The 69,409-nt window shown below is 48.0% G+C and overlaps 3 protein-coding genes across 7 annotated transcripts in view; all 3 read left to right on the top strand.

Moving 5' to 3' along the window:
• OSGEP (O-sialoglycoprotein endopeptidase) overlaps positions 1-1,122 on the top strand; it is a 6,369-nt gene extending 5,247 nt beyond the window's left edge. Inside the window, exons 7-11 of the mRNA XM_061182318.1 lie at positions 1-52; positions 165-255; positions 494-569; positions 670-768; positions 922-1,122. The exon at positions 1-52 is cut by the window's left edge and continues 14 nt beyond it. Coding sequence (XP_061038301.1) covers positions 1-52; positions 165-255; positions 494-569; positions 670-768; positions 922-961 — 358 coding nt within the window. The 3' untranslated portion in view covers positions 962-1,122. The remainder of the gene's footprint in view (positions 53-164; positions 256-493; positions 570-669; positions 769-921) is intronic.
• A 9,239-nt stretch (positions 1,123-10,361) lies between these two features.
• On the top strand, positions 10,362-17,017 carry KLHL33 (kelch like family member 33). Its single transcript, XM_061182317.1, has 5 exons — positions 10,362-10,422; positions 10,650-11,426; positions 15,151-16,075; positions 16,191-16,358; positions 16,465-17,017. Exons 2-5 carry the CDS (start codon positions 10,670-10,672, stop codon positions 17,015-17,017), a joined length of 2,403 nt encoding a protein of 800 aa, XP_061038300.1. The 5' UTR covers positions 10,362-10,422; positions 10,650-10,669.
• Positions 17,018-26,963: 9,946 nt separating this feature from the next.
• TEP1 (telomerase associated protein 1) lies at positions 26,964-67,664 on the top strand. Of its 5 annotated transcripts, XM_061180561.1 has the most exons (55): positions 26,964-27,152; positions 30,897-31,577; positions 33,972-34,154; positions 34,432-34,566; positions 35,321-35,482; positions 35,893-36,054; positions 36,356-36,430; positions 37,933-38,057; positions 38,273-38,430; positions 42,005-42,114; positions 42,559-42,649; positions 42,877-43,063; positions 46,124-46,292; positions 46,780-46,938; positions 47,403-47,480; positions 48,987-49,117; positions 49,444-49,503; positions 50,771-50,929; positions 51,648-51,824; positions 52,010-52,130; positions 52,695-52,819; positions 53,090-53,203; positions 53,298-53,415; positions 53,573-53,767; positions 53,893-54,068; positions 54,155-54,311; positions 54,421-54,600; positions 55,068-55,160; positions 55,454-55,586; positions 55,726-55,876; positions 56,128-56,261; positions 56,447-56,535; positions 56,824-56,938; positions 57,381-57,621; positions 57,817-57,940; positions 58,856-58,980; positions 59,101-59,200; positions 59,410-59,565; positions 59,712-59,924; positions 60,141-60,294; positions 60,404-60,616; positions 61,250-61,410; positions 61,650-61,763; positions 62,748-62,855; positions 63,232-63,364; positions 63,448-63,524; positions 63,631-63,763; positions 63,903-64,039; positions 64,199-64,323; positions 65,433-65,576; positions 65,723-65,819; positions 66,553-66,658; positions 66,765-66,970; positions 67,100-67,204; positions 67,432-67,664. In XM_061180561.1, the coding sequence occupies exons 2-55, from the start codon at positions 30,921-30,923 to the stop codon at positions 67,552-67,554; spliced, it is 7,974 nt and encodes a 2,657-aa protein (XP_061036544.1). In that variant the 5' UTR covers positions 26,964-27,152; positions 30,897-30,920; the 3' UTR covers positions 67,555-67,664. The 5 variants fall into 5 exon arrangements, 4 of the variants coding, with proteins under 4 accessions (XP_061036544.1, XP_061036545.1, XP_061036548.1 ...); XM_061180562.1 differs by lacking the exons at positions 67,100-67,204; positions 67,432-67,664 and having other exon boundaries at positions 66,787-66,905; XM_061180563.1 differs by lacking the exons at positions 26,964-27,152; positions 30,897-31,577 and having other exon boundaries at positions 34,067-34,154; positions 35,338-35,482.
• The last annotated feature ends 1,745 nt before the right edge of the window (positions 67,665-69,409 follow it).

The raw sequence follows: 69,409 nt of genomic DNA, 5'->3' as shown, positions 1-69,409 counted from the left end.
GATGCTGGCCACGGGCGAGTGTACTCCTGAGGATCTATGTTTCTCCCTGCAGGTAATGGAGTAAAAAGCTGGGACAGAAAGTTGAAGCTTTAGGAGCTTTTATATAGTAGACAGAACTAAGCTGGGATTGTCTCTGATGTTTTCACCTTGTTTGCCCTCCATAGGAAACTGTGTTTGCAATGCTGGTAGAGATCACAGAGAGAGCCATGGCACATTGTGGCTCCCAGGAGGCCCTCATCGTGGGAGGTGTGGGGTGTATGTATCACTGAACCGTGCTTCTCTTTCCTATTTTGGGGCATGTGTATCTTCCTCCTGATACTCTAAATCTCTAAGGGTTTGGGGAAATCACTCGTTTTATTTCTTGTCCTATGCTTCCCACTCCTTGCCCCTGGAATCCCTACTTCATTTTCCTAAGTCAGTGCACATGAGGTGTACAGCCAGACTGTGGAGAAACGGCTAAAAGTAAGCTAACTGTACCCCTACCTCTTTGTAGGTAATATGAGGTTACAGGAAATGATGGAGACGATGTGCCAGGAGCGCGGAGCCCAGCTTTTTGCCACAGATGAGAGGTAAAGGCCCTTTCCCTTTCTTTATTTCTTTTTTTTTCCCTCCAATTACTGTGATTTTCCACCCTTAGATCATGAATTTCATACCTCTTTTCCTTCCCAGATTCTGCATTGACAATGGAGCCATGATAGCCCAGGCTGGCTGGGAGATGTTTCGGGCTGGACACAGGACTCCTCTCAGTGAATCTGGGGTCACACAGAGGTGAGTAGCTCCTTGGAGGAGGTAGACAGGATTAAATGGGAGGTAGGCAAAAATGATCAGCAGGGAAGAGGATCCAGAATCGTGAGGGCAGAGAAGAATGGAAGGTGCTAAGGGGTAACTCTCCACCAAGTTTTTCCTTTTTTTTTTTTACAGGTATCGGACAGATGAAGTAGAAGTGACCTGGAGGGACTAACAAAGTTAACAGAATCGGAGTAGATAGCACCCTAAGTGGAGCCCAAGGGACCCTGGGCCTTAATCTTTATCCTGACGTAAGAATCCTGGCAAGGCTATGGATGCCCCTCTCCTATCATTTGAACCTCAAGATGACTCAGCATTAAAATATTTTTGTTTTTATATGTTGATAATCAACTTGTGTTCAGGAAGGATACACAGTTGGCACTGGATAAATTCTTTTTGATGGGGTGATGGGTAAGGAGGCAGGGGGTCAGAGCGGCACCCTGGCTGACTATGTAGGTTGCCTTGGGAGCTGCTGCTCTGGAGCTAAAATTGAGGGGAATCTCAGAGATATTCTAACCTCTTCTTAGTAATGCTATTATCATTGATACTATTTTAGCATCAGATCTTATGCTAATTGCTTTACATTTATCATCTCATTTAAATTCTTTGAAGTATAGGTACTCAGGATTTCCCTGAAAATAGCCTGAAGCCAGGTGTAATTTCATGCTAATTGATAACTCAAAAGTAAAACCATCCCTCTTCCATACACTTAGGCCTACAGACATTTCCATTGGCAGGCTTGAGGGGGCGGGCTCCAGGTATACACATCCTCTCTGAAATTAACAGCCAGTCATTAGCAAAAATCCCACGTATGCTCAACCTCTTCTCCGTATGTTCCCTTTTTATAGTTCTGCTCTGAGCCCTGGTTTCTCCTGAGGACTCTGCTTCTTTTAGTAGTGGTGGTGGTTTCTCTCACACCCATTGTACCACTGGGCCTGGAGGCAGTGCAAGTGTCCTCATTTTTTCTCATACTATTTTTTTTTTAATATTTATTTATTTGGCTGTGCTGGGTCTTCGTTGCGGCATGCGGAATCTTTAGTTGTGGCATGCGAACTCTTAGTTGCGGCATGTGGGATCTAGTTCCCTGACGAGGGATCGAACTCCGGTCCCCTGCATTGGGAGCATGGAGTCTTAACCACTGGACCGCCAGGGGAGCCCCTTCCTCATACTATTTTTAAGACTATTCTCTCTCATCTCTAACATACCTCAGCTTTTGAAACACAAGTCAGTACCTGTCATAAATCTTGGTGATTTAGATATCCATGTAGATAATCTTTCTAACACTCTGGTCTCAGTTCTTTGCTCCTCCAGTGATCTTGTCCTCCACCCCCACTTCAGCTACTCATTCCCTTGGTCATATTCTAGACCTACCACTACTCCATATCTCAGTCTCAGACATCCCACCCTCCCACCATTACTTCCTGTCTTTCCAGTTTATTCCACATGCCTTCATTTCCCTCCTCCAACTAAATTCCAGTCATGAGCCCTTCGTTACAAACGCCTTACCTCCCTTGCTTCTCTCTGGCTTTTGTCACACTCAGCTCTTCACCAACTTTACTCCTAGATCCACGCAGCTGAAAGGGCTAGGAAAAAACAGTCAGGTTGACTTGTCTTTAAATTCATTACCAGAAAACTTGAGTGAGTCCTTTATGCTACTAGCAATATCCCCTGGTCCTTTTACTTGCCCTCCCTTTTTTTTGGCCATGCTGCATGGCTTGCGGGATTGGAGTCCTAACCACTGGACCGCCAGGGAATTCCCCACTTGCCCTCGCTTCTGATCCCTTAAATCTCCAACATCCCTCATTCTCACTTTTACTTTGGTAGAAAATAGAAACGATCAGAAAAGGTTCACAAGCTCCTACCACTATACCTACATACCTTCCAGCATTTATACCTGTAAGCTCTGCTTTCTCTCTTGTTATTGTATACCAGTGATTCTCAACTGGGACTGAGTTTGCTCCCAGAGGACATTTGGTTGATCACAACTGGGAGGTGGTGCTGCTGGGTAGAGGCCAGGGATGCTGCCAAATAGCCTACAATGCACAGAACAGCCCTCCACAACAGAACTATCTGGGCTTAAATGTCATTGGCGTCAAGGTTGAGAAATGCTGCTCTAAACAAACTGTCCAGGCTCCTGTCCAGCCAGTCCCATCATCTGGCTTTCAAGGACATCTCTCAACAGTTCTCCCTCCTTTTCTGTAGCGTCAGTATTCCCCTTTCTCTCCTGGAGCATCCTGTTGGCACACAAACATGCTATCATTTTTCTTATCTTACAAAGACATAAACCTCTCTTGACCCCATTTCCCCTTCCAGTTGCTTCCAATTTTCCTGCTCAATTTTTTAAAAACATTTTGTTTATTACTAAGTTTTTAAGTTGAAGTATAGTTGACTTGCAATATTAGTTTCAGATGTACAGCATAGTGACTTAGTAAGTATTCTTATAGGTTATACTCCACTTAAAGTTATAAAATATTCACTATATTCCCTGTGCTGTACGATATATCCTTGTAGTTTGTTAATTCTGCTCTATTTTATAGCAGAACATCTTAAAAGAGTCTTTTCCACTTTGTCTCCACCAATTCCCCGTTAAGTCCACTGCACCATGACTGTTCTCATCGTGGTCACCAAGGACTTGCACAAACCTAAATCTAATGGCATCTTCTGCTTTACCTTGCACAGGCTATCAGCAGCATTTGACACCCCCTCTTTGAAACATTGTCTTTACTTGGCTTTAGGACATATTCTCTGGTTTGCCTCCTAGTTTACCAAGTACTCTTTCTTAGTCTGCTGGTTTCTCCTCATCTCCATAGCACTCTAGAGTTCAGTCCTTGGACTGCTTTTCTGTTTACATACATACCTGGAGTGATTTCATCCAGTGTTACACATTAGAGCCATTTCAATGTGGATGACTCCCCATTTTTTTAGCTCCAATCAGGACTTCTGTCCTGAATATCTAGCTGCCCTTGGCATCTCGACTTGGATGCTTAATAGGCATCTCAAATTTAACATATACAAAACTGAACTTATTTTCTCCCCAGCTTACTGCTGCAGTCTTTCCTATTTCAGTTAATGACAACTCCATCCTTCTAGTTGTTCATGTTAAAGTGTCTTGGTATTATCTTTGGCACCTCTTTTTCATCTCCTCCAATTCATCAAATCACGTTGACTTTACCTTCAGAATATATCCAGAATCCAATTTGTCACTTCTCTGCTGCCACCCTAGCCCAAGCCAGAATTTTCTGCCTCCAAGATCAGGGGTCCCCAACCCCCGGGCCATGGACTGGTACCAGTCGGTCGGCGGCCTGTTAGGAACCGGGCTGCACAGCAGGAGGTGAGCAGTGGCGGGCGGGCGGGCGGGCGGGCGGGCAAGGGAGCGAAGCTTCACCTGCCGCTCCCCGTCGCTCGCGTTACCACCTGAACCATCAATTGCATTACAGCCTGAACCCCCTGCCCCGGTCCGTGGAAAAATTGTCTTCCACGAAACTGGTCCCTGGTGCCAAAAAGGGTGGGGACTGCTGTCCAAGATTATTGCAGTAGCTGGTCTACCTGCTTCCACCATTTCCCTCTTACAGTCAATTCTCAACACAGCAGCCAGAGTGAATAGTGTTAACACGGAAGCCAGATGATGTCACTCTTCTCAAAACCCTCTGTGTTTTCCTACCTCAGAATAAAAACCGGAGTCCTTTAAAGGCCTGTGAAAGCCTCCATGACCTGCCCCACCCTTCCTCAAGTAATACTTTGACCTCATTTCCTGCTACTTATCTCCTTGTTCACTCTGCTCCAGCAACATTGGCCTTTTGTTCTTCCTTAAACACTGAAGGTGTGCTGCCCCTCAAGGCCTTTATACTTGTTGCTCCCTCTGCCTGGGAAGCTCTTTCCGGAGGTATAGTCTTTAAGTCTGCTCAACTTTTTTTAGTGAGGGCTTCCTGACAACCCTACTTAAAATTGTACTCCTCTAGCGCTTTCTAGCCCACTCCCCTGTTTTATTTCTCTTCATAGCACTTAGCACCTTGTAATCTAATAGTTGTTTTTATTATGTTCATTGTTTATCTCTTCTTGTTGGAATATAAACTCCCTGAGGGGAGGTGTAGCTTGTTTTATTCATTGGCATATCATCTCCCAGGGCTTAAAATAGGGTCTGGCACATAGTGGACATTCAGTTAGTATTTGCTGAATGAATGTATAAGCTGATGAGGAACTAAACCAAAGAAATAATCAAAGGACTATAAGGTAAGACTTGAGCCAAAAGATTTTAAAAATTAGGATTACATGAGCTTGGGAAAAGAGGAAGTTTCTGATTACTTACCAAGTAGAAAGTGATGATAAATACTTTTTTTTTCATTTACAAAGGATAGACACATAAATGGGTTGAAATGCATTAAGGCGTGGAGGTTTAAAGTAGAAACTTTGAGATGGAAGATAGAAAATAAATTCTTGTTGAATATATTTGAGAACAGGAATAATCTGTTTTTCTAGGCTTGGGGAGTTTTCAAGTATGTTACTACACATTAGCCTCAGGTATTTATTTGTAAGTTTTTATTAATATCATGAGGTGGAATGGATTGTGGAGGAAGGACCTTCTTTGGCACTGCAGCCGCAGTTCGTATTGCGTAGTCGGGGAGTTCTCTCCCTAGGAAGCTTTGGGCTGTTGTAAAATCCTTGTGTGTCCAAAGCTTTGGGCTACCCAAGGGTAGACCCAAAAAAGTTTGTGGAGCCAGGAGATTAAAATCTTGGCTCCTTGAGTCCTAAATTATGGACTCCTCTTCCTAGCTGTCTTTCCTCCTGAGTCTCACTAACAGTATAGGGTGAGTGTGTACTGCTGATTTCCACAAGTGAAGGCAATGGGGGATGTCAGGCCCCTGGACAGCATCTCCAGGCAGGTCATGTATAGGGCCCCAGGGCAGGCTGACTGAGGGATCACAGGTAGGCTCCTGTTATGTAAGAAATGGAACCTGTTCCTCAGCTTCTCTAGCCATTGGACTAGTCCTACCCCTGAGCTCTGTGCCCCTGCAGTTTGAAATCTTCCCAGATTCATGACTGTGAGGGCAGCCATAGGATTTCATGAAGGCATGAATATTGCCATAGGACTTTATGAAGGCACATGTGCCACTCTGACTGCATGGTTAGGAAAAGTGAGCAGAGACAAGGTGCATGCCATTGTCAGTTTGTACTCTGGGACAACTGCCCCCACTTTAATGGCCCTGTTCCTGTATATCTACCTGCTTTTGGTTTGTCTTCAGGTCCTGCTCAGGGATGTAGCCTGAAGGAGCAGGAGTGTTGAGAGAGGTAGATGCCAAGTTCTCCTTTGGTGGTGGCTTCTGTACCTGTTGTAAGACCACCAAGTCTTCAAAAGCCTTTTGGCTACGGAGAGGGGAAACCCCAGATACAGAAGGGAACAGAAAGTATGTCATCCTCTGAAATTTCTGTCCTTGGGGATTTAGGGATAATAGGGCTTCTTCACTCTTTAGTTTTTCTGTTTTGCTGCCCAGCTGGCATTTCTTTCAAACTGGTAACCATAAAGCTGTTCGGATGTAGGTAGAGATTAGCCACTGTTTCCCCACAGCCAGTACCCCCTACCACAGAAACTCCTCTTCCATTAGATTTCGGCTCCTCCTACATGAATCCACTTAAGTCATTACTGTTTTTTGAGCATCTACTCTATGCTGGGCAGTGGGCTAGGTAAGATTTATCTCTTTAATCTTCCCCTCTGGTTCACTCACCTGGTAGTAATCAGAAAGCCCATAGAGGCAAGACCCTGGCTCTCAACATCCGCCGAAATACCAGCCATACTGGCACCCTGACCCTAGGCAGCTCCCACTCTGCACACCCATGTTGGTCCTATTTCCTAAAACATCTCAAATCATACAGGAGCCTGGAAATGAGATTTAGGACACACACTCCTTCATGGGAAGAGAACCCCAACCCAAAGCAGTAGGACTGTCTAGGTACCACCAGTGCCAAAGCAGGTAATGGAAGTGTGTGTGCATGGGGTTGGGGGAATGACCAAATTTGATAATCAAAGAGCACCATACAATTCATTAATGAAACGAGGGATGGAGAGAACCGGTGAAGGAGGGGATGGGGGCCTACCTGCATATAAACTACTTTTAATACAATTGATGAATACCTCTGGCTCATTTCATCACCTAGCCCCTCAGAGAAGCAGAAACCAGGGTTCCAGGTCATTCTGCACTGAAGGCAGGAGTGGAGGGCCCTACCAATTGTGGCAGAGATGCCCAGGTAGGAAAGTATGGTCCACGTGATGGCAAGGATGGTTCCTTTGGGGACAGCTGTAGCAGGGTCCTGGGAACAAAAGTTGAACCATCAGTGGCGAGAGAAGAGGGGTGATAGTGTGCTCCAAGCCTGGACATCCTTGTCACCTTGAGGTCCCTAGAGATACTGGTCCTGGTGAGTACCCCAGTGGCTGAGGAGAAGAAGATGGAAAACATACCAAGGAAACTGCCCTCTGGACCATGCCCACCACTGCGGGACAATGTTGTGAAAGAAAATGCTTTCTATATAAAGGAACAGAGAGAAAAGATGAGGTTTCGAGGAGCACCTCCTGGCTTCCTTTGTTCAGCCCAAATTATTACCCCTCTGCCCAGTTTAGTGTCAGTGACTTAGGCTGGGAAGCATAAGGGATTTTTGGCCCAGGGACTTACAGGACTCTGGTCTGATGGCCAACTTGTGAATGACATACAGAATCAGAAGTTGAGGGTTCTTTTCTGAGGAGGACACATTTCTCAGTCAGTTTCCCACTGTCTCACCTTGGTACCCAAAGAAGCCACTGGCTTGTTGGCTGGGGTTTGTGGGGAGGAAGTCCCCAGCAGGTAGTTGATAAGAGAAAGGAAGATCAGGAAGAAGAAGATAATCTGGGCCTGTAATACCATGGGTGACACCACCCCCCTCCATAGCGAGAGGGAGAAAGAGGGAGGGAAGAAGAGACAGAGAGAGGTGAGCGGAAGGGAAGGAGTAGTTCCTCCTCCTCCTCCTCACTTTCCTTGTCTCATCTTCACTCTTCTCTCCAATCCTCTCGTTCTGTTTCCTACCAACCTCCTCCCATAAAGGAATGTGGCTAAATGGGTGTCTTTTTCCTTCTTGCCTCAAACTACAAAGCATCCCTTCCCATGCCAGAGGGGTGAATATCAAGATTGTAAATACTGGGAGCAAGAACCAGGGCATTTCTCATCTGGTAGTCATGTCCAGTGCTCATCCCAACAGATCCTCAGAAGGAGTCCTCCTTACTTTCCCCTTCAAAAACTGGCATGTGGAGTCTCTCCCAGCAAAACCGGCTAGTTTCAGGTCCGGGTCCCTGGAAATCTGCTCTGTCAACTACACACACACACAATCCCACATCTCCCCACATTCCGCCCCTTCCTGATCTGTCCAGCTCTCACCGCCATCCCCTTAGTCTTTTCACCCCCAACTCATTTACCCCTCACCTGCCTTGGACTTCCACTCCATGCCTGCCAGTGCCAACGCCCACAAGGATAGTCAGGTCACCAGGCCCACCACCCAAAACTCATTTTCAGGATCCATGTTTGGTAGCTGCACCCCATGCTCCTGGAAGGGCAGAACACAGGGGTAGGGGGTCACAGAGATTTTTAATTGGTCCATATGATTCTTAAAATGACTTGCCCAGGCTGGAGCCACAAAAATGCAAGCTGGGTGGTCAGCTGACTTGAGAAAAGGATGCATGAAGGAAGGGAATGGGCATTACCTAGAACAGGTCCAAAAGGGTCTCTGTGAAGCCCACTGTATGCACAGCCACAGCTACTGCATAGGAGAAAGCAAATATTCCAATGGAACTGCCAAGCTCCAGACCCAGGCTGTGCAAGACAAGGAAGTAGGTACCACCTGAGAGGAGAGGAAAGAAGAGTCAATCAGTCTCACCAACTCCCAACAGGACCGGGGGCCCTAAGAGGTCATGGAGTCACAACAGACTCACCAGCCTTGACTTTGCCATTGGTGGAGATGGCTGAGATAGACAGGCTGGTGATAGTAGTGACTGAAGCCGAGAGCAAGGTAACGAGCGATCTGAGCCCTGGAGTGGGATGGGAATGGGGCTCCTTTGATTCACTGAGGCCGAGTCCCAAATCCCTTCCTACTGTCTAGCAGAGTGCTGAGCCCACACCTATGCCGGCCTGAGCAGTGATCCAAGGCAGCTGCAGGTAGAGGATGATGCCCCTGATCATCAGGGAGGGAGGAGTCAAGGTCACCCTCAGCCCTTTCCTCTCACCCTCAGAGGGACCCTTGAGACTGTCCTCTGGAGCGAAGTTCTCTTTCTCTGCTTCCATCCTGAACCTTTGGGAACCCTGAGCACCAATCCGTTACCATGACTCCCATGACCCAGATAAAGCGCAATGGGGCCTTGCCAGGCCTGGCCCCCGAATTCTCCATATCATCTTTTGGGGAGTGTGGCTCCACATGGGGCTCCTGAGCAGAGGTGGAAGTAATACTGTCCCCTGGCTGAGATGCCAAGACCCTGCCCCAGTCAGGAGGTCAGCAACAAAAAGGACGGCTAACAGACCTGGAGGTGCCATGGGGGAAGGTCAGTCATAATGCATTTAATGGAGGGTGGATGATTGCACAGAAAAGCAGGTTTCATCCAACCTTCAGGGATTCGCTGTGGAGTATGGGCCTCGCCACAGTGGAGCTGAGCAGAGCCTCCAGAGACAGACACGTGGCTGTGGTGGAGCTGTCCCAGGACCATGGGGTTGGCAGAGAACGCAGATCAGGGTCCAGTGTCCTTGTCCTTGTTGGCAGAGGGAGGGCAGAGGCTGACCTGGGGTTTGTCTCTGCCAGATAGCGGTTCCTCCTCTTCCTGGTGGGGGCCCAAGGTGTTGGCCACCTTGTCTTGCAAAGGGGAGGCCATAAGAGGATCCACACAGAGGCTGGTCACGCCCATTTCACAAGCCAGGACAACCACGGGCTGCCTCTCTGTTGACCCATTTGGAGGAGTGCAGCCCGAGGGTTGGGTTTGGCTCTCTCACCACCAACTCCACGTTGGCACAGGGAGGAAACCCCTCGCTAAGGGTGGGTCACCCATGGTCGGTAGCCCTGACCCATGCCCCTTCACCTCCCACACCCCTCTGCCCTTGTTGGACCAGATGGATGGGTTATATTTGAGTTTCACGTCAGGATTGTTCGCTCCAGGGTCCCAGCTTTATCATGCACAGAAAAATCAAAGGCCAGGACTGACCGCAAACACACGCTTCACTCTTTCTCCCCACTTTCCTGTTGGTGTGCAGAGTCCAGACTTTCTTCACGCACCCCCTCCAGCCCAGTCCAGTGAAGGAAGCCTTTCTGGCCTGGCTCACTCTACCAGATCCCTACATCCTACTTGGCTTCCGAATTTGCCTCGCTCAGCACCAGGGCATGACCTACAAGTGGAAGGGGGGAGGAGGTCATCTCAGGTCAGGCCCAGGGGATTGGGTGTCAGAGTTTGGGCACCTGGAGACCAGCCCCCAGCCTGCCAGCACTGGCTATAATTAGCTGGGTTCGGTCAGGGACAGGGCCCCGGGGGCACATTCCCTCTGCCACACTGTCAGGAGCAGAGCAGGCTCAAGTGAGAGGGCAAGCGGAACACTGGTGTCTTAGGAGGGTGACTACTGGCATGGGGGCAAGACGGGCAGGGTACAGTTCCGGGTACTGGATTTTTACACATAGATCTTGCGTGCTTTGCTGCACCTGGGGAACCTCAGAGTCACGCGGTGTAGCCTACACGCTCGAGCCCTGGGATGGTGGGAGGGGGTTGAAGTAGGAAGAGGGACTGACATGTCGCCGGACTGGAGGCAGGGCTTCCTCTGGCCTCTGTGGGTCCAGCTCTTACCCTCTCTTCTCTTTCCTCTGCTTACCTGCAGCAATCCAGTGAGCTTGGGCCATGAGCGTCTTGGACTCGGCACGTCGTCCCTCAGACCCTGAACAAGTCTCTCTTCCGGTCCAGAAGGACGGCCTTGGCCTCCCTTTGCCCACCAGGAGAACCCCCTCCTGGCCTCCGTCCCCGGACGAGGATCCTGGTTTGCCCCCCTTTCCTCTGGAAGAGCCTGGCCCCAGGCCCATGGCCCCGGGGAGCCTTCCCTCTCCAGCCTTGTCCCTAGAGAAAGAAGAGGAGGAGGAAGAGGATGAGGACGGAGAAGACGCAGAGGAGCCCGAGGAGCTGCGCAGCGAGGAGCATCCCAGCCAGTTTTTCGCGGAGGCACAGCGGCTGCGAGAGCAGAGGTTGTTGCTGGATGAAGACGTGTCAGTCGGGGGGCGAGTATACGGGGTGCATCGGGTGATCTTGGCCGCAGTCAGCAGCCTCTTCAGAGGCAGGCTGCTGGGCAGCAGAGGTCTGCAACGCCCCCTCAGCCTGGATGTAACCCCCGGGGCCTGGGAGGCCATGCTGACCTTTGCCTATGAGGGGGTGCTGGGACCCGCCCCACGGGGGGATGTGCTGGTCGCGGCTGAAGCCCTGGGAGCACCCCGGGTGAAGGCTGCGGCCGAGTGGGGACGCGAGGGGGCTGGAAGCACCCGGGAAGGTGAAAAGCAGCCCAGCCAGGCAGAGGAACTGAGAGAGAACCTGCGCACCATGGAGCTCCTGTACCAAGAAGGCATCGGGTGTGACCTGGAGCTGGAGGCAGGCGGCTGCCGGCTGCGGGGTGAGGGTCTGTGGGGCATTACATTAATGCAGGCGCATATGCCACCTGGAATGGTGTGTGAAAGCAGCGGGTGGTTCGGTCCCTACCATAGTGGTTTTGATCCCTGCTGCAGTCAGAATTTCCCCGGGGTGACCTTTGGCACCTCTCCTGACCCACTGAGAATGGGGCATGCGCAGTTGAGTTGTTTTCTTAAGAGCACTGACAGATTTATGCTGTGGCTTTTCCTGTGCCCAGAAACAAGAAATTTACAGTCAGCTGGCTGGAGCTAAGGGTATATAGTCCACGCCAGTAGAACGAGCAGGAGGTGATGGACTCAAACAAAGATTAACCAAAGGCCCTTCTTGGCATCTTCTATTTAGGACACAGGAAAAGCCTGAGGAACACGGTGGAAAAATTCAGTGTGTCCTTTCCCCTAAGTGAGCTTGACACCATGGCAGCCGTGGACCCTACAGCTAGTGAGCAAGGTCTGGTACTGTTTGGGCAGAATCTTAAGGCTACCAGTTCATGGCACTTTGAAGTTAACTCTGCTCATCACCAGGAAAGCTGAAGAGGGTTGAATAAGTTGAGATTTATTCAGATTCTACTAACATTTAGTGAGGTACTGGGTACCAGGAATTTCTTTTACACATGCCATCTCTTTTCATCTCACTGAAAACTAGTGAGTTAGATATCATTATCCCTGGGTGCAGATAAAGAATATTAAATTCAGAGATGTTAACAGGTGAAAACCAGGATACAGGCCCACATCCACTAACCCAGTCTGCTCTCACTAGGCCATGCATTGCCTCCTATGCAGTCAAGTCAAAGACACATAGCACCTGGCAAATGGAGTCAGAGTGCAGACACATAAAAGTTTAACATTAAAAGGGATTCGTTTAGATATTATCTAGTTCAGCTCTTACACTTTATTGCTAAGGAAATCAGTCTTTAAGACAAGTCCAAAGTCACATAGCTACTGCTCATTGGAGGAATGACTGGGACCCAAAGTGCTTCTGGGACTCCCCAAAGGAAAAGGATCCTATCTTAGTCAGCTTGGGCTGCTATAACAAAAATGCCATAGACTGGGTAGTTTAACAATAGAAATTTTTTTCTCATGGCTCTGGAGGCTGCATCAGGGTGTCAGCAAGGTCAGTTTCTGGTTAGGGCCCTCTTTCTGGTTTGTAGATGGCCACCTTCTCACTGTATATTCACATGGCAGAGAGAGAGGGAGATCATCTCTCTCATGTCTCCTCTTATAAGGGCATTAATCCCATTCATGAGGGTTTCTACTCTCATACATAATTACCTCCCAAAGGCCCCACCTACAGATACTATCATGTTGGAGATCAGGGCTTCAACATATGAATTTGGTGGGGGCGGGGAACACAAACATTCAGTCCATAACAGACTTCTAAAGTGTTTGTTATCATTTCCAATAGCACTAGATGGAGGGGGAATTTAAAATTTCATAGTTATAAAATTCTCACTAGGGTTTGGAATTTAAACATCCTTGTATTCAATATCACTGCTTTCACTTCCTTTAAGAAACATTCCAACTTAGTGGTGGGAACCTGTTACTTAAAATTCTAAGGAATAATGATGAGTGAGAAAGGGCACAAAATACAGGTGGTTGTGAATCCTTTGTCAGTGGCTCTGAGCTATAGGCTGATTGATGGTACAGAAGATGAGATGGCTTACCTGCTTTACGGAATGCAGATTTTCTCAGGCAATATGTACGTGAAAGCTGTCACTAATGTTTACTGCTTGGGAAGCACCAAGCTACTACCTACTGCTCAAAAAGACAGTGGAAAGCCACGCCAATATCACCTGCCCTTTGAGAGAGGTGAACATGCTGCAACTGATCAAAGAAAGCAGCCTGAGGTTCTTAAGCCTCACTGGGAGCTTGGGTCTGTGTGACCTGCCTGAGAGGACTTCTAGCAGCATTTCCCCTCTTTTTTTTTTTTTTTTTTTAAATTAATTAATTTATGTTTGGCTGTGTTGGGTCTTCGTTGCTGTGCGCAGGCTTTCTCTAGTTGCAGCGGGTGGGGCTACTCTTTGTTGCGGTACACGGGCTTTTCATTGCGGTGGCTTCTCGTGTTGTGGAGCACGGGCTCTAGGTGCACGGGCTTCAGTAGTTGTGGCACGTGGGCTCAGTAGTTGTGGTGCACGGGCTTAGCTGCTCCGTGGCATGTGGGATCTTCCTGGACCAGGGATCGAACCCGTGTCTCCTGTGTTGGCAGGCGGATTCTTAACTACTGTGCCATCAGGGAAGTCCTCCCCTCTTTTCTGTTATGAAGCATTTCAAACATAGCAAAGAAAAGAGAATATTAAGATGAACACTCAAACACCCATCACCCAGACTTAACAATTAACATTTTACTATATTTCTTTCTTTATTTTTTGCTGAAGTTTAAAGTAAATCTCAGACATTTCACTCACAAATACTTGGGTATGTGTCTCTCTAAAAGAGGACATTTTCTCATGTAACCACAATTTCTTTATCATATCTAACAAAATTAACAATGATTTCTTAATATCGCCTAGTCCACATTGAAATTTTCCTACTTGTCCAAAAAAGTGTCTTTTAGAGCTGCTCTGTTCAACCCAGGAGCCGATCAAGGTTTGCACTGAACTCAGATATATGTCTCTTAAGCTTCCTTTACTCTCGTACAGTCCTCTCTCCCTTTTTTTATGACTTATTGAAGAAACAAGATTAGTTGTCCTATAGAATGCTCCATGTTCTAGATTTGTAAGCATTTTCCCTCATGGTTTTGTTTAACTCATTCTTTTAGCCTCTCAGTTTCCTATAAACTTGAATTTAGATCTGAAGGTTTGATTAGATTTCGGTTAAATATTTTGGTCAGGATACTCCATACTTGATGCCAACTGCCTCAAATTGAGTTACATTAGGGAGCATATAAGGTCTAGTTATTTAATAGCATTTTTGAATAGGACATTTTCAGAGTCACGAGGGCCATGCAGATAAGCAGGGAACTGATACACAGGTATGCTCATTGCAGCCTGACATCAGTTACAGTGATCTGCCCAGACAGCCACTGCATGGAGATAGAAAATAAACCGCTCCCTTTCACTAGGACTCAGTTTCCATATCTTAAAAGGAGCAATTGAAGTAGGTGATTTTGAAGGTTTCCAGTTTACAAGCACTAAATCTTGGGTAAGAGGAGATGGCATTTAGATGAGTGTGGGTCACAGCCATTCCTGAGTGTGGTACCACTTTCTGAGTAAAATCTGACTAGCAGAATGGCTGATGTCAGTGGCTCTTATAATTGTAGAGGAAAGAACTTTATTCTGTGTACAATATAGAAAGACCTATATAAGTTGCACATTGGTCTTTGCAGTTTATTTTGTACCCCCTCTTAGCAAATGTTCTCTGTAGCATCTTCACTTGACTGATCAAGACCCTTTCTCTAATTGGCCTGCATGAAAAAGACTAAAGCAATGTTTTTCAAAGTGTCTTCAGGCCACTAACATGAGAATCATGCAGGGTGCTTGAATATGTTAAAACACAAATTCCTAGGGTCTCCGTCTAGAGCTACTGAATCAGAATCTCTGGAGGTGGGTCCGTGAAACCTTCACGTAACAAGCACCCCACGTGGTTCTGGTGCATATACCGCGGTTTGGCCTGTGGTCTTGGGTGGTTGGCCCAAAGTTGGGGCTGTGAAGTCAGGAGAGTGCCTCGCAGTTTGCAACACTCTGGGTCCCCCTCTGCTTCTCCCTCTTGCAGTGCACCGAGCAGCCCTCGCCTGTGGCAGTGAGTTCTTTGGGGCCATGCTCCTGAGCGGGATGAGGGAATCCCAGGGCACAGAGGTGTCTCTGCATACCATCTCTGCCCAGGACCTGCGACTCCTTGTCTCCTTTGCCTACTCTGGGGTTGTGCGGGCAAGGTGGCCAGGACTGCTGAGAGCCGCCCAGGCTGCTCTGCGGTACCAGAGCTCTTCCTGCCTGGCTCTGTGCCAGAGAGCCTTGGCACAAGGCCTCAACCCTGCCCGTTGCCTGGCCCTGATCCCCATGGCTGAAGCCCCTGGGCTGGAGAGTCTCTGGAGCAAAGCCCGTCACTACCTCCTCACCCACCTGCCTGCTGTGGCTTTGTGCTCCACTTTCCCGTCTTTACCGATCGCCTGCCTGGCTGAGCTCCTGGACAGCGATGAGCTACACTTGCTGGAGGAGTTCGAGGCCTTTGCGGCTGCACGGCGTTGGCTAGCTGCCAACCCTGACACCCAGGAGTCAGAGGCCAAGGCCCTGCTTCGATGCGTCCGCTTTGGCCGTATGTCCACCAGGGAGCTGCGGAGGGTACGGGCGGCCAGGCTGCCTCCACCCTTGAGCCCGGACTTGCTGCGTCAGCTGATGGTGGAGGCTGAGGTTCCAGGACAAGAGAGGCGGAGGGAGCCTGACCAGGCACTAGTAGTGATTGGCGGGGACGGGCTCAGATCAGACATGGCCATGAGACAGCCGTCCCGAGGAGTGTGGTGGGCCCGGGCCTTTCGCTGCGGCGTAGGACTGGTTCGAACCGTGGAGTGGGGACAGCTGCCTGCCCTGCCTGCCCCCGGGCGCTTTCGGCACGGGGCTGCGAGCCTAGCCGGAAGTGAGCTCTACGTGTGTGGCGGACAGGATTTCTACGGCCACTCTAACACCCTGGCTTCGACTGTCAGGTATGGGCCCCTGAGAGCGGCCGGTCCCAAGGCGGGCAGCTGCGGGAGGTTGGAAGTTCAGCCAACCGCAGACTCCCAGGGTCACTCTTCCCATCTCTTGTCCCACTGTGTCCAGGTGGGACCCCAGTCAAGGGGACTGGGAGGAAATGGCACCTTTGTGCCAGGCTCGGAGCTTTTTCCCCCTGGTGGCGCTGGATGGACTGCTTTATGCCCTGGGTGGACGAGACAGTGGTGTGGCCCTCAGCTCTGTGGAGACTTATAGCCCCAAGCTCAATATCTGGAGGTGAGCAGGGAAGGGGGTGTTTCAGGCATCAGGGAGAGGCTAGGAGTCTTGGAAGAGGAGAACTGAAGATGACTGTTGCCTGATCACGTGCCCTGTTCTCCCACAGGCCGGCACCTGCTCTTCCAGCACCACGCTTTGCCCACGCAGCTGCTGTTTTGGAGGGCCAGCTGTACGTGAGCGGCGGCTGCGGCGGGACTGGCCGGTACCTGGCCTCGTTGCTGCACTATGACCCCAAACTTGAGAAGCCGGGGACACTTCTGAGCCCTATGGGGGTACCTCGGGCTGGCCACGTCATGGCTGCTCTGGGTGGGCGGCTGTATGTAGCGGGGGGGCTAGGTGAGACTGGGGACCTGCTGAGCTTTGAGGCCTATGAACCAAGGACTGATAGCTGGACTCACCTGACCCCCCTGCCCTCGCCCCATGTCGGGGCTGCAGGCGCTGTGCTGCAGGGGGAGCTACTGGTGCTGGGGGGCTACAGCCACCGTACTTACGCCCCCTCCCACCTTATCCACGCCTTCTGTCCCGGCCTGGGCCGATGGCTGTGCCTGGGAACTCTGCCGAGGCCTCGGGCTGAGATGCCTGCCTGCATCCTGACACAGCCCACCGTGCAGCAAATAGCTTTGGTTCCCACAGGACACAAAACTAAACCTGGCAGGTGAAGGGGGAGCGGCGGTGGATGGCGTGACGAAGGGATAAGAAACATTTTGAGAGGATAGAAATGATGGGGGCAGGGATAAAGAGAAGGCTTTATTCATGATCGTATTTCATTCTAGCACAGTGCTTTACAACTCACACAGCGCTTTTGTATATATGATCTGCATTGAGGAAAAGGTGGTTCTGGAATTCCTAGGGGAAGAGTGTTGGGGAAGGAGAGGCAGCTGAATACCTAGGTAAGGAGAGGAGACCCAGGGGCAACTGTACAAGGTTTAGATTCTTGGTGGGGAAAGTGCATCTGGCTGGGCAGACAGTCAGGAAGCGTCAATAGCCAAGGTGTAGGGGCCATGAGAGGTCAGTTGGGAAAATGATACTCTGATCAGTGGATGAAGGAGAAAAACGTGGAGAGGCCATCCGTGAAAGAGTTGAGGAGTGTGGGGGAAGGACTGCAATTGCTGCTTCTCTTTACTCTCCAATCCCTGGGACACCCAGACCCTCTTGACAATGTTCTTTCTCAGGTAAACTTGTAGACCCAGTCTAGCATTTCCTCAGCCATACACCACAGGCTGCCCCTAAAAGCCTCTTGGTTTTCAATCTGAGGAGGACGCTCCTGTCTGGACCCGGCACAGCACAGGGGCCCGAGATGCCAGGGCGACGAGGTGGGAGTGCTGCAGGCAGGGAAGACGAGGAGGGGAAGGAGGGAGGCGCCCATGGCGGCAAAGGGATGAAACAGGATTTGAGGGCATGGGGTGGGAGAAGTCAGGAGCCTGGCTGGCTTCTTTCCTTCCCTTTGGGGTGAATCGAGGGATCAGCAGAGAAAACAGTACAGTGTGGTGTGAGGTCCTAAGTTGTGAGAGGAAGTGGCAGAGCGAAGAGTGAGAGGCAGAGGAGGCCCAGAAAAGTGGTTTCTTCCTCTGTCCCTTTCTTCCAGAGTTTTTGGAATCCACTTCCCTTTTTCTTGGCCAGGGAAAGTTGAGTCAGATGTTTCCTCTCTCTCTTCCTCCACCCTGCTTTTCCTTCCCTTTTTTTGCTCTCTTCTATCTTTTCTCCTTTCTCCCTCACAGTTATTAATTATCTACTGTGTGCCGGGTACGATGTGAGGCACTAAGCATCCCAAGGTCAGGGAGCTCCCGACCAGCACACAGATTTGTAAGCAAATACAAGTTTTACAGTGGACTTAGAGGTATGGACACTTGCCTCATACCTCTCACGAGAGCTGCGTACCTCACATGCCTCGTAGTTGAAGGTATGAGAGCCCAGAGGATGGAGGAGGGAACTCTGTCCAGGGAAGACTTCTGTTAGGAAGGCATCATCAGATGGGTGTAGATTGAACTGGATCTTGAAGGCTTCCTGGAAACTCACCAGTCAGAGAAGGAGGGAGGCATTCCAGTCAGAGGAAAGAAGCAAATGGGGCATGTGGTGCCCTGTGTCTCCAGAGCAAAGGGGAAGTCAGTATTCCAGGGATTCTTCAGAGAATTCTGCTGCTGTTCCAGCCTACTCTCTTCCCTGGAGCCTTCCTGAAGACAGTGGCTTTCACCTAATTGTATGTTCTCTTCCTCCACAACTCCCCTACGTCTTTCCTGTCTGGTATTTCCACTTCTGACCCCTGAGCAGCTTAAGGCAAAGAAGGGCCAGTTCTTTGTACAGGTCAATTTTCCCTTACCCTTGCTTATTTAGATTCTCATGCTGCTAAGGGTGAGATGAGGGAGCCTCCCTCGCATCTTTCTTCATCCTGGCCAGGAGAGACTTGACATGTTTTTGTTTATTGTTTTGAGATTTCATTATTTTATTAAGGTTTTTTTCTATATCTCTGTTTAGGAACATAGTTGAAAATGAGGAGGGGTAAGTAGGCTATATAAGAGAACAGAGAAGAAAGACTGAAGAAGACAGGGAAGAAGGGAATCGGAAGCACTGAGAAACTACAAGGATTGAGTCTTTAGGGTGAACTTCTGTGAACACGCTCTGTGATTTGTATGCAAAGACAGGCTTAAATAAAGGTTTCACCATGACTGAATCATTCTTGTCTGAGTTTCTCTATTGTAAAAAACATTCACGGGCTTCCCTGGTGGCGCAGTGGTTGAGAATCTGCCTGCCAATGCAGGGGACACGGGTTCGAGCCCTGGTCTGGGAAGATCCCACATGCCGCGGAGCAGCTGGGCCCGTGAGCCACAATTACTGAGCCTGCGCGTCTGGAGCCTGTGCTCCGCAACAAGAGAGGCTGCGATAGTGAGAGGCCCGCGCACCGTGATGAAGAGTGGCCCCTGCTTGCCACAACTAGAGAAAGCCCTCGCACAGAAACGAAGACCCAACACAGCCATACATACATACATACATACATAAATAAAAAGAATGTAAGCAGACAAGAATATCATTAAAAAAAAAAATTCACTATCCCTTGTAATTTGGTTTCTGTCTCCACCACACTACTGAAACCATCCTCCTTCATTGTCACCATTTGGTTTGATTCTCACCAAATCAAACAATCTAAGGCCATCCTCATTTTCCTTCATCTTTCTACAGGAATTGTCTGGCTTGAAAATTGGCTTTTACCCTAAAAATTTCTCCTTCCCTGGCTCCAGAGATAGCACACTCTCCTACTCTTCTTACTCCTCCAATCCAAAGAGGTGGCAGAAAGTCAAATCATAGTGTCCAAGAGGGTGTGGTGCCATCCCAGGCAGAGCTGACAGCCAAGGGTCCAAAATTATGTAGATGGGGGTAGTTAGCTGCAGAAGGCTCTAGCTTTCATTACTTAGTTTTTTTGTTTGTTTTTTTGTTTTTCGGCTGCACCCCACGGCATGCGAAACCCGTGCCCCCTGCAGGGGAAGCATGGAGTCTTCACCACTGGACCACAAGGGAAGTCCATTTTTGAAATTGTGGTTAGAATGAGAAGACAGGAGGAGGTTTCTGATGTGAAACAGGACACTGGTCTTGCTCTTGGACCACTCTTCAGTGAGAGGGGCCTGATACAGGCAAGGCAACGAGCTGGGGCCCTGGGCAAGTGCACTGAGATTCAGGGTAGTATTTCGACCCCAGAAGGGAAGTAGAGTTAGGATCGGGAATTGGGACAGAAATCATTCCTACAGAGCAGGCAATCATGGCAATCCAGGGATTAGGCTACAGTCTGGTGAGTTCCTAGAGATGTAGGATTCTTATCTTTGGTAAATCAGATAATGAACCAAGGTGTTGTAGGTACTCCCCTACTACCTGCCCCCACTCTTCCTTTAACCTCCTTTGTGGGTGAGGGTGGAATTTACACACCTGCGCTCATCTTTTCAAGGTTAACTCAGGAACTGGATAGAACTGGGGGTGTAGGTTCAATACCAATAAGTGTGTTGGACTATATGAGTCTCCTATGCCTAATTCTGGGTTGCCCATGTTCTTCTCTTACTTTGCTTCATGATCCTCTTCAGAAAGCTCACCTCCCCTCTATCCCAAGCCTTAATGACTCAACTGGGTTCTAGTCGTATCATTATTATGTTTTTTTAGCAGCCCTCACCTCTACTTGGATTTACCACTATCATCAGTTCAGACTCATCATGCTTTGTTGGCGCTATCATTTTTCCTTTTTCCTAGACACAAAACTTTGTAATCATCTTGAGCTTGCTCTCCTCTTACCTTTTTCTTCACTCGACTCATCATGTAATTTTGAACTACTGAAATAGAAACCTTACTGGTCTCTTCTCCAGATATTTTCCCTGTCAAATATACTATATATATATATATATTATGCCCTGGACATCTGGAAAATCGATAACAGAAAAGGTTAAAAAATGAAAAAAAAAAAGGGGGTAAAAATCACATAAAAATCCTACTAGCTGCAAAACTAAGCGCTATTATTTATCCAGACTGACAGTCCAGGAGGCAGAAGCAACAATGTACAACCAAAAGAGTGAAAACCTGCATAGAAAGATTGTTTAATAGAACCATGGAATGAAGAGATTTTGGATAGTGCAATTCAAACCCTTCTTTACACAGTGTAGGAAGCCAAGGCAGGTGGCATAGTCTGGATAATGAAGAGGAAGGCTTTTCAATGACAGCAGTCTCCAGGTGACATACTTATAACATCAGGACCAAGAGACTCACTGGGACAAGCACCACAGGTTAGGTCTACAGGCAGGACAGTAATTAGGACATAATTACTCTGTCAGGGCCACAGACTACATTCCAAATCCTAGCTAACTCTTGGGATCAAGGGATCATAGATGGAAAAGTGTGAATTTATCACTTCTGCTAATACAACTACAAAAATATACATACATTACATATATATACATGCCTATGCATAAATACATGCATGAATACATGTATATGTCATTAGTGGTGAGATTATAGTCTTTTTTTCTCTGAGAGAGAGAGCTTTACGGTATTATTATTATGGCTGACGATTCAAGATACAATAAGCTGTATTTCTGATTTAGAATTGTGAAAAAAGTATAGCTTGAGAGTGTGAATTAGAGTGAATTAGAATCAGTATCTTGGGTTCAAGCCCCAAATCAATTGCTGTTTTGGTAATCATGAGTAAGTCCTTTAATCACTTTGAATACCAGTGTCTTTTTTTTTTTTTATATACATCTTTATTGGAGTATAACTGCTTTACCATGTTGTGTTAGTTTCTGCTGTACAACAAAGCGAATCAGCTATATGTATACATATATCCCCATATCCCCTCTCTCTTGAGCCTCCCTCCCACCCTCCCTATCCCACCCCTCGAGGTGGTCACAAAGCACCGAGCTGACCTCCCTGTGCTATGCAGCAGCTTCCCATTAGCTATCTATTTTACATTTGGTAGTGTATATATGTCAATGCTACTCTCTATGTCCCAGGCTCCCCTTCCCCCTCTGTGTCCTCAAGTCCGTTCTCAACGTCTGAATGCCAGTGTCTTAATCCATAAAATAGAGATAATACCTGTACTATCAACATCATAGTGTTATTATAGTCATGAGCTCCAGAGCTTGGGATAGTCTTAAGGATCTCTACACACATTTCAAAAAGGGTACCCTGGTACTCTGAAATTAAGTTTCCAGGCTACACCCTTTTAGATTAGCAAGCTAGATGACGCCAAACAGGGTGGCCAGTGTGCTGTAGCACCCCTGAGACCATGAGTGCCATACAGAGGGTTACAGGTTTATCCCCAGCCACTCCAGACTAACACTGCTCCTGAGATAGGGATATGGATTCATCTGGACTCCAGCTCAGGCTAAGGCATTTAGGGAGCTAGAGGTCTTCTAGTTGTATACCAGCTTGACTCACTACCAGACAGGTAATCTGAGCCTCAATGCATTGCATAGTTTTCAAGCAAACTGTCACTGATTAAAGCCAACTCTCTCGTAACGGAGGAAGAACTGCTTGTTTCAGGGCTTCCCTGGTGGCGCAGTGGTTAAGAATCCGCCTGCCAATGCAGGGGACACGGGTTCGAGCCCTGGTCTGGGAAGATCCCACAGGCCGTGGAGCACCTAAGCCAGTGTGCCACAACTACTGAGCCTGCTCTCTAGAGCCCGCAAGCCACCGCAACTACTGAGCCCATGCACCTAGAGACCGTGCTCCACAACAAGAAAAGCCACCGCAATGAGAAGCCCGTGCACCGCTGCAACTAGAGAAAGCCCGCACGCAGCAACGAAGACCCAACACAGCCAAAAATAAAAAAAAATTTTAGAACATAGCTAACATTGTTTAAGTGCTTGCTATGTGCCAGGCAGTGTGTTAACTGCTTTACATGCATTATCTCATTTAAATGCCGAACAACCCATAAAAAGTGGATGCTATTATTATCCCCATTTTACAGACAGGAAAACTGAGCCTTAGAGGAGTGAATTTACTCACCAAAGGTCACACAGTTTATAAATGTTAAGCATGTATTTAAACACAGGTAGAAGGACTTCCAAGCCTGCTGTCTTTATTATGCCACATCTCCAATGTAGACTCACCTCCATGGAGTGGTAGGCTTTATTCACGAAACTCAGACTCTCCAAGTGGGAGCAGTTAAAGGGTATTAATATCTTTTAACAATCTATAATGGAAAAGAATCTGAAGCTCCTCTGGGATGCCAAGTGCAACCGAATAGGTACCTGTCCATAAATCACTGCTTGGGTGATTCTTTGAAGCTGGCAGTGGATAGACTGAATAGAAGCACAAGCTGTGAATCTAAAGGTAAATATTCACAAAAGGGAAAAGAAAAATCTGGTGAAGCCAAGGGTCTTTATAATCCCCAGGCACTCACTGCCCTCTCAGCTTCTTATCAGAGATCTACCCTTCCCAGTTCAAAGTCTACTCCCTCCAGGAAGTTGCTCACGGTCCCTCCTCCACAGAATCTTGAGTTTGTTCCTTAGTAGAATATAACACTTCTCATAATTTGCCTTGTATTATTGTGTCTCCTGCATGTGTCTGTCTCCTTTATGAGACCGTGAAGCCTTGAGAAGAAGGCACGTTTTATACATTTTACATACTGTCTTTGCACTTCATAGGTGCTTAACAGATATTCATTGACTCAAAATGGGGGAGGATAAAAAGTGTGCAATAAAATTGACCCAAAATGGGGGAGGATAAGAAGTGTGCAATAAAATTGACTAGAAGAGGTGAGCAATTTTTTAAAATTTAACTACAATTGATGTACAATTTCAGGTGTACAACTTCAGATTCTTTTCTATTATAGATTGTTACAAGATAGTGAATATATTTCCCTGTGCTATACAGTAAATCCTTGTTGTTTATCTATTTTATATATAGTGGTGTGGATCTGTTAATCTCGTACTCCTAATTTATCCCCCCACCCCTTTCCCCTTTGGTAAGCATAAGTTTGTTTTCAAAGTCTGTGAGTCTGTTTCTGTTTTGTAAATAAGTTGATTTGTTTTTTTTTTTTTTTAGATTCCACATATAAGCAATATCATATATTACTTGTCTCTGACTTACTTCACTTAGTATAATCATCTCTAGGTCCATACATGTTGCTGCAAATGGCAATATTTCATTCTTTTTTTATGGCTGAGTAGTATTCCATTATATATATATATATATATATCAATCACATCTTCTTTATTCACTCATCTGTGGGTGGACATTTAGGTTGTTTCCATGTCTTGGCTATTGTGAACAGTGCTGCTATGAATATAGGTGTGCATGTATCTTGTCAAATTAGAGTTTTCATCTTTTCTGGATGTATGTCCAGGAGTGAGATTGCTGGATCATATGGTAGTTCTATTTTTAGTTTTTTAAGGAACCTCCATACAGTTCTCCATAGTGGCTGCACCAACTTACACTCCCACCAACAGTGTAGGAGGGTTCCCTTTTCTCCACACCCTCTCCAGCATTTATTATTTGTAGACTTTTTGACGATGGCCATTCTGACCCGTGTGAGGTGGTACCTCATTGTAGTTTTGACTTGCATTTCTCTAATAACTAGCGATGTTGAGCATCCTTTCATGTGCTTGTTGGCCATCTGTATGTCTAAAGGTGAGCAATTTTAATAGGTGGTAGGGTCCTTAATAAAGGGGCTTCTAAGGGCTGAGGAGATGGCACAACTTCACCCCAGAAAGTAGTAAGTCTGGACACTGCACTCATCAGTTGGATATTGCAGCTTAATACCATTGATCAACAATTATGGGTGTAGGCTGTCTATGGAGGAGAAAGTGAGTCATTCTCTAAGAACCTGGAAATAAGCTCTATGAGAGTTAACCCAGTGGGGAAAGGAGTGCCTCCTCAGCTCTGGTAGTTGTTCAGTTCGCAGAATGACAGTAATCTGAAGAAAGATTGCTTCAACTCAAGGGAGTGGCTAGTTTAGAAAAGCACCACTCAAAGGAACAAATAATACAGGGTGCATTTAGCACTGTCCACTGAAAAGAAAAGCTGAGTTTGGACTTTGTAAACATCTTGTGAATTGAGAGATTTCCTCTGTTGCAAGGCAGAGACAGTTCATCTGGCTGTCTCAAAATCCAACTGAAATATCCTTTAGAGATCAGTCAGTTACTGTCCCTCTGCCTAGAGCATCATTCTAGACTGGTGATTTTCAAAATGTGGTTCCTGGATCAGAGGTCAGAATCCCCAACACCCAAGAGTTTCCTAGAAATGCAGATTCTCAGGTCCTATCCTAAACCTACCAAATCAGAAATGTTCAAGGTGGGTGAGCAACAACCCTAGTTTTTATCAGGGGTTCTTAACCTTTAGCATGTATCAAAATTGCCTGGAGAGCTTGTAAAATACAAATTGCCGGGCCTGGCCCCTAGGGCTTGAAAACGCAGACTCCAGACCCCACTCCACCTGTCTAGATCAGTGCTTCTCAAAGTTTAATGTAAATGGGAATAATGTGGGAATCCTGTGAAATTACAGATTCTGATTCAGTAGGTCTGAGGTGGGGCCTGAGAGTCTGCATTTCTTATTAATTAATTAATTTTTTTTTTGGCTGTGTTGGGTCTTCGTTTCTGTACGAGGGCTTTCTCTAGTTGCGGCGAGCGGGGGCCACTCTTCATCGCGGTGCGCAGGTCTCTCACTGTCGCGGCCTCTCTTGTTGCGGAGCACAAGCTCCAGACGCGCAGGCTCAGTAGTTGTGGCTCACGGGCCTAGTTGCTCCGCGACATGTGGGATCTTCCCAGACCAGGGCTCGAACCCGTGTCCCCTGCACTGGCAGGCAGATTCTCAACCACTGCGCCACCAGGGAAGCCTGAGAGTCTGCATTTCTAACAAGGTGATGCTGACGTTGCTGGTCCACAGCCCATACCTTGATTAGCAAGACCCTAGGGCAGAGATTCTCAAACTTGTCTGCACATTAGTATTATCTGGGGAGTTTCAAAAACTTCTAATGCCCGGGTCCTCCTCTGAAGATTGTGATTTAATCAGTCTAGGGTGTGGCCTGGGTTTGGGGATTTTTAAAAAAGATTTCCAATGGTTCCAATGTGCTGGCTTTGAATTTCTTTGCTCTTGCAGCTAACCAGAAAGGAAACTCTAGATCCTCCTAGTCAACCAGGAAGCAATGGTCACCAGTTGCTATTCTTCCTGTACCACCAGTGTGATGCTAAAATACATTATTTATAAGTTGTAGTTCAGGATCGTAAAGGGGACAGAAAAATATTTCTTATAAAAAGAGTGTAGGGACTAATGGGGTAGGTGGTAAGAGAGGCATCTAAGGAAGTTAGGTGGGATCTGGCTCAACAAATTGAGAATAAAGGATGCCCCTGATTCTGAGCTGAAGCTTCAGTTGTTACCTGAGAATGCAAGGTACCCGCTACCCTTAGGAAAGGAATATTTTCCAGAAGACAGATAATCTGTCTTACATGAGGTAAGCATGTTTCTCCTGCTAATATCTGTTTGGCCCTGCTCTTTATGAAACAGCACCAGCATTACCATCCTAAAGGTCACTTGTCCCTTTCCTGAGCCTGGTCCCACTTTCTGAAAACAGTTCCGCATTAGCCATTCAGGATGGCTCCAAAAAATTCTTTGTCCAGGGACCTATCCCAGATGGACATAAGCTGCTCTTAGTTCACTCTGCCTTAATTATTTGATATTTACACCCGGTTACAGGCCATTGCTTTAGACTTTCCGTCTCCTTTTATTTCTATTTTCACTAAGTAAATTTCGCATGAATTAAGAGTCCCACTATACTATTTGATACCAGGACAAAAGGTGTCCAGATCGGCAGCGAACATGCCAAATTCTTTTTCAAGAAATGGTGTTGGAAGATATTACAAAAGAGAGGAAATTTAGCAAAAGAGCGGAATTTGGTAGAAGAGGAAACCTGAGGGGCAGGAGAAAAGAGGACGAGGACGCGGCGGGTGGGGAAAAGGCGGGGGGAGGGAGTGGGACTAACCTCCGGCCCCAGAAAAAGCTGCAATGCCCTCTCTGCAGTGGCGTCGCCAGCCTCGCATCTCTCCTCCCCGCGGGCCGCGACAGCCCCGCCCCGCGTCTGCGGCGGCTCGCCGTCTCCTCCCCGCTCCCGGCCCGGCCCCACCTCCGGCTTCCACTCCACCCAGCCGCGGAGTCGGGAGCCCGGTCCTTTTCCTGCTGCCGAGGACCGAGTGGCTCCGCGTGACAGCCAGCTGCTCCAGGCCCGGGTGGCTCCGGGGACGGTCGAGCGCCGGCAGCAGCTGGCCCTGGCCCCGGGTCTAGGCGTGGGCTCGGCCGCCGGGGCCGGTGGGAAGGGCCTAGCGCGGCCAGGTAGTGACCTCCCGGGACTCGGCGGGGCGGGCGCCGGGAGGGGTGCCTCGGCCCTGCACCTCCGGCAGCTCCGGGAGCGGGTGTGGTGTGTGAAAGGGGGAGTGGGAAGGATGAGGGAAACGGAAGGCCCGGGGATAGAAGGACGCAGGAAGAAGGTGGAAGAGACCAAGTGAGAATGGGTCGCTCTTCCTTGCTCTGTGTGCTCCTTGGAACGGAAACCCGGGCTGTGCTTAAGCAGGGTAGGCTGTCACACAGCCAACTTAAAAGTGTGGTGGCTATTAATGTGTTAACACGGCAAGGTCTCCAAGGCATACTAAGTGCAGAATAGTGTCTAAAGTATGATCCTCTTTGTGGAAAACAAAACAAAACAAAACAAAAAGGGGGGTGGTGGTGGATATGGGGGAAGGGAAGGTACAGACCTATACATATATTTGTATATGCATAGAAAGTGTCTGAAACTCTTCATATAAAACTTAAAAGTGGTTATCCCTGGAGAATGGAATTAGAGATGGGGATTTTTAATTTTAATTTGTAGAGACTTTTACTTTTCATTTGTAGGTCAGCTGAATCTCCCTTCACAAACACCAGGGTGTGAAAAACGTGTGAAAAACATGTAACTATTTTTCTGTTAACTTAATTTTTTTTTCTTTTTTTAAAATTTATTTATTTTTGGCTGAGTTGGATCTTTGTTGCTGCACGAGGGCTTTCTCTAGTTGCGGCGAGCCCCCACTCTTCGTTGCGGTGCACGGGCTTCTCCTTGCAGTGGCTTCTCTTGTTGCGGAGCATGGGCTCTAGGCACACGGGTTTCAGTAGTTGTGGCTCGTGGGCTCTAGAGCACAGGCTCAGTAGTTGTGGCACACGGGCTTAGTTGTGGCACACGGGCTTAGTTGCTCCGTGGCACGTGGGATCTTCCCAGAGCAGGGCTCGAACCCGTGTCCCCTGCATTGGCAGGCGGATCCTTAACCTCTCTGCCACCAGGGAAGCCCTGTTAACTTAATTTTTGTTATGAGACTTCTTCTTTCGAAAATCTTGAGTCGATTCTGAGATTCCCCAGTCCTTTCGCTGGGGGCTTATATAGTGCAAAGACATGAGGGAAATGTACAAGCCTATATAGGCCATCATTCTTGATGCAATTTGCCTGCACTGATGTCCAGTGAGATATCCATTGTCCTTTCTGGTTCTGGATTGTCAGTCCATTCAAGTCTTCTTGGAAGTATTCTACATTCCTGTCCGTAAGCTTTTGCATATTAAGGATTAAGCAATTGACTTAACAACATACTTATTCCTAAAATACATAAATGTAAATAGGAGATAAGCATTTGTCCAAATAAGAGAGTATGTACATTCCTAATGATATAAATTCAAGCATCCTCTCAGGCAGAGGTTCTTAATTTGCAGTTAGTGGAGATTCTAGGAGATCCATGGGTGGACTCCCTGAAAATTGAATGCAAAGTAGTATATACTCATGTTTTTCTGTGAAAAAGCTCCATGGCTTTCACCAGATTCTCAAAAGCTTCTGAATCCCACTGACTAGACATTGTTGCAACAATGGTGAACAAGGCTAAAGAGTCTCTGTGCTCAGGAACTTATAGTCTGGGGGGATGAAAGACAAATGAACAGGCAATTACGATATAGAGGATGTGTTCTATGCTAGAGGAAGTACAGTGTGGGAACATAGAAGGACCACCTGTACCAGACTGGGGGCTGGGTGTCACCTGAGGCTCCTTGGAGGAACTGACTATTAAACTGAGGCCTTCAGAGTGAGAGGGAAGTAGAATTTGGCCTAGTAAAGGAGGGGCTGGGGAAGGGGGGTGGTTTGGTAGAAGGAAGAATGTTCTAGGCCTCTGCCTATGCAAAGTCCAGAGTCAAGAGATACCTTGGCAATTCATAAGCTGAAAACAATTTGTATGGTTCAAGTTTAACGTTAGATGGGAGTAGCAGTAAGAGGTGAGGCTGGGAGGTCAGAAGCCAGGTTATGTGTGTGATGCTGGGCATGCAGAGGTGAACAAGACACAGGAGCCCTGACCCTCAGGGAGTTTTATTTTATTAAGGAGAAACCGTGAACAAGTAGGCAAATGGGCTAACAAGATAAATTTTTATTATGATGAAATAAACAAGGTGCTGTACATGGTGGCTGGGGTATGTATTGGGAGCTCCTTTAGGCAGATCTACATACTGTGTGCCACGTGGATTGGAGGGTTTCAGCGATGACGGTGGCAGGCAGAACAGAGAGAATTGGATAGATCTGGGAGACATTGGAGTAGAATCAATAGGATTTGGTAATTTGTTGGATGATAACAATAAATAATAATAGCTTCCACTTATTGCACACTTACTAACTCTAAGTGCTTGATATATTTTTTCTTATTTATTCCTATACAACTCTATGAAGTGGGCATTTATTTCAGTTTTGTAGGTGATGAAACTGCGGCACAGAGAGTTTAAGTAACTAGCCCAAGGTCCCATCAGGATTCAAACTCAAGCCTATTTTATACCAAACCCTTGTAAGCATAGGGGGCAATGAGGGGGAATGGATTTGGAGAAGAGGTAGAAAGATGATACATTTGGGATCTATGGAGTTTTGGGTACCTTTGAGTCATCCAAGTGGAGATGTCCAACAGGGGAATGGATACATGAGTATGAAGCTCAGATGAGATCTAGGTCAAGGAATAAATATGTGAGTTGCCGGCATAGCAGTGTTACGTGGAGCAACAGAGTAGGTGAGACCACCCTGGGAAAGTATATAGAAGGGTTAGAAAAGAGCTCTAAGCAGCATCAACATTCAAGGAAGAGCAGAGAAAGAACCCCCCAAGAAGGTGTGATCAGGGTTGTAAGAGGAAAACTGGGACAGCACCGTGGAAGTCAAAGGGAGAGAGTTTCAGTGAGACAGTGATCACAGGGCCATATTCCACTTGAGAGATGAAGTAAGGTAAGCTCCAAGATATGTCTATTCTTATAGTAAGAAGAATTCCATTAGTTACCTAAGAGGACAGCCTTGGAGGAATAGTGGAAAAAGAATCCCATTTAGTTGGTTAAGAGTGAGTAGGAGGCAAGGAAGTTGAGGTGGTGAGTATAGACAGCTTGATCAAAATGTTTGTTTCTCTGGAGCTAAGAATCCAGAGTCCAGATTACGAGTATGGCTCCTGTGCTAAGTTGGGATCATACTGATAGCCCTGGGGGTTCTCCTTTACCCCTTCATGTGAAGACATGTTCCTTTCCTTTCCAGCTCTTACTTTTTATTTATTTATTTATTTATTTATTTATTTATTTATTTATTTATTTATTTATTTTGGCTGGGCCGGGTCTTCGTTGCGGCATGCAGGATCTTTTAGTTGCGGCATGCAGGATCTTTTAGTTGCAGCATGTGGACTCTTAGTTGCGGCATGTGAACTCTTAGTTGCAGCATGAATGCGGGATCCAGTTCCCCAACCAGGGATGGAACCCAGGCCCCCTGCAGTGGGAGTGCGGAGTCTCACCCACTGGACCAGTAGGGAAGTCCCTTTTTTTGTTTTTTAAACTTCCTCACTCTTAAGCTTCTACCTTACCTTTTCCCTACTCCTTTCCCTTAGAATACTCCCTGTATACATCCTTGGAATGAACCCAGTCCTGGAAAAACAAATATTGGTTGTTTTCTGCCTTCAGGTCACTGGCATTACCAGGAGGACTATGGGAAAGATTTAGTCCCAGTATGCATGTACTCCCAATACAGCCAGCTGCTCATCACCTGTCTTTCTCTCCTTCTAGGCATATACTGGTTGGGCTCCAGCCATGGAGAAACTCCATGGGCGTGTGTCTGCCCACCTGGACATCCTCTCCTTGGAGAACCGGTGCCTGGGCACACTTCCTGACCTGAAGACTTTGGAGAAACCACATGGGCATGGGTCTACCCACTCAGACATCCTCTCCTTGGAGAACCGGTGCCTGGCCACACTTCCTGACCTGAAGACCTGGGAGAAACCACATGGGCATGTGTCTACCCACTCAGACATCCTCTCCTTGGAGAACCGGTGCCTGGCCACACTCCCTGACCTGAAGACCTTGGAGAAACCACATGGGCATGTGTCTACCCACTCAGACATCCTCTCCTTGGAGAACCGGTGCCTGGCCACACTCCCCGACCTGAAGACCTTGGAGAAACCACATGGGCATGTGTCTACCCATTCAGACATCCTCTCCTTGGAGAACCGGTGCCTGGCCACACTCCCCATTCTGAAGAGCACTGTGTCCACCAGCGCCTTAACCCAGAGTCTCCAGATACCTCACATGGTACAATCTGACCTGTGCAGCCTGAGTGCCAGCAACCACCTGCTCTCTGAGCCTCCAGCCTCAAGGGCTCAGTGCTTCTCTGAGGGTCTAGGCCTTCTGACCTGCCCCAGGATCTTGAAAACCATCTCTGCCACAGAGGGAGCTCAGGAAGCAGCTTTGGTAATAGCTCCAAACAGTTGTCTTCACTGCAGCCGTGTGTGTTAGAATGTCTAGTCACTAGCTTTCAGTGCCACAGTGTCCCTCTGTGCTGCTCTGTGTCTGTGTACCTTCTTTCCTCAGAGCCTCTTCCTGAGGCGTCTTTTACCCGAGGGCTGTCTTCATGAGCATCATTACTCTTATTGCTTATCTAGTGCAGAGACTCTGGACAATAGAGCATAAGTAGGTTTTGTCCTTGAAAAGCCTCTGCTCGGAAGGAGAGCCGATATACTATTGCAGTAGCAGAGTCAATCAAGTGCTTTTGAGATCTTACAAGGCATGAGAAACAACTACAGTACCACTTCCCTGTGTGTGCATGTGCAGACACACGTCCACTTGTACACATCTATATAAGCACGTTTAGTATACAGGTCAGGATCGGTAGACAAACACACATTCCTTCTATGTAGACTTGAGGTTTGGACTGAGGGAAAGGCAAATCTGAGCCCTCTACCATTTTTGCCAATTATAAGCCACTCAACCTCGGGCAAGACTCTTAACCTTTTTTTTTTTTTCCTAAATTAATTTTTATTGGAGTATAGTTGCTCCACGATGTTGTGTTAGCCTCTGCTGTACAACAGAGCGAACCAGTTACACGTATATACACATCCCCTCTTTTTTAGATTTCCTTCCCATTTAGGTCACCACAGAGTATTGAGTAGAGTTCCCTGTGCTGTACAGTAGGTTCTCATTAGTCATCTATTTTATACATAGTAGTGTATATATGTCAATGCCAATCTCCCAATTCATCCCACCTCCCCTTCCCCTTCTCTGGCATCCACAAGTCTGTTCTCCACATCTGCGTCTCTACTTCTGGCTTGCAAATAAGTTCATCTGTACCATCCTTCTAGACTCCATACATTAGCGACACCACACGATATTTGGTTTTCTCTTTCTGACTTACTTCACTCTGTATGACAGTCTCTAGGTCTATGCATGTCTCTGCAAATGGCACTATTTTGTTCCTTTTTATGCCTGAGTAATATTCTATTGTATATATGTACCACATCTTCTTTATCCATTCCTCTGTTGATGGACACTTTGGTTGCTTCCATGTCCTGGCTATTGTAAATAGTGCTGCAATGAACATTAGGGTGCATGTATTTTTTTGAATTATGGTTTTCTCTGGGTATATGCCCAGGAGTGGGATTGTTGGGTCATATGGTAGTTCTATTAATATTTTTTAGTTTCCTGTTTTCCATAGTGGCTGTATCAATTTACATTCCCACCAACAGTGTAGGAGGGTTCCCTTTTCTCCACATCTTCTCCAGAGTGGTCCACTCTCGCCACTATTATTCAACATAGTTTTGGAAGTCCTAGCCATGGCAGTCAGAGAAGAAAAAGAAATAAAAGGAATCCAGATTGGAAAAGAAGAAGTAAAACTGTCACTGTTGGCAGATGACATGATATTATACATAGAAAATCCTAAAGAGGCCACCAGAAAACTACTAGAGCTTATCAGTGAATTTGGTAAAGTCACAGGATACAAAATTAATACACAGGAATCTCTTGCATTCCTGTACACTAACAACGAAAGATCAGACGGAGAAATTTGGGAAACAGTCTCGTTTACCATTGCAACAAAAAGATTAAAATACCTAGGAATAAACCTACCTAAGGAGACAAAAGACCTGTACTCAGAAAACTACAGGATACTGATGAAAGAAATCAAAGACAGCACGAACAGATGGAGAGACATACCATGTTCTTGGATTGGAAGAATCAATACTGTGAAAATGCCTATACTACCCAAAGACTCTTAACCTTTGGAAGCTTTAATTTCCTCACCTTTAAGATGAGATCAATGAAAATCCACTTCATAGGGTCATTGTCAGGATTACAGCTACTGCCATCTTACATTTATTTAGGGCTTTGCAATTTGCAAAGAGTCATACATACATGACCCCATTTAATCTTGTAACAGCCCCATCAGGTAGGTGGCAGGGAATGAGAAGGCTGAGGCTCAGAGGGTAAGCTCACGATTGCTGGGCGATTGATCTGGGACTTGGCGCTTTTTCTTCTGACTCTAAAATACCTTAATAGCCTCTTGGGAGGTGTGTTGTGAAGGGCCCCAGGCTCCTAAGCTGTGACATCAATAAGGAGATGAAAGCAGCCGGAAGATCATGAAGCATCTGAGCAAAGGCTCAGAATGTTGATTTGGGAAAGGGCGTGTGTGTGATACTGAGAGATCACTCTTGTCAGACTGGACAGATCCATGCTGGGGTGTGAGGGGAGAAGAGTTTAGATGCTAGAAGGTAGATGTGGACTCTTCCTAGCCCTGGATGCTGCTTTCAGATCTCTCTCTTGTATGAGGGGCTGTGGGTGAGTGCTGGGATTAATAACTCTCACTATCCCCAGGGGCGATGGTCTTCTTCGGGAGAGAAAAAGCCAGAAGACAAGGAATGGGCAGATGCTCAAATGCCTTTTTATAGTCTAAGCTTGGGAGAGGAGGAGGACGTGGAAGAGCTGACCCTGAAGCTCACCCCTGGGGACTCTGGCTCTCATCCTGAGCCTACTGACCAGGCCCTTCAGGAAAAGAAGGTAAAAGTTCCAGAGCTGGGGAGAGGTTGACGGTGGAGGGGAGGGCATAGGGAAGGTGGGTGGAGTGGTCACCAAAGGCTGGTCCCCTCCACAGATGGAAGGGGAAGGAACTCTGGTTTCTTACTTCCTAATCCCCTTTTCTGACCTCTCAGCCGGACAAACATCTGCCTGAATCTGGGTTCATTCTCTCTGTCTTTGGAAGTTGGCCTGAGTGGATGCTTAAGTTGGTCCTTATTACCTCTTTTCTCCTTTCTTCCCTCTCTTTCCCAATTCCCAGATGGTTCTAATGAGCTTTCTGTGTTCTACTCTGGTGTCAAATGTAAACACAAATGATGCAGCTTACTCTACCCAGGCTTTCCTCCTCAAAGCCTGTAGTGAACTTGCCCCCTTGGAGCCTGAATTTATACTCAAGGTATTGTGACATGAAAGAGGGGATGGGAGTGGGAAGTTAGGAGGAAGGGAATTTGGTTGTGGTATGTGAGGGGGATGGTGAGCGGCATTATACTAGGGGCTGAAGGAACTTTACTTAGGAAGGCGGTAGGATCTCTGGGTGAGCCTGAGGCCCAGTCCCTAGGGTTCTCTAAGGAGTGGGGGAAGAGAGGATTGAGAAAGAGTATCCTAGGGTTTGTTTATTTAGTAAGTACACAGGGTAAGTACACAATGCTAGGCCTTGAGGGTTATACCAACAGATAAAACGAAACTTGGATCTGGCTCTTAGGGAGTGTTATGGTATTATTAGCGAAGCAAAAACGATCCCAAATATTAAATAAATGCAAATGGAGTAGTAGATAGTGAATGTTTCAGAAGCAGAAAAGAGAGGGAAAATGTTTCCTATGAAGCTTTGGAAGATGGCAGGATAAATCAGCAGTTTGAACCCTGGGTAAGTTTTTGATAGACATTGATGGTGGGAGGTCTTCCAAAGCGGGAAAGGACAAGGTTAAAGGCCCTTAATTTGGGATAAGTAGACTTAGGAGAAGACTGGTGAATAAGGGCCAGATCGTGGAAGATGTAGAATGCCAAGCCAAGAGGCTTGGATTTTATATTTACAGACAATATGGAGGGCTCAGGAAAGGTTTTATGCGGCAGATTAGATAAGCAAATTCGTTTAGGGCATGGTGCTGTGCAGAAGTGGCTGAGAGGCCAGCGCTCCCTACCCTGTGCCCTAGGCATCTCTGTACACCAGGCAGCAGCTGAATGTCCGGGATGTGGCCAACGAAGTCTTGGCCATTGCTGCCTTCTTGCCAGTCTGCCGCCCCTACCTGCGACGATATTTCTGTGCCATTGTCCAGCTGCCTTCTGATTGGATCCAGGTAGCCAGGTTCTACCAGGTATGGCATTCAGTTCCCTGACTTTTGACCCTCACTTGGTTCCCTCTCCTTTGCTCACTGCATCTGTGGAGAAAATTCTCAGACACTTTGGCCTGCCCTCAGCTGTCCTCAACCCCGGTGCCCAGACAGGACAGCTTCTCCTGGTACCAGGCTGGGTTGCCCAACAGGGAAAAGATGATTGAGAAGGGTTGGACTGAGTTTGAGAAAACTTGGTGTTATTCCAGACCTCGTGTTTACAGTGAAGAGAATAAGAATCTGAGAAGTCTGCCCTCAGGTCCAGGACCACAGAAATTGTCGTTGTAGAGCTGGGGCTGGGGACTTCCTATCCTGTGCTGTCACTTAACCCCAGGAAGTGCTCTCATTTTGTTTTGGAGGATCTTGCTCCTGATGGTTTCTCGTCTCTCTGACAGCGCCTGACTGGAGAAGAGGAGAACAGGCTGGTGCCCCTGCCTGCCTGCCTGCGTGCTGCGATGACGGACAAATTTGCCCAGTTTGATGAGTACCAGCTGGCTAAGTATAACCCTCGGAAGCACCGGGCCAAGAGGCGCCCCCGCCAGCCACCCCGCCCTCCAGTCAGTCCCTGCCTCAACCCTGGTCATTCACAGCCTAGGCCCTTTTCCCCCGGAAAGTGAGAGGGGTGAGGGAACACGCTGACCTCCTTAAATAGCTGACGTGTTTCTACCACCAGGAATAGAAGGAGTCAGAGAAATGCAGAGGAGCTGGGTAGAGCTCAGAGGGCAGAGAGGGCAGGGCCCGCCTCTTTCCCAGCCAGTTTCCTTTGTGGTAGAGATGGGCCTTCAGGGCTATTGGAATAGGTCTCTCTAGGGACAACCTCCACTTCCCCTTTTGAAATGGCTTGTCCTGTCCCTACAGAAGGAGCATACATTTTCTGAGACACAGAAATACTTGCCAAAGTTCATTCGGCCTCTTCAGGATGAACAGAGGATGGTGAGTGCTTTGTTCTGGGGTTCTAAACGTACACATGCAGTCTTTTCTCAACTAATATTTAGAAATGGAATTCCATTTGGTCCAGAAATACTAGTAGTGGGTATGGTAGGCACATGCCAATGTCCTACCCGGATAATTCTCAGCTGTGATTATGGGGTTTTGAGAGCCCCGGAAAAGGCTCCTTTTATTTCCATTTTGCTCTCCTTGGTGTCATACTTTACTGATAGATGGCACATCCAGCTGGATAAGTGAGTTAAAAACATTGTGAAATATCCACCTTCCATAGGAAGTTTTAAAAACAAACCAAACAAAGTTTTTTTCTTCTACTTTAATAACAAGGCGCTGGTCATAGCGGTTAAGAGCATAGAAGCTGGATTCAGACCATCTGGGTTTCAATCTCCCCACCAGCCCCCCCAACCAGTTGCTGGCTATGTGACCTTGGCCGAATGGCTTATTCTCTCTTGCCTCATTTTCCTCACATATAAAATGGGGATAGTAGCAGTACCTTCTTCATTGGGTTTTTGTGAGGATTAAATCAGTTACTGTATTTAAAGTATTTCTGACAATACCTGGCACTAAGTGATGATTTCATCATCATCATCATTAAAATAGATTTTTAGGAAAATATATTAGTATTACAAGAAAACACATCCTCAGTTGGTCCATTGGTCTTTTCTCTTCATCCTATTAATACAACCCAAACTTAGCTCTTCTAACGTAGAAGATTCTGAAAGCCAGCTTCTTTCATTTTTTAACTCCTCACAGCCTACATTGTGCTGATGCCTCCATTTACATGCTTCAGGTCTCAGTGATTTACTTATTTATTTATTTTAAAATTTATTTATTTATTTATTTTTGGCTGCGTTGGGTCTTCGTTGCTGTGCGCGGGCTTCTCTCTAGTTGCGAAGAGCGGGGGCTACTCTTCGTTGCGGTACGTGGGCTTCTCATTGCAGTGGCTTCTCTTGCTGCGGAGCACGGGCTCTAGGCGCGTGGGCTTCAGTAGTTGCAGTGCGCGGGCTCAGTAGTTGTGGCTCACGGGCTTCGTTGCTCTGCAGCATGTGGCATCTTCCCGGATCAGGGCTCGAACCCGTGTACCCTGCATTGGCAGGCGGATTCTTAATCACTGTGCCACCAGGGAAGCCCCAGGTCTCAGTGATTTAAATAAGAGCTGCTTTTCCCTCTCCCTCCCTCTAAGAACAAGGTGTTTTCTGTTTATTCAATCCCCATCTTGCTTTCCACAAACCAGTCATCCCATGTTAACCATTGATAGTTCAACCTTGTGTAAATGAAACACGGTGACCCCATAGACCTACTCTGTTATGTTCATCACAGAAACTCTTGCTGTTGGAGAGTTTTGCCCTCTATTCCTATTCTTTGCCCAAAGCTACTTTGGGGAAAGAAATTACCATAGGTGTAGGATAGTCTTGGTTTTTGTTTTCTGAAGAAAGTGACCATGGTCATAGATTGAATGACCCCTGTGGGACTTGCGGATATTTCCACAGTTTGAGGCAACCTGCAGTGCAGTGTCAGAGAAAAAGAATGAGCCAAGTTTCACCCTGAAGAAGTTGGTACAGAGACTGCACATCCATGAGCCTGCACAGCTTGTCCAGGCCCTGCTGGGCTGCAGGTGAGAAGATGTACCCTGAGTACACGCTGCATCCGGGTAATGCCCTGATTCTTCAACACCCATGGCCCCAAGCCCTGTAGTTGGACCCCAGCAACATTAGTTTGGGCAGACCTGGCCTTAAATGTGACTCACTGGCTTTGACTGACTTCACCATTCCTTTTCTCAGTTATTTTCAGCTGGCTTTGAAATCATAAGTTTTTCCTCCTCTGTTCCAGATACCCCTCCAACCTACAGGCCTTTTCTCGAAGTCGCCTCCCGGGGCCCTGGGATTCTAGCAGAGCCGGGAAGCGGATGAAGCTTGCTAAGCCAGAGACCTGGGAGCGAGAGCTGAGCTTGTGGGGGAACAAAGCTTCCGTCTGGGAGGAACTCATCGGTAGAGTAACCTTGACCGTCACACTCCTTTCCTCTCTTCCTCATTCATGCCTCTACATTTTGGACCCTGACTAGAAGCTTTCCATGGCATGGTGCAGTTATTCTCTTACTTGGCAGTTCCATCACTGAAAATGATTGGATTTATCAGGTCTGCCATTGACCACACCAAAGTGAACAGTGGCACCTGCTTTGAGTAGCACTGGCATCATAGGTAGGTCATAATTCCAGACGTGCTTAGGTGATACACAGGCCTTTATCAACACATGACAAAAGCAGTACCTTCTATCTGATTTCACTTGTGTCAATATCTGTGTAACTCATCCAAACAAGGTAGGACTAGTACGTGGCATACTGGAATCTCCACCAAAACCCATTTTTTAGGACGTGGATGTTTTAGGTAATTTGCCCACACTGATAAAAAGAATTCAAATGGGGAAGACCAAGTTACTTGCAGTCTTCTCTTTCTGTCTGTTTTTTTGCTAGTTTATTTTTAACTATAGAAGGATCTTCCTATTCCACTTTTTCTTTTATGTCTTCTTTCATCTTTGAAGTCAACTTCCTTCTGTTGAAAAATACCTGACTGTAGCCCTTTTGACTGCTTGAGTTTTGTGGACTTCATATGTTGGAGCTTCAGAAGCCCAAGTTGGCTTTTATTGCTCTGTAAGCTGCCATTTATAGGTTGTACGCAGGGCAGCCCAAAAAGCTTAACTGCTTATCGTTCCTCCCACTTTGGGGTTGTCACTGGTGCTGTATGTATCAGAATCACATGAGAATTAAAACACACACACACACACACATACACACACACACATGCTTGACAACTTATTCTGCAATGTTTGGTACAACTTTGGGTAGAGTAGGATAAAGGAGCCTGGATGGCAGTCAGCATGTGTTGGTGATTCTAGTATGCATCATCTCCCCTTCCCTCCCTCTGCCTCTGAAAATTAAAACTGTGCTGTTTATTTTGGTTGAGACCAATGCCCATAATCTAAACCAGTGGTCTCCAGACCACTAGATCATTTATTGCAGAAACAATTTTTGGGATACACCAGAATATATGTATATATATATTTTAAAAATTTTTATACATGTACTAATCAATTATGTACTTTAGGAACTATATAACATATAATTATATAAATGTAGATATGAAAATAAATATAAATAAAAATAAATATAACTATAAAATATAAGATAAAATATAATTAGATGTACAGATCCCTCTTTGGAAACCAGAGGGTCATTAACAACTCATTAATGAATTATTTGGAATGAAATCAGTGAATTTCTCAATTTGTAGGATGAACATTCATTTATTCATCTAGTCAATAAATATGATATTGAACTTAATTTCTTATCAAGTGATCTAGAAAATCTTTCATACATAGCAACATTTGAGCAAAACTAATGAGTTGACAGAGGATGAAATAGTTCATGAGTTGTCACACATCATTTACATTGCGTATACAACATAATTGTTCTACACAGTCTGTAAATCAGAAGTATTATGATTGGAGAACCCCAAGACTTCCAGCAGGCTTAAAGCTTTCTAGCTATAATTCAAATGAGACTTACATCACCTTAAAAAAGGTACCACCACTTTCCCAATGAAAGCTGCTGATGGTAGGGCTAGTGCCTGGGATGTGGGTGGGGACTAATAGGCCTGGTCTGTAATGTAGTCTGAATGCGTCTCTGGGTGGTAGCCAGGAAAAATATCACACCTCCTATTTATGTTGACCTTTATCTAAAAGAAAGAATGTTTCCAATGTTTACTATACATATTGAACCCCTGTAGTCACTTAGTTCATGTTACATGGTTATGTGTCATGTATGATAGTTGAGGCTTATTGAGGAAGAGGAGGAGTTCCACAATACAAGGGCATTGATGGGGCCCCCTCACTCTTTTTTGGTTTCTGCATAATGAGACTTGTTGCAGCTTATCTCTGAATTGTAAATGGATTTAGAATTTTTCAGTATTAACCAAACTAACCCTCTAAAATTGACATAAGCCTTAAAAAGATTATTAAGAAGCTATGACTTGGGACTTCCCTGGTGGCGCAGTGGATAAGAATCTGCCTGCCAATGCAGGGGACACGGGTACGGTCCCTGGTCTGGGAAGATCCCACATGCCGCAGAGCAACTAAGCCTGTGCGCCACAACTACTGAGCCTGCGCTCTAGGGCCCGTGAGCCACAACTGCTGAGCCCGCGTGCCACAACTACAGAAGCCCGCACGCCTAGAACCCCTGCTCTGCAACAAGAGAAGCCACTGCAATGAGAAACCCGTGCACCGCAACGAAGAGCAGCCCCCGCTTGCCGCAACTAGAGAAAGCTCGCACGCAGCAATGAAGACCCGAGGCAGCCGGAAATAAATAAATAATTAAAAAAAAAAAGAAACTATGACTTGAAGGTAATACTAATATCACAGGGACAAGTGAACAATAAAAAGTGACAGAAGTGAAATTCTGCTTCAGGGTGAATCTTTCTCACCTATCTTTATTTTATTTTTCTTTTATTATTTTTTTAATTAAAAAATTTTTTTGGCTGTACCGTGTGGCATGCGGGATCTTAGTTCCCTGACCAGGGATCGAACCCGTGCCCCCAGCAGTGGAAGTGCAGAGTCTGAACCGCCAGGGAAGTCCCTTTTTCACCTATCTTTATTTTTTTAATTTATTAAAAAAATTTTTTAATTTATTTTATTTATTTATTTTACTTATATTTATTTTTGGCTGCATTGGGTCTTCGTTGCTGCGTGCGGGCTTTCTCTAGTTGCAGCGAGCGGGGGCTACCCTTCGTTGCGGTGCGCGGCTTCTCATTGCGGTGGCTTCTCTTGTTGCGGAACACGGGCTCTAGGTGCACGGGCTTCAGTAGTTGTAGCTCGCAGGCTCTAGAGCGCAGGCTCAGTAGTTGTGGCGCACGGGCTTAGTTGCTCCGCGGCATGTGGGATCTTCCCGGACCAGGGCTCAAACCCGTGTCCCCTGCATTGACAGGCGGATTCTTAACCACTGCGCCACCAGGGAAGCCCTCACCTATCTTTAAATAAAAAATGATGACTATTTAATCAGCTCATACAAGACATTGACCAAAAAACTTAAGAATTATCAAGAAGACTATTTGAAATATCAATTTACACTTACAGTTAATGGTGAACCTTTACTTTAAATGTATATCCTGCCTTGAAATATTAACTAATGATTGTACTACGTGTATATAATTTATAAGATTACACTAGGAAGTTTCTCTTTCAGCCATCTAAAAACTTTGGAAGTCATTACTGTGGATTAGAGAATGTATTTTGCCTGTTGAGTGCAATCTCAGGGCTGGAGCCAGCAGACAAAGCGATACCCTAAGTCGTTTATTGAAATAGCTAATCCCATAAACAGTGTTGATTAGGTTTTGCTCCAAGCTCAGGCAACCCAGTTGTTATCTTTCCAGACCTTTAAAACATTTTGGGTAGGATAGATCATATGTTCGTACCTCATTTGCTCCAACCAGAACATTCTGTATGGCTCTGGTCTCTGACCTCTCTCACTCATCCTTCGTTTGCTTTTCTCACCCTATGTCCTACCTTCCGCAGACAGTGGGAAGCTTCCCTTCATGGCCATGCTTCGGAATCTGCGCAACCTGCTGCGGGTTGGAATCAGCACCCGCCACCACAAGCTTGTGCTCCAGAGACTCCAGCATGCTGTACGTGTGAGGGGCAGGGAGCCAGCCTTCTCCTAGTGGCTGGGGAAGGTCATAGCCACCAAGCTATGTCCGTATGGGTTGTAAACAGATATGGAGATTCAGATAGGTTGAGGGAGACAGGTTTGGGGGTTCATCATCCCTTTGAGTATAGAGTATAAGAACTTTCCTTTTTATTTTCTGAGATCATTTCTGTGATTTAACTAACTTCAGAGGGAGTCTGATATAAAAGAAACAGGGAACCTTCTGTTACTTCCTCTCCTTTCCTCGTATTCTCGCATGACATCTTTCTTTATTCTTCTCCACCTTTATCTAGTGTCTATTTTGGTCTTCCTCACCTTCCCACAGGTCTACTAGAGTGGTTATCTCATCTTCCTGGTCCCTGGAGCCTCTGATGCTCCCCATGCTTCCTGGTCCTCTGCTCATGACCCCTCTCTTGCTTTGCAGAAGTCAGTGATCAACAGTCGGCAGTTTCCATTCAGATTCCTTAATGCTCATGATTCCATCAATGACTTTGAGGCTCAACTCAAAAAGAACGGTATTATCTCTCTTCTTCCAACTCCTGTTTGTCTCTCATGCCTGAGGATAGATGAGACAGCAGCACTGGTATTTTCAGCCTCTTGCCTTCCAGTCTCAGGGTATGGGGTGGGCAGAGGTCAGACACTGGCCAGCCCAAAGGATCAGGACTCAGGACAGGCACTGATGGGAAGACAAGATGAGGGAATAGAAGCTGCCTGACTCAGATACTTACCTGTCGCCACCCAGAGTTGCCACTTCCTTCCAACACAAAACTGATAAAGCGGATAATAATGAAAAACACAAGATATGGCAAGAAGTATGCCTATTCGCGGCAGTTTTACAAACCAAGTCGTCGGGAACTTCGGGCAGCAATGATGATCCCCGTGATATATGGGCAGCTCAAGCGGAAGAAGCTGAAAATACACAAGGCCAGGTGTGTGTGTGAGTGTGTGCTATCTGGGAGCAAAGGGTGGGCAACAAGAGGCACCCTGAAAGGGCTTGGGAGTCATCTGGAAACCCCAGCTTTTATTCTGCAAAGACATGCTTGTCAGTCATCCCAATGGCTGGGACAAGCAAACTTTGTCTTTAACATTGTCCTGTAGAGAGATCATGAAACAAAATCTGTGTTTGGGCCTCCACTCTATTATCTGTGATTGCCTTATTGGTTTCTGTGGACTCCTTCAGCCTGTGTAGCACTTCCCTTCCTATTAGTACATGATAGTGCCTCTCTGCTTATGCTCTGGTTCACATTTTCTTTCTTTTTCTTCTCTGTGATATCTGTTTGTTTTTCTTTTTGTTTCTCTCCTCTGTGTATTTTCTGACCCATTCACTTTCCTTTTTCTTTTTTAAAAGAAACAAATTTTTTTTTTAATTTATTTATTATTTATTTATTATTTATTTTTGGCTGTGTTGGGTCTTCGTTTCTGTGCGAGGGCTTTCTCTAGTTGTGGCAAGCGGGGGCCACTCTTCATCGCGGTGCGCGGGCCTCTCACTATCGCGGCCTCTCCTGTTGTGGAGCACAGGCTCCAGACGCGCAGGCTCAGTAGTTGTGGCTCACGGGCCCAGTTGCTCCGCGGCACGTGGGATCTTCCCAGACCAGGGCTCGAACCCGTGTCCCCCACACCGGCAGGCAGACTCTCAACCACTGCGCCACCAGGGAAGCCCTCCTTTTTCTTTTGACACATGTAAAGGTAGTTATCATCAAGCAGACTCAAAGTCAGGAATAAAACCTGTTCTGTAAGCTTGATGAAGTCCCAGCACTCTGTCCTTTTAGATGCATCCACAGTATCTTCATTCATTTTCATTCAAGACAAATGCAGGGCTCATCTAACCTTCTAGTAGGACTCAGTGGCCAGGACTCGCCTGAATCAGTGAATCAGTGGCAGAACATGGGGCCATTAAAGAATTAAGCTGAGGATGCAGTCCAAACAGGATGTCTTTGCTGGCCAGTTTGGTAGCCACTAGCCACAGGTGGCTATTGAGCAGTTGAAATGTGGCTAATGGGAACTGAGATGTGCTAGATTTCGGGGCAGTGTGAAAAAGGATGTAAAATATCTCATTTGTAATTTTTGTATTAATTACATGTTGAAGTGAAAAAATATATATATATAAGGCTAAATTAAATGTAATATTAATGTGTCCTGTTTCTTTCTACTTTTTAAAATGTGGCTGCTAGAAAACCTTACATTACATGTGTAATTTCAATTTAATTTCATTTCATTAATTGTAATTTATTTCTACTGGATAGCACTGGTAGAGACTGCTGGATTCTCTAGATTAAAAAAACTATGAAAAAATTTAAACATGTACAAAAGTAATGAGAATAATATAATGGACTCCCGTGAAACTGTTAGCCACTTTCAGTGAAAATCTAGATTTTATCAGCCTTCCTTTCCTGATCCCTCTCTTCCCTTCTTTTCTTTTTTTTTGAAGATATTTTAAAAAAACAAATGCCAAATAATATGATACATCTTATTTCACCCCTCCATATTTCACATGTGTCTCTTAAAACAGACATTTTCTTGTATAATCAGAATGTCATTAATATACCTAACGGAACTGAAAATAATTCCTTGGTATTATCGTTTATTACCTAGTCTATATTCAAATTTCCCAGTTGTCTCAAAAGTATCATTTCACAGGTTTATTCAAATCAGGATCCAAACAAGGCATACACACATTACATGTAGTTATTAAGATTTACTTAAATCTCTTTTAAATTAATTAATTAATTAATTTTATTTTTGGCTGCATTGGGTCTTTGTTGCCACGCACAGGCTTTCTCTAGTTGAGGCGAGCGGGGGCTACTCTTGGTTGCAGCGCATGGGCTTCTCATGGCGGTGGCTTCTCTTGTTGTGGAGCATGGGCTCTAGGCACACGGGCTTCAGTAGTTGTGGCTCGCGGGCCCAGTAGTTGTGGCTCGTGGGCTCTAGAGCGCAGGCTCAGTAGTTGTGGCGCACGGATTTAGTTGCTCCGTGGCATGTGGGATCTTCCCGGACCAGGGCTTGAACCCGTGTCCCCTGCATTGGCATGCGGATTCTTAACCACTGTGCCACCAGGGAAGTCCCAGATTTACTTAAATCTCTTAAAATCTTTTAATTGTTTTCATGCCATTGACTTGCTGTGGAAATCAGGTTCAGGGGGCCCCACAGAATGTCCCATATTCTAGATTTGTCTACTTCTCCAGTGTCATCTCACTTGTTTCTGTATTTCGTGTACCCTGGGCATTATCTCTAAAAGCTTGAATAGATTCATATTTAACTTTTTTCTTACATGAATATTTCGTAGGTGATCCTTTGTACACAATGAGTAAGACCACCAGAATTTTTGTCTCCTGGTAGGACACAGGATCAGGAGGCACCAGAAGCCTAGTGGTCCCACTCATAGTGTTGATGATTGATCAGTGCTTTTAGGTTATGGTAGCCTGATTTCTCCACTGTAAGGTTAATGGTTTATCCATTTGATAGTCTATGCCCGAATCAATTGTTTCATTAGCAGTTGCAGAATGGGGGTTTTCTATCATTCCCATATTTATTAGCTGGAACTCTAAAAAGAACTTTCCTCATGAAGTAAACCTATTTAGTTACTTTGAAATAGAGATTGTCTTGGAAAGGTGGGATGAATGTTCGATTCTTTCTCCTTTAATTGCCATTTTTTAGAGGAAGAAGTTAGCATGTGTTCTTTAAATTACAATGTAAAAATATGTAGCAGTTAAATCTTGCCTCATGAAGTAAGTATGGATTGATGTGGTCAGCGTGGCAAGCGATTTCAGAGAATGGGTCTTAAGATGACTTCTCTCCTGCCGTGAGAATGGATTAGGATAGTCTTATAGAATGGGGGCCAAGGGAAGCTCTGTCCACGTTTTCTCTACTGACATTGGAGATGGGCTGTGGAGGGGGTGAAGACTTTATACTTGAGTGGCAAGTTCTCATCTTCCCATCTGCCTCAAAGTGGCAAACAGTGACCCCCCTGTCTGTTTGTTTCCTGCCTGCAGACAGTGGAAATATGACCGTGTGATGCTGGCTCAGTATCGACAGGCCCTGGAGACAGCTGTGAACCTCTCCGTCAAACACAGCCTACCCCCGCTGCCAGGCCGCACCCTCTTGGTCTATCTGACAGATGCTGATGCAGACAGGATCCTTCCCAAGAGCAACCCACAAGGGGTAAAAGAATAAAAAGATGGGGTGATGTTGGTAGGATGCTGGAGATCCTGAGAGGCATCCTGTTCCCAGACCTGGTTCTCCCAGGCAAACACTCAGAACTAAAATAAGTGACATGCATTTGCTTCCCAGTATCAGACCTTGGTTCCTAGGGATAATTCCTAGAATGTGGTCTCAAGCATGTTCGTGGATCATAGCACTAACCTTTCACATTTGGCTGGTCCTTAATACTCTCTAAATTTCTGTCACCAAAATATGTGTCACTTTCACCTCCTTACATCCCAGTGTTGAATTTGGGCAGGGATCCTGGCCCTTCTCCACCTTCCTACCTGGTCAACTCTTCCTGGGCTGCTGAAGCTGCCCCATCTTAATTGGGGATTTTGTCCACTTTTCCCCAACCAGTGGAGACGTTTGGCCTCTAGAGCTGGGTGGGCAAAGGTGGATTCTAAAATAGGGGAGTCTTATTTTACCCTGATGCTTGTCCAATCAGCCCCCTCTGAACTATGTGCTGCTGTTGATTGCAATGATGATGACACGGACAGAGCAGGTGGATGTCTTGCTGTGTGGAAGTGGCACTTTGAAGACTGCTGTGATTAAGGCAGAGGAAGGTATCCTGAAGACTGCCACCAAACTCCAAGCTCAAGTCCAGGTCAGACACCCACCATGCAAATATACGTGAATAGACAGAGGCCTGGGAACAGCCTGAATAGGAAAGGCTCGGTTATACTCAGTTTAGAAGATTTCTTTCTTTCTTTTTTTTAAAAACATTTATTTATTTATTTATTTATTTGGTTGCACCAGGTCTTAGTTGCGGCAGGTGGGCTCCTTAGTTGTGGCTCCTGGGACCCTTAGTTGCAGCTCACCAGCTCCTTAGTTGCGGCACACAGGCTCCTTAGTTGTGGCATGTGAACTCTTAGTTGTGGCATGCACATGGGATCTAGTTCCCTGACCAGGGATGGAACCCAGGCCCCCTGCATGGGGAGCACAGAATCTTAATCCACTGCGCCACCAGGGAAGTCCCTCAGTTTTGAAGATTTCTTGAGCAGACTATAGTATTTGTTGTTTAATGATCATCTCCCATGCAACCACATGACACGAGTCTCTTTCCTTCAGGAGTCGGATGGAAAGTGTGAATGGTCCCTGCCTACTTTTGGGAAGTACTTGCTGTCCCTGGCTACCCAAAGGGTCCCTGTGAGTACTGCCCAGTCCCTGAGAAACCCTCCCCTCCCCAACATTTTCCTCCACACTGATGTATCTCATTTCTCAAAGCTTCCTTGCACGCTATGCACAATACCCTGCTGGCTGCAACCCCCTACTCAGTGGCATGCTGGTAAATATTTAACAACCAGCAATCTGGAAAAGTAAGTCTTGGTTAATAGCATTTGCTAATTTCCATGATGTAAATACTCCTTCCATGGCTGATTTCAAGCTACCAAAGTGCTGTCAGTGAACACAGAGTGGGGAGGAGGTACTCAGAGGTACTCAGTAGCACAGTTTGTATAGTATTTCCACAGTAGAGATAAAGTAAATGTAAATAAGGTCAAGAGTAGATAATAGTGAAATGTAGTAAAATAATTAGGAAGTAATGATTTTTTAGTATTTATTACCTTTGTTTTTAAAAAAATTTATTCAATTATAAGCTTATACAATTTAATATTTAATGGCGGTCCATGTTTAACAGCTGGCTCACAGAATTCCTAAAAGTTTGACAGTCAGCTCTTGTCAGCCTGAATGACCAGCTACACACTGCCCCACCCCAAACTCCACTTTATGTTAAATTTTTATTTTTATTAAAAATTAAAAAAATTTTAATACAATTTTTAAGGCTACTTTCCATGTACAGTTATTACAAAATATTGACTATATTCCGCCTGTTGTACAATACGTCCTTGAGCTATCTTATACCCAGTAGTTTGTACCTCACCCCCCCACCCCATATTATCCCCCTGCCACTGGTAACCTCTAGTTTGTTCTCTGTATCTGTGACTCTGCTTCTGTTTTGTTTTATTCACTAGTTTGTTGTATTTTTCAGATTCCACATATAACTGATATCATACAGTATTTTTCTTTCTCTGTCTGACTTATTTCACTTAGCATAATGCCCTCCAAGTCTACCCATGTTGCTGCAAATGGCAAAATTTTGTTCTTTTTTATGGCTGAGTAGTATTCCATTGTGTGTGTGTGTATGTGTGTATGTATACATGTATATACACACTAAATGTATATACATACACCACATTTATATATAATGTATGTGTATATATATATACATATGTACACACACCATATTTCCTTTTTTTTTTTTTTTTTTTTTTTGGCTGTACCATGTGGCTTGTGGGATCTTAGTTTCCCAACCAGGGATTGAACCCAGCCCCTCAGCAGTGAGAGCACGGTATTCTAACCACTGGACCGCCAGGGAATCCCATATACCACATTTTCCTTATCCATTTATCTGCTGATGGACACTTAGGTTGCTTCCATGTCTTGCCAACCCCAAACTCTACTTTGATGCCCCTCAAGTCAGGGTGGAGTGGGCTTTCCCACCCTGAGTGCTCTCAGAAAAGGCTGTTTTCCCCCCACCTCAGAGTTCTCCTAATTCCCCAGTCCTCAGAGACCTGTCTCTTGATGTCCTGAGCTCTTTGGTACCTCTACTATCCCTCTGTTCCTCATCTTAGTCCCTCCCTTTTCATCTTACAGGTGGACAGGGTCATCGTCTTTGGCCAAACTACAAATGAGAAACTGATAAATGCAGCCAAACAGCTTTTCTGGCAGCACGTGAATCCCAAGTGCCTCTTTGTTGGTGTTCTCCTAAGAAGGACAGGTTACCTGTAAGGGCGCTCACATTCCTTGCCCAGTGCCAGCAGATAGAGATCCATATTTCCCGTCTACCTCTACTAAAGCGTGGGACACTCCCACTCACCAGACCCCTCCCCATTTCTGTCTCTTACCTCTATTGCACTTCAAGTGCTAGAACCTTCTCTGAAGTCTTCAGGCTGGCTCCATACCCCTTCGTGATGGTCCACCCCAGTCCCAGCCTAGCACAGAACCCTATTAAAAGTGCACAGGTAGGGTGTCCATCCTAGGATGTTAGGGGCAGTGACTCTGTGTTCTTGGCACTGTCTCTGACTGGTAGTGACTACTCTTCCTTTACCAGATACACAGATTTGAATCCCAATGACGTGACACTCTCAGGCTGCACTGACGGGATACTGAAGTGAGTACAGGATGGACACTGGAGAGGTAGGGGGCTTTGTTAGAACATCTTTTAGAGATTATCTGTGGCCTCTGCTCTGTTCACTTCCTTTTTTTTAAATAAATTTATTTATTTTATTTTTGGCTGCGTTGGGTGTTCATTGCTGCGTGCGGGGGCTTTCTTCGTTGCGGTGTGCGGGCTTCTCATTGCGGTGGCTTTCTTTAGTTGCATCGAGCGGGGGCTTCTCTTCGTTGCGGTGTGCGGGCTTCTCATTGCGGTGGCTTCTCTTGTTGTGGAGCATGGGCTCTAGGCGCATGGGCTTCAGTAGTTGTGGCACACGGGCTTAGTTGCTCTGCAGCATGTGGGATCAGGAATTCCTGGACCAGGGATCGAACCCATGTCCCCTGCATTGGCAGGCAGATTCTTAATCACTGCACCACCAGGGAAGTCCCCACTTCCTTTTTAAAGCAAGATAAAAGTTTATTCCTCTTTTACAGCTGTCTAAGCATGGCAACAGCACAGTATTACAGGGACCTGGGCATCTTCTATCTGTTGCTCTACCATCCTCAAATACTCTGCTTCCACCTCATAGTTCATGATGGCTGCTCCAGCTCCAGCCATTATTTTTGTATTACATCTAGCAGGAAAGGAGAAAAGGGGACATGGGAGATTGTGCTGTTTGCTTTTAAGGGAACAACTCAAGAGTTGGTCACATCACTTCTATTCATTCTCTGTGGCCTCTGTTCCATTCCGTTTCAGAGGAAATTCCATGTTAACTTTATTTATTTATGCCAGATCCAGAAATCTTTTAACTTTGTTTTTCTCTCCGCTACTAGGATTCCCATTTATTTGTTTTTTTTCCCCTGCCTTTTCCTTTGGATGCCACCCATTGCCCCCTACTCCTGTTAGGAAGCCTCATACACTTCCCTCCCTCTCCAGGGAGCTTTCATGGCTGGTACAGAGCTGATCAAGCCCAGACTAGAATAACCTTAATCTTTACATCTTCATTTAGCCCAGTTGCCCCTGGCTCAACAGAAAGCCTATGATAACCATGCACACAGCAGAAGAGGCTATAACTGGGTTTCTTCTTTGTTCTTTCATTCCTGTGGTTCTGCTGCCTTGCTTATTTTAAGTCTACATTTACTGTTTATGGTCATCTTCTTAAGGAGCTCCAGTTAACTGGGTGAACCTAATCTAGCCATATCTTTGTCCCCTGCCCCCTTGGAAGATCTTCCTGATTCTCACTCTGCTATTTCGCTCTCGTTTATTTTGTCACTCTTTATGTCAGGTTCATTGCAGAGCGTGGGGCCTCCCGCCTTCTAGAACATGTAGGCCAAATGGACAAAATATTCAAGATTCCACCGCCCCCAGGGAAGACAGAGGTCCAGTCTCTCCGGCCACTGGAAGAGAATACTCCAAGCCCCTTGGCTCCTGTTTTCCAGCTTGGGTCAGTCTGTGTTTTATGCCTTTGTGAATTGGGAGGGGCTTCAGTCGAAACCCAGAGAGACTCAGGTGACTGAAATTCTGACTGTAGGGATGCTGCTTGTTCTATTCGCTGAGGAATGCTTCCTCTTTCCCAGGTAGGGGTGTCTCTAACACAGACGGTGAGCATGCCCATTTCTCTACTAGGGAAAGGAGTTAGGATGCGAGGCGCGTGGCAGGCACCAGGGCTCAGGCAGAGGGCTCAGGGGCGCAGGCTCTGGCTTTTCCATCCTGGCTTTGCCACATAGTAGCTTGAAACTTGGGCTAGTTGCTTGATGTCTTAAGCTGTAGTTTCTTGATCAGTACAATGGAGGTAATGCTTGTGCTTACCTCACAGTGCTGTCATGAGCATTTCATGGGCAGAGTGTAGGTGCGTAATAATTATTGCTGACACAGGAGGGGTGCCCGAGAAATGGCAAGTGGGTTTATTTATTTATTTATGTTTGGCCACGCCGCGTGGCACGTGGGATCTTAGTTCTCCGAACCTGTGCCCCTTGCACTGGCAGTCGCCAGGTGGGGTTTAATTTCTAGGCTCTGCAGTTGAGGTTACAAGCAGGTTATTCTCTGGAGGCCTGCTGGACTCCCCCCCTGCAGTCTGCTGTATCTGGCTTGTCAGTGCTGAGGGGAGGTCACAGCCCTGTGTGTGGAGCTGGGCTGTGGGCTGATCCCTGGCTTTCCTGCAGATGGCGCAGCGTCCGGCTTTTTATTTCCTCCACTTTCCGGGACATGAATGGGGAGCGGGACCTGCTGCTGAGGTCCCTGCTGCCAGCACTGCAGGCCCGAGCGGCCCCCCACTGCATCAGCCTTCATGCCATCGACCTGCGCTGGGGCGTCACCGAGGAGGAGACCCGTCGGAACAGGTATGGGGGCCACAGAGAAGAGGGGCTGGGTCGGCGATGAGGGACTTGAGTGGGGGAGCTGACCTGGGCAGGGCTGGGGCTGCAGGGTGGCTGAGTGCCAAGGGTACGGGGTGCTCTTTGGATGCTATCGGTTGTGAGCCAGAGCCCCGTCTCCCTGACACGACGCCCCTATAACCATCCTGCAGGCAGCTGGAAGTGTGCCTAGGGGAGGTGGAGAACTCGCAGCTGTTTGTGGGCATCCTGGGCTCCCGCTATGGCTATGTTCCCCCCAACTACAGCCTCCCTGACCATCCTCACTTCCTCTGGGTAAGGCAGACAAGGTTGGGGCAGGGATGCGAGAAGCCTCGGTGTGTCTAGAACCCTGGGACTCTGCACAGGCAGAGCCTTGAGACTTGAAGTGAAACACAGGTAGGAGGTTCTGTGAGTGATCGAGTCCTAGATGAGGGAATTCCTTTGGGAAATACCTCTGGGTTGGCCATGGGGTGCGAGAGGTAAGTGGTAGGGCTGATTAGGCTTTGCCGTCAGACAGAGCTGGGTTCTGATCTCCCTTCTGTCATTGTGCGGCTTTATGGAAAACGGTTTATCTTAATCTAGCCTCAACTTCTCCATATATTAAAGAGAAACAGTGATGTCTACATTGCAGGGTTATTATAAGAATTAGAAATCTATTTTTAAAATGCTCAAAAAAAATGCTCAACATGTGAAAGGCATTCAATCAACATTAGCTATTAGCTATATTTTATTGGCTTGTATCTGGAGGGAGAGAGGAACATTACTGAGATGAAGGGGCCCTGGGGTCTTGGCAGGTCTCAGAAGAGGGGTTCGTGTGACCAGGACTGAACCTTCCTGCTCTCTGGCCTCTGCCTGCAGGCCCGGCAGTACCCTTCAGGTCGCTCTGTGACGGAGATGGAGGTGATGCAGTTCCTGAATCGGGGCCTCCGCCTGCAGCCCTCTGCCCAGCCTCTCATCTACTTCCGGGATTCTAGCTTCCTCAGGTACCTTCTGTTGCCTCCAGGCCTCAGTCTCCAAAGAAGGCCAGACAGGCTCAGTGGACGTGTCTTCTCTCCATAACATTCAGAGTACAAGAGGGGGACCTAGAATGGAGAAACAAGGACCAGAGGGCTTGCCTTGCAGCACCAAAGCAGCCTTGCAGGAGATCTCCACTTGCGGGGTTTCAGGGAACCACAGCCAGGTCTGGTGGTTGGGGATGGAGAGAGGCTGGGGTCTGAATCCAGCCCCACTCTTGGGGTATCTTTGGTGGTCAGCTCTGTGCCAGATGCCTGGAAGTCTGACTTTATTTCTGAGTCTGAAGAGGCTGCCCATCGGCTCTCAGAACTGAAGAGCTACCTGAGCAGACAGGAAGGGATCACCTGTCGCAGGTGAGCTGGGAGAGGTAGGGAGCACCTGCACGGAGCGAGGTGGTGACGGGGGCCCGGCCTGCTGTGACCCTGCTTGTGCTCGCTTTGCCTACAGATACCGCTGTGAGTGGGGTGGTGTAGCGGCTGGCCGGCCCTATGTTGGGGAGCTGGAGGAGTTTGGGCAGCTGGTTCTGCAGGATGTGTGGAATATGATCCAGAAGCTTTATCTACAGGTCAGCAGGAGCTCTGGTGGCCAGGGGAGTGGAGAGGGGGTAGGGTGGGCCGGGTAGTCCTGGGTGGGAGGTAACTTGGTGGGGACACAGTGAGTTTTAGGCCTGGGGTCCTGAGGAGCATGGAAATATAGATAGTCACTGCCCCATGTGTTCTCAGCCTGCGGCCCAGCTGGAGCAGCCAGTGCCCATCCAGGATGATGACTTGGTCCAGGCCGCCTTTCAGCAGCTGAAGAACCCACCGAGCCCTGCCCGACCGCGCCTTGTTCAGGACACAGTGCAGAAGCTGATGCGGCACCAGGGGAGGCTGAGCCTGGTGACCGGGCAGTCGGGACAGGGCAAGACCACCTTCCTGGTACAGAGTCTCAGAGGCCTGGACAGGAGGGAGGGCTGTGTGAGCTCAGGAGGGCTAAGGAGGTGGGAAACAGGGAGCTTGTGCATGTGAAATGTGACCGTGTTTTCTGGTCTCTTCCCATGCAGGCATCCCTTGTGTCAGCCCTGCAAGCTCCTGATGGGGCCCCGGTGGCCCCCTTAGTCTTCTTCCACTTTTCAGGGGCCCGCCCTGACCAGGGTCTTGTCCTCGTCTTGCTCAGACGCCTCTGTGCCTATCTGCATAGCCAGCTGCAAGAGCCAAGTGCCCTCCCCAGCACGCACCGGTGTGTTTCTCCCCCACTTAGCCCAGCCTTGTTGATAGCATGTGACACCACCCCTGCCGACCTTGGTCCTCCTCCTCCATACACAGGGGCCTGGTGTGGGAGCTGCAGCAGAGGCTGCTGCCCAAGTCTGCTCAGTCCCTGAAAACTGGCCAGCCTCTGGTGCTGATCATTGATGGGGCAGACAGGTTGGTGGACAAGCATGGGCAGCTGATCTTGGACTGGATCCCTAAGACCCTCCCCCGGGTAAGTGTGAGAAGGAGGTGGGGTGGGACGCAGTAGGGAGAGGGACCTCTCTAACAGCCTTCTCCTCCTTTTCCTTCAACGTTTTTACCCCGTTGCCCAAATCCCACAGTGGGTGCACCTGGTGCTGAGTGTGTCCAGTGATTCCGGCCTGGGGGAGACACTCGAGCAGAGCCGAGGTGCCCATGTGGTGGCCCTGGGGCCTCTGGAGCCGTCTGCCCGGGCCCGGCTGGTGCGAGAGGAGCTGGCCCTGTACGGGAAGCGGCTGGAAGAGTCACCTTTTAACAACCAGGTTGGGTGTAGGCCAGGGCGGGTGGGTGTGTGGAGTGAATCTGGGAGCTGGGAGAACCCTGGGTGCTGAAGCTAGCAGCTGCCCACGCAGACCAGCTCCTTCATTTTCTCAGCCGAGGGAAGTTGTCAATAAGATAACTGCGATTCCTTATAATGTCACCCATTCCTTTTCTCCTGGTGAATGGCCTCTCCAGGGCCTGTCCGGGCAAGGGCAGGAGAAAGCTGTGGCTGTCGAATGGGGTAGGCTGAACCACGGGGGGTTTTCTGAAAGCGGAGCTGGCTGGCTAGAGCAGTGCAGGGCAGGGATGGCTGTGTCCTGCGGTGATGCCATGGGTCTCTTCCCCGGTGGGGGCTCTTAGAGGAGAAGGTGCCCCGCACTGGGCTTGGTGCCAGGACGGAGGGCAGGGGGTGGAGGGCTGGCTGTGGGCAGGCTCTCTGGTCCTTGTGCTGAGTCCTCTGAGTCTTCAGATGCAGCTGCTGCTGGTGAAGCGAGGGTCAGCCCTGCCGTTCTACCTGCGCTTGGTCACTGACCACCTGAGGCTCTTCACGCTCTTTGAGCAGGTCAGTGGAGGATGTGAACGCTCACTCTTCATCTTCTAAGTCCTAATCCCACTTCCCAGTCTCCACTCAGCCTCTTGCATCCCCATCCCTCCCCTTCTCCCACCCTCATCCTTTGCCATCGTGTGATCACCCATTCCTCGTCCACACCCCCCAGCCCTGCTTCTCTCCCACCAGTGTCGCTCTTTCCTTGTCATCCCTTCCCACGGATTTTTCTGCTGTCCCCTCCCCTACACAACCAAAGCTGCTTCTCCCCCTCCCCTGACCGACTCAGGCCCCTCCCTGTCCCCTCCCAGGTGTCTGAGAGACTCCGGACCCTGCCCGCTACTGTCCCTCTGCTGCTGCAGCACATCCTGGGTACCTTGGAACAAGAGCATGGCCCTGATGTCTTTCCCCAAGCCTTGGCCACTCTTGAGGTCACACGCAGCGGTCAGTACTTGGAGTGGGCTCAGGGGTCGGATGACCTTCAGTTCAGTTGGGGCCTCAGCAAGCGGTGCAAGGAGGGACTAGGTGTCATGGGGATGGGTACGTTGCGTGGTTTAGGGCCTCAGAGAGCTTGGGTTTTTAGGTCTGACTGTGGACCAGTTGCATGGAGTGTTGAGCGCATGGCGGATACTTCCCAGGGGGACCAAGACCTGGGAAGAAGCAGTGGCTGCTGGTAACAGCGGGGACCCCTACCCCATGGGTTCGTTTGCCTACCTCATCCAGAGTCTGCGCAGGTATAGGTGCCCTCAGCTGAGCTCCCACTGACTTCTGTACCTCCCTGTCTTTGAGCCAGGGCCCCATGTGATCCTCTCTTCATCCTACCCTTCCCTCCGTATAGCCCCTGACACTTGTCTCCCAGACCCTGAATGGCTGTCACTCAAGTTACCACTGTTTGAGGTGGGAATGGGAACCCACAGCTGTGCCAGACGCTCACTTACAGGCCTCCTCCCTCTTGTCCTGCCTTCTCTCCCTCACACGGGATCAGTTTGCTAGGGGAGGGACCCCTGGAGCGCCCTGGTGCCCGGCTTTGCCTCCGTGATGGGCCCCTGAGAACAGCCGCTAAATGCCGCTATGGGAAGAGGCCAGAGCTGGAGAAGACGGCACACATCCTCATCGCAGGTGACTGTAGCCCAGTTAACCCCCGGGATACTGACCGTGGGACCTGGTGCTCCACATCAGCTGGCCCTCTCACCTGCTACCCCAGGGGGTGGATGGCTCTTGCTGTAGCCTGAGGGATGTGATCTTTGGAGATGCTTCAGGGCCAAGCCCGTCTCAGTGTCTGTTCCTGTGACCCACACCTGCAGCTCAGCTCTGGAAGACGTGTGACCCTGATGCCTCAGGTGCCTTCCGAAGTTGCCCTCCTGAAGCTCTGGGAGACCTGCCTTATCACCTGGTTAGTCCCCAGACCCTATAGGCACCCTCTTCCAAGGAACTTCTTTGGCTCTTCTGAGACCCCTCTCCCCCGTCACCGCCACCATCATCCCCACTGCCGTTATCACCCCCACCCCCTTCCCAAACGCCGTGTACCTTTCTCCTTTCAGTTTTCCTGCCCTCGTCCTTCAGGTCCTTTGTCCCAGCTCCTAAGTCTAGGTCTTAGCTGTACAGGCAGGGTCCAAGACTAGACTGTCCCTCCTCACCAGCCTCATCACATCCCTAATGAATCCAGTCTGACTTTTCCCAGCTCCAGAGCGGGAACCGTGGCTTTCTTGCAAAGTTCCTTACCAGTCTCCACGTGGTGGCCGCACATCTGGAACTGGGTCTGATCTCTCAGCTCCTGGAGGCCCATGCCCTCTATGGTGAGATGAGTTACTGGGTGGAGTCTTCTCCAAGCTGTGGCTCCTGGGTGTGTTCATGGGGGGGCCTGCTCAGAGGGAGGTGTAATGGAAAGAACAGTTGAATTTCTGTTCCAAGGTGAAGAGGCCAAGAGGGTAAGCAAGTGATTCTTCGGAGACCTTTTGCTTAGGTCTCTTAAACCAGAGGCTCTCACACTTTATTTAGTGGGCCTACAATTACCTGGGAAACTTGTTGAAACTGCTGATCCCTGCGTCCCCAGATTCTGGTTTCCTAGGTCTGGAGTGGGACCCAAAGCTTTGTACTTTTAACAGATGTTCCTGATGTGGGACCAGAGGGCCACACTTTGAGACTTAGCATTTTAGACACATCATATGATTGACTTGGTGCTGGGGTTAATGGGGGTCCAGGCTGGCTCCCCAGCGACACCCCACATCTCTTCTGTAGCTTCCTCAGTCCCTGATGAGGAACAGAAGCTTCCTGAGGCTGATGTTGCTGTATTTCACACCTTCCTGGGGCAGCAGGCTTCAATCCTCAGCCAGTACCCACTGCTTCTGCACCAGCAGGCAGCCAACCAGCCTCTGGACTCGCCCCTTTGCCGCCAGGCCCCCCAGCTCTCCCAGCGATGGCACCTCCAGCACATGCTACGTTGGCTTAATAAACCCCAGACCCTGAGGGGCCAGCAAAGGTAAAACCCTTGACCCCAGATGCTGGCAAACCCACCAGAGAGCAAGCTGCAGCCCTCTCTGAAACTGGAGAGTAAAGAACAGACCGCAGTCACCATGGAGAGGGGGATTCAGGCCCAGAAATGCAGAAACGAATTCCCATCCTCTTCCTTCCCCTCATTCCTCATCTCCTCCTTTTCTTGCTGTTCTTCCTCTAGCTCCAGCCTGTCCTTGGCAGTTTCCTCATCCCCCACAGCTGTGGCTTTCTCCCCCAGTGGGCAAAGAGCAGCTGTGGGCACTGCCAGTGGGACGGTTTACCTGTTGGACCTGAGAACCTGGCAGGTACGACACGCAAGGCGGGGTGGGATTTACCTTCAGAAAAGCCTCACGTCCCGCCCCAAGCCCGAGGCAAGCCAAAGCCACCTGTTATCACCCTGTTTGATTCAGCAACTTTACTTTCCTCACATCAGATCACAAGGGCTTGGTCAAAAAACCAATCCCACAGCAAATGCTTGCTGTATACCTTCTTTCCAAGGCACCGTAGTAAGCACTGCAGGGAACGCAGGGCTTAGGACATTGTCTTTGCCCACCAGGTGGTCAGTTTTGTTGAAAAACAAGGCATACGAGGTAAAAAGGGAACCAAAACATAGCCATGTGGCATAGGTAAGAGCTAAGCGAGTTGTGCAGTTACTGGAGGACATAGGATGGAGAGGGGGAGGCGTTCCGGGTTGAGCGAGGAGCCCGGGCGAAGGCGCTGGGGGGATGTTCCCTCTAAGTTGCTGAGAACAGTGGCAGCAGAGTGTGTGTGAGACAGGGCGGTAGTAGGTTAGGCTGGAGAGGTGGGTTCTGCAGCCACAGCCGCCGGCTCCTCTTCCGCCCATGTCAGTGCCCCCCGCCCCCCATAGGCGTGTGTGTGACGTCATTCCCGCCTCAGAAGCACCAAACCTTCTGTGACTCGGGGTTACGTATGGGGTTTGAAGTGAGGGGGACGATGTGACCTCACTTGGATCGTGAGGTCCCACTTGAAGCTGTTCGAGCTTGGCCTAGGTCTGGAGTAGGGCCCAAAGCTTTGCACTTTTCACAGGGGCTCCTGCTGTGGGACCAGAGCGCCAGAGTTTGAGACTTAGCAGGGAGTGTGGAGAGCTAAGGGCTCCAGCCCTTCTAGCCATTGCCTCCTTCCTGGTTGGGGCTCGGAGGGGCTGGACATGGAGTGGTCAGGGGAGTGTTCTGAGGGCGCTTCCCCGCTCACTGTCACAGGAGGAGAGGTCTGTGGTGAGTGGCTGTGATGGGGTCTCCTCTTGTTCGTTCCTCTCCGACAACGCCCTCTTTCTTACTGGCTTTGACGGGCTCCTGGAGCTCTGGGACCTGCAGCACGCTTGTCGGTAAGGGGCTCCTCACGTCTCAGCATGAGGGCCGTCCCTGTTTGTTGGAAGCCCAGGGCGGGAGGGGGATGAGGAGGGAGTCTGTGGCCCGGGGCCCCTGACCTTGTCTCCCTGGGATAGGGTGCTCCAGATCAAGGCTCACCAGCACCAGATCACCGGCTGCTGCCTGGGCCCAGACGGCCGGCTTCTGGCCACCGTGTGCCTGGGGGGAGGCCTGAAGGTAACGAGCAGGGGGCTGTGGTGGTGAAAGTGGCCCTGAACTCGGAGTCAGCCCTGTGAGGTTGTTCTCCTCAGCGCGGCAGAGGCTCTGGCTGCCTGGCCTGCTGAGGGCGGGGGATTGGACAAGGTGGCCCCTGGAGCTCTGGGACTGAGCAGCTCAGGCATCTGTGTTCAGCACCCTGAGTCCTCCTCCCCTTCTCTCTCCTCCAGCTGTGGGACACAGTCCGCGGGCAGCTGGCCTCCCAGCACACCTGTCCCAAGCCCCTCAACTGCATCGCTTTCCACCCAGAGGGGCAGGTGATAGCCGTTGGCAGCTGGGCTGGCACTTTCAGCTTCTTCCAGGTGGATGGGCTCAAAGTCACTAAGGTGAGAGGAGCCGGGTGGCCCTGGGGAAGGAAGCACGGGAGGGTGGGAGTGGAGGGTGGGAAATGGCGGACACCTGCATCCTGGGTCACTCTAGATTTGGGTTGAGAGCAGGGCCCTGACGTTCCAGTTTCTACCTCTCCACGCAGGAACTGGGGGCCCCAGGAGCCTCTGTCCGTGCCTTGGCCTTCAGTGTGTCTGGGCGGGCTGTAGCTGTGGGCCGGCTGGACGGGATGGTGGAGCTCTGGGTCTGGCAGGAGGGGACACGGCTGGCTGCCTTCCCTGCGCACCATGGCTTTGTTACTGCTGCCCTTTTCCTGCGTGCTGGGTGCCAGTTACTGACGGCTGGAGAGGATGGCAAGGTCAGGTTACAGAGGGCTGGTGGTGGGCTATGAGGAGGGGGGTGCAAAGGTGTGGGACTGTTTGGGGGCGGGTGGCGCCTTTGCCGAGGAGTCTGGAGGAGCCTGTGCTACGGGGAGGGGGTGCGGCGTGTGCACAGTAGCTCTCGGAGACGAGTCTCTGGAAGGAGGACTTTAATGGGGGGTGGGTTATCTTTAAGCCCCTTTCTTGGCCCTCAGGTTCAGGTGTGGTCCGGGTCTCTGGGTCGTCCCCGTGGGCGCCTAGGTTCCCCCTCTCTCTCTTCTGCCCTCTCCGTGGCCCTCAGCCCAGATGGTGATCAGGTGGCTGTTGGGTACCGAGCAGATGGCATTCGGATCTACACAGTCTCTTCAGGTACTGGAGGGAGAAGGGTTGGAGTGTCTGAGCCTGGAAAGGGCCCCTCTCCCCCAACTCTGGCCCCCTTTCCAAGCATCTTACTCTGTTGTTGTCCCTCATTCTCTAGGTTCCCAGGGGGCTCAGTGTCAAGCGCTAGATGTGGCAGTGTCTGCACTGGCCTGGCTCAGCCCTAAGGTGTTGGCGAGCGGTGCAGAAGATGGGGCCCTGCAGGGCTGGATGCTCCAGGGAGGCTCCCTTCAGTCCCTCTGGCTCTTGTCCAGACACCGGAAGCCTGTGCTGGCACTGGCCACGTCCCAGGAACTCTTGGCTGCTGCCTCAGGTACGGCTGGGCGATGGGCAGGGTCGTGAATCACTGTTCCTTTCAAATATGCTGACAACTTTCTTCAATTTGTATGTATATGTGTGCATGAAAATACACACACCTATATAACTTTTTTTTACAACTTGCAAAGTGCTTTTAAATGCATTTATCTTGCATAATCAGTCTAGACTGTTTCTTCTTGTTCCCTAACCCTGATTCTGGGACCTCTTTGTAATTCCTGTCACCCTTTGAGTTTCTGCCTAGTGGGGGATTTTGCTGTGTAAAAGGGATGGGTTTCCCTTAGGAGAAGAGAGAGACGTTAAGGTGAAAATGGCCTTAGTCCTCTGTAGGTAAGAGGCTTGTTCAAAGTGACACTGTGCACTTTAGAAGAGGAGGGTGCGGAGGTGCAGTCGGGAGTTAGAAGGAGACGCCGCAGAGCCGGAGCTGGGAGTGCCTGGCACTCCTGTCCTGTGCCCTCACATGGTGGCTGGTCCTCGTCCAGGGCCTGGGTGGGACTCACGGCGTCCCTCCCTTGGAGCTGTGCCCTCAGACATCACCTTCAGCCCCCATGATTGCCTTTGTCTTTGGCCTCCCAGGCCTGTGTCACTTCCTCTTTCAGAAAATCTTCCTCTCTCCCCATTTCTAATGCAGAGGACTTCACAGTACGGCTGTGGCCAAGGCAGTTGCTGGCACTGCCACAAAAGACAGAAGACTTTCCCTGTGGCACTGAGCTCCGGGGACACGAGGGCCCCGTAAGCTGCTGTAGCTTCAGCACTGATGGATGCAGCCTGGCCACCGGGGGCAGGGATCGGGTGAGCTGCAGGGCCCTCCTCCCCGTGGGCCCCCAGCCCCTCTGGTCCTGGATTCCTGAGCAGCTCACTTCCCACTGCTTCCTCCAGCTTTTTACTTTGCTCAGTGGCCTGTACAGGATCTGTCCACCCGTCCTCCTTTGATAGTCCCCCTTTCCTTGAAATTTTTTGCCTGAGATGGCCCTGGTGTTCCTACCTCTGTCCTATGGTCCTGATGGCTTCCTCTCTTGGGGCCTGTCCAGAATCTGCTCTGCTGGGATGTGAGGACACCCAAAGCCCCTGTTCTGATTTGCTCCTTCTCTGCCTGTCACCGAGACTGGGTCACTGGCTGTGCCTGGACCAAAGACAACCTCCTGGTGAGTGAAGGGGTGGGCGGTGGCACAAAGCTCAGCAGGGTTCCTGGGGGAGGACAACACATCCCACCTCATCCTGTTCCTAATACCCATTTATAATACAGTATTATAGAGTGTTAATATAATTTTCTAACACCCAGTATAATAGCTCACATTTATTGAGCACTTAGTATGTGCCAGACATTGGACTAAGCCCTTCGCATATATGGCCTCATTTAGTCTTTACAACACCCCATAAAGAAGATACTACTATTCTCTCTATTTCATAGACAAAGATATTGAGCTCAGCTAGATTAAAGACCATTTCCAAGGTCATGTAAGTGAAGAAGCTGAGCCAGTAAACTTTATGATAAGAAAGCCCATGCTCTTAACAAGAACACAGAACTGTCTCCCCAAGGGCTTAGGATGCCCTGTCCCTGTAGGTAAAGGTACTGCTATGATTTCTTTGGTCCTAAGTGAAAAATGGGTCTCAAATTATGCACTCGTTGGTAAAGCCTAGTTTTCCAGTGCAGAGTCCCTGTTGTTCTCAAAAAGAAATGAGTAGCAATTGAATAGACTTGTCATAGTCTGCCCTACCCCTGACTTCTAGGCAGCCAGATCTCTCCTGAGCGTTGCAGACTTCTCACCTTTGTCGGGTGAGACGAAGTTGTTGTTGACTGACATTATGTTAATAACAAGGACAATAGCTACTATTTATTCAATGCTCACTATGTACCAGGCATCCTGCTAAGTCTTTTACGTAGATGCTTCAGCCCCATATCAATAGGTACACTGTCATTATCCTAGTTGAATAGATGAGAAGCCTGAGGCCCAGAGAGATGAACTTGCCCCAGGTCACCAAGCAATGAATGGTGGAACTAGGATTTGAGCCCAGGACAGCCCTTGCTGTTAATCACCAGGCTTACAGCCCTCCACCCTACGTTACAAGTACAGAGAAATGCTGGAGGGATGCTGATTATTCCACTCCTCTGTCCTCTGACTCTGCAGGTCTCCTGCTCCAGTGATGGCTCTGTAGGGCTGTGGGACCCAGAGTCGAGACAGCAGCTTGGTCAGTTCCTGGGTCACCAGAGTGCCGTGAGCGCCGTGCTGGCCGTGGTGAGAAGGCAGTGGAGAGCCCACTGGGGGTCCCTGGGAAGGTTAAGGGGGCTTTGGGAGACTGGATGCATTGCGTATCTAATCCCAAAGGCAAAAGTATAAAGAGTGAGATGCTTGGGCGTGAATTAGAGCAGGATTAGGGTATTGAGGCTGAGGGTTGGTGTGAGGGGAGGGAGAGCATGGAAGCACAGTATCTCAGTGTCATGACCTCGTGGCATGATGGTAGTCCTGAGCCTCCCAGCCCCACTCTCCGGGGTGTCCTCATTCTTTGACATCTTCTAGGCTCTTAATGCTGAGCCCACACCTCTGTGGCGGGAGTCGTAATTCCCATGTACCGCTCAGTGTGACTCTTCTCTGATCCTGTGCTCTGGGGCAGGAGGAGCACGTGGTATCTGTGGGCCGAGATGGGACCTTGAAAGTGTGGGACCATCAGGGTGTGGAGATGACCAGCATCGCTGCTCACTCAGGACCCATCAGCCACTGTGCGGCTGCCCTGGAGCCCAGTGCAGGTAATGAAATGTCAGCCACCTTCCCGTCCCCGCTGCCTGTTCCCTTCTCCCCTTCTCCTGACTCAGTTTCTGTGTCTTATCAGCTGGCCAGCTGGGGTCAGAGCTTCTGGTGGTAACTGTGGGATTGGATGGGGCCACACGGTTGTGGCATCCACTCTTGGTGAGTTCCCTGAAAGGCCTTGGGTGGGGGCAGTGGAGAGGGTATGATGGGACCACATCCTGTTGTGTCACCTCCCCACTGTTCCATCTCCATCCTTTCCTCCTAGGTGTTTCAAACACACACCCTCCTGGGACACAGTGGCCCAGTCAGTGCAGCTGCTGTTTCAGAAACCTCAGGCCTCCTGCTGACCGCCTCAGAGGATGGTTCCATACAGCTCTGGCAGGTACCTGAAGAAGCAGGTGAGTGAGGTGTGGAGAGACGCAAGGTGTGAAAGGGGGGTGTGTTAGTCCGACCAAGAAGGTCAAGGGTAGCCTGCCATCTCCTCTTGTATCCCAACAGTGGTCCAGCTCCTAATGAATCACTTCCTTTCTTCTCCAGATGACACATATATACCCAGGAGTCATGCAGCCATCACTGCTGTGGCCTGGGCCCCAGACGGTTCTATAGCAGTGTCTGGGAATCAAGCTGGGGAACTCACCTTGTGGCAGGAAGCTAAGGCTGTGGCCACAGCACAGGTGAGTTGGGTCAACTTCAGTTCTTTGTTTATGTGAATTCTGCCCTGGCTGTGTATGTGATGGTATGTGCCGGGGTTAGAGGTTGCGTAGATGCCTGGGATGGGGAAGAAGGTTAATCCTGGTTCCTCAGAAATACTGAAATAAACTTGTATTCACTAGGCTCCAGGCCGCATCAGTGCTCTGATCTGGTACTCAGCCCACACCTTGATTGTTGTCAGTGCTGATGAAAAAGTCAGCGAGTGGCAAGTGGAACTGCAGAAGGGTTCAGCACCCAGAAATTTCAGGTGAAATGAGGTGGCTGGGTTAATGAATACAGTTACATCTGGGATTTTGCTCAAATCACTCCCTTCTACTTCTGAACTAGGTCAATAGGATGTTAGTAAGCAGGAAAAAGCCACTGGGAAATTGTTTTCTGCTCCTTATCATGTGAATTTAAGTAATAATTATCAAGTGCCTACTCTATGCTAAGCTCTGGGCCAGGCAGTGTGAACCAGATTGAAATTAATTTTTAACTAAGGGAGCTCGCAGTACAGGAATGTGCAGATAAGTAAACTGCCAACAATATGCAGAGTGATTACTGCTATAATAAAGATATATATATATTTTTTATATATATATTTTTTATATGTATATATTTTATATACATATATGTAAAATTCCTGGGGCTGCAGAATTTAAGAAATTTACTGTTTACAAAAGAGTTGCTATTTGAGATTGGGCTTAGAGGATGAGTAGGAGTTTTCTGAATCAGTAAGGGAAGGGAATGGTGTTTTTAGGAAGAGGAGGTAGCATTAACAAAAGGCATGGAGGCATGAGAGTGCATGGTGTGTTCTGAGTATAGCTCAGTCTTTGGGTTCTTGGTGCGAGTGGTGGTGGGGAATTGGGTTGAAAAAATAAACTGGGGCCAGGCTGTAGAGGGCACAGTGCTAAGAATTTTGAGCAGAATAATTATCTGAATTTTAGAAAGAGAACTCTAGTGGCCACACGGAGGATGGTTAGTAGTAGAGAGATACTAAACGTAGGGCGACCACATTTACAGCTCATGCTGTAGTCCAGGGAAGACAGAACGTGAGCCCTGACCTGGGCAGTGGGGATGAAAAGGAGAGATAAAGATTTAGGCATGTGTTGCCAGTAGACTCCACAGTGCTTATCGGTCACTTGGAGGTCAGGAGGGAAGGAAAGGACAGGAACGTTAGAGATTCCTGGTTTGAGCAGATAAGGTGATGATGGTATGATGAATACTAATATAACAAAGACAGAAAGAGGAACACAATGTGTAGGGACGGTGATACATTTTGTTTTATACTTTACTGCTGAGGAATTCATGGGGAACTGAGGGAGGTGGACTAAAGTAGAATCTTTCTCTGTCCGTGTGTCCTTGTTTGCACTGTAGTCTTCACCTGAACCGAGTTCTGCAGGAGGACTTAGGGTTCCTGACAGGTGTAGGTCTGGCCCCTGACGGTCACTCCCTCATCTTGGCCAAAGCAGATTTGCAGTTACTGCACATGAAGCCAGGTGATGAGCCCTCTGTAATCTGGTAAGATCCAAAATGTTTTCTCTTGGGCTGGAGAAAGAGGAAAAGTGGGTTAGTGGCTACCCTGAGTTTGGGTCTAACTAGAACAAACATTGGGGTCTTATGGAGAGGTGTTCCTGGGCTTAGCCTCTCTCTTTCTTATAAACCAGGAGAAGCTATTCAGAAGATCCTATAATGTTGTCCACCCACCAGGACTATGGTGTGTTTGTCCTGCAGTCAATGAACCTTAGAGTTCTTTCTTTCTCAGTAAGTTCTGTCTGGGTGTGTGTTAAAACAAACATTTGTCCAGGACCAATGTTTTAAAGCCTTGGGGCCATGATGGAGGATAAGAGGAAGGAAGGGAAAAGCAGTTGGTTCCAAATCCCCTTCTCTTCCTTCAACTGTAGCTCTACTTAAGAGCATTTTATATTGGGTTTCCCTGTAAGATTTCATTGATACTAAAAAGGATTCTAGTGTTTAAAAGAATCGTGGGAAACCATAAACCTAGTTTTTTTAATTGCATTTTCTTCATGTCTGTCTTGTCTTGCCACTGTGAGTATTAGCAGTGTCTGGAACAGTACAGATATATCTCATAGCCATTATGTTGGGCGAGAGAAGCCAGACACAAAAGAGTACATATTACATGATTTCACCTAAATGAAGTTCAAGAACAAGCAAAACTAATTTATAGTGACAGAAGTCAGAATATCGTTAGCTCTGGGGGTGGTGATACTCTGGTATTGACTGGGAAGGGGCATGAAGGCACCTTTCCAGGGTGATGGAAACGTTCTACATCTTGATCTGGGCAGGGATTACGTGGATGTATACACGTGTAAAATTCTATCAAGATGTCCATTTAAGATTTGTGTATCAGTACTTTACTGTATTTAGGATACGATTTTAAAAAATCTTGACCAGCCCAGAGCAGAAAAGAGTTGCTTTGTCTGGGCAGCAGTAAGTGATACAAGTAGTCTAATCAAAATGATCTATCCTTTCACAGAGCCAAAAGGAATTAGGAGAGTTTGAAGAGTGCCCGGAATTTGATCTGAGCTTAGAGAATCCTAATAAGACCCTCATATCGGTAACTCAGGCCAAACCTGAATCTGGTGAGTGGTGATGGGAGGGCCCAAGGAATCCAGAGGTGGCCTAGGGGAGGATGGTGGATCCTTCAAAGTCTAAGACCTGGCTCAAACTCTGCCCTTGAAATGGCAGAGTCTTCATTTTTGTGTGCCAGCTCTGACGGGACGCTGTGGAACCTAGCTAGATGCAACGTTGAAGGAGAATGGACCACAGATAATATCTGGCAGGAAAAAGTAGAAATGCCTGAAACCCGAACTCCAGAGACAGACGCATGTGTATGTGCTGACACGTATACCCGTCCAGCAGTCCCACAGCTAAAGACACGGCAGCGTAGAAAGGTGAGTTTGAGGGAAAGGTCACAGACGTTGGCGAGGAGGCTCTAGGTCTGACCCAGTGGACTTCTCTGCTTCCTTGTCTGAGGAGGGTCCACTGAGAACTCACCACACCTCTTCCCCTCCCTCCCTAAGATTCACACGGGCTCTGTCACAGCCCTCCATGTGCTGCCTGAGTTGCTGGTGACAGCTTCAAAGGACAGAGATGTTAAACTGTGGGAGAGGCCCAGTATGCAGCTCGTAAGTGTGTGTGTGTGTGTGTGTGTGTGTAAGGAGGGCTAAAGGGATGTCATAGAACAAACTTGGGGTAAGAAAGGACAAAAGATCAAGATTGTTTTCTTCTGTCCTTCTTGCAATAATGTGCAACTAACCTGTTTCTAAACAAAAGTCATTGGTGTGAGACAAATAAGTTAGTAAGGAGGCCCTAGGCTTGTAGCCCACATCTCCTGTTTTTGTTCCCATTGTAGCTGGGCCTGTTCCGATGTGAAGGGGCAGTGAGCTGCCTGGAACCTTGGCTGGGTCCTAACTCTACCCTGCAGCTCGCAGTGGGAGACACGCAGGGCAATGTATACTTTCTGTCCTGGGAATGAAGATCACTGCTCAGGGCAAAGAGACCGCTTGTGCTAGAGATGCAGAGCCTGAAGACACCAGTGGCTACGTTCTTGATACAATTATATAAATAAAAGGTCGGAAAATCTCACATGCAGTCCTGCCTGTGTTCTTATGTGGATTTGGACCAAGAGGGAAGAATATGGATGTTCTTATGTTTCTTTTCTGATTTAACATTAATCCTTACTAGAACTGCAAGAATGTGAACCAGATCTTTAGTATTCTTTGAAATTATGCTTTAGAATTCTTGTGTCATTTTCTGGCCCCAGGACCGAAAGGTGTGACTCCTACCAGGAGGAGGAATGAAAGTGATGTTGACCAGCACTTAGTTTGCACAGAAATCTGAAGACCTCTCACTTGTTCAAGGAAGAGCAAGAGAAGGAAGAATGAGTCACTTGTGCCCTGGTCAGGGTATTTGCAAAGAACTGGGATAGAACCAGGACAACACTAGGTTCCTGTCACAGAAACAGCGCCATCTACTCAGAGCCAACTGCCCAGGTGAGAGGTGAGAAGCCAGGGCACTGAGAGCAGACGTGTCTTCTGGCTTTCACAGCCTCTGGCAGGGCAGCGGCAGCCACTTGACTTGGAAGCATTAGTCAGTATAGTAATTTGCATTCTTGGAGGAGATCACAAAAGGGTATCCCTCTCAAATTGAAGTTCATAAAGATAAAATGAGTTGAAGGGTGGAACAATGCCTACACAGGGACTTGCTGTGGACTGTGAGCGTCTTATTTTCCTATAATTCTATTTTATGCGAGAGGAAGTTCCCTGAGGCCCTTTCTTTCTAAGGGTTAAGGAAGGGTTAAGGGTCTTCGGTGTCCAAGAAGTCAAGGACTTGTGTCTGATAAGCCAGAGCTATTACAGGATTTTATCCTGGGTTGGTAGCGTTCTCTCAGAGACATATCACTGCACTCTGGTCTAGAGTTTTCTGGATTTAGGGAGTTGAGGGGTACTCAGTTTTATTCTTACTTTGCCCTGATTCCAGATTTTACGTGGAGAAATCACCTGAAGGACTTTATCTTATTTCTACCAATGCCTCATATTCTCTCTCAGCCTGAGGATAAAGACATAAGGAATGCCATCAGCTAATAAGTTTTAATCATAGGTCATGCTTCTATCTTTTCTCACATGCCTCATGCAAGGGCTCTAAGTATACCTTCTAGACTACCTGCTCTACATGAACCTTGTGACTAGAAGTCCAAGTTAAGGGAATTTGAAACTTAACGATTCATAATACTACCCAGAAATGCTACAGAGAACCATGGCACAGCATCATCCTGGAAGTCACTGGTTTCAATCTTTTGCCTTTTGTTCCCCTGAAAGCATGGGCCAAGGACAGGAGGAAGCCCTAGATGTCTGTCTGCCATGCTCTAAAAATTCTACAAAGGCACCCCAGCTGAGGATGGAGGAGTGGGGCTGGAGAAAGTAAAGCCTACCTTGCTCAGTAGACTCAGCTTTGTTTACCAGGTCCACCTGAAGGGAGTGATCTTTCTTATCTTGGAGGTACACAGCGAGGCCAAAGTATAATTGCTGTATAATCTTCTTCTGTATAAACTTCGCTCAGAAGTATAATCTTCTGAGCGAAGAACAGGTTCTAGGTGACAGTAAATATGTCCCCAAGGGAGTTGAAGGGAAAATCAATTTAGGTTTTACGTTAAATATTTTCTGAGTTCTTATCATTAAACAGTTTCAGTGTCTCCCAGTGCCTGGATGAGTTCAATTATAGTCACTGGATTATAGGATCATAGGACATTGGAGCAGTCTTTTCTTCTTCAACCCACAAAAGCACCTTTTTCATGTGTCAGTTTTTAACATCTGTTTTTACACATCTATGCA

The sequence above is a fragment of the Eubalaena glacialis genome, chromosome 2, assembly GCF_028564815.1.
Source record: "Eubalaena glacialis isolate mEubGla1 chromosome 2, mEubGla1.1.hap2.+ XY, whole genome shotgun sequence".
NCBI lineage: Eukaryota > Metazoa > Chordata > Mammalia > Artiodactyla > Balaenidae > Eubalaena > Eubalaena glacialis.
The sequence above is the reverse complement of the archived record's forward strand: the minus strand, read 5'-3'. Positions and strand labels throughout refer to the sequence as shown.

Coding starts and splice junctions, on each gene's coding strand:
- KLHL33 (XM_061182317.1), top strand. CDS start 10,670: ATGAGCGTCTTGGACTCGGCACGTCGTCCCTCAGACCCTGAACAAGTC. Junction 11,427..15,150: donor AGGCGGCTGCCGGCTGCGGG/GTGAGGGTCTGT, acceptor TCCCTCTTGCAG/TGCACCGAGCAGCCCTCGCC. Junction 16,076..16,190: donor ACCCTGGCTTCGACTGTCAG/GTATGGGCCCCT, acceptor CACTGTGTCCAG/GTGGGACCCCAGTCAAGGGG.
- TEP1 (XM_061180561.1), top strand. CDS start 30,921: ATGGAGAAACTCCATGGGCGTGTGTCTGCCCACCTGGACATCCTCTCC. Junction 53,204..53,297: donor GAAGGGATCACCTGTCGCAG/GTGAGCTGGGAG, acceptor CTTTGCCTACAG/ATACCGCTGTGAGTGGGGTG. Junction 63,525..63,630: donor GGTTGTGGCATCCACTCTTG/GTGAGTTCCCTG, acceptor CTTTCCTCCTAG/GTGTTTCAAACACACACCCT.